Source organism: Papaver somniferum, chromosome 7 (assembly GCF_003573695.1).
Source record: "Papaver somniferum cultivar HN1 chromosome 7, ASM357369v1, whole genome shotgun sequence".
Lineage (NCBI taxonomy): Eukaryota > Viridiplantae > Streptophyta > Magnoliopsida > Ranunculales > Papaveraceae > Papaver > Papaver somniferum.
This window is the reverse complement of record NC_039364.1, coordinates 249,283,299-249,355,387: the sequence shown is the minus strand read 5'-3', so window position 1 is coordinate 249,355,387 and position 72,089 is coordinate 249,283,299. Positions and strand designations below refer to the sequence as shown.

The window sequence follows — 72,089 nt, the reverse complement described above, 5'->3', positions numbered from 1 at the left end:
GACTACTTTTCAGTCTTGCCTATCAGAGAATAAATCTCGAGTAAATCTTAAAGAAGATAGTACTCAATCACGATAGAAAACAGCAAGATCAGAACACGAAACTACAGAGAAATAGTTGGGTATGGCTTCACAGTCCCAATGAAGTCTTTAAGTCATTAACCTACAGGGTTTCGTGAAATACCTAAGGTTAAAGGAGAATCGACTCTAGTCGCAACTAGTATCACACAGGAGGTATGGGGGTTAGGTTTCCCAGTTGCTAGAGTTCTCCTTTATATAGTCTTCAAATCAGGGTTTGCAATCAATGCTACCTTGGTAACAAAGCATTCAATATTCACCGTAAGATGAAAACCTGATTAGATTCAAGCTAATATCTTTCAACTGTTAGATCGAACTTAGCTTGTTATACTCAAATGAAATGTACCATCATTTAGATAAAGGTAACCGTACCTAAACGTGTACACTTAGTTGGTTCAACAATATTTAACCAATGGTTAGCCATATGAGCACTTTCATATTAACCTGATTCATCTTTATCATAACTAGTTCAAATGACTCAAATGAAACTAGTTAGAGAGTTGTTCAATTGTTTATATTCTCATAGAAGTATACAAGACACAATTGAAGCAAAATCGATTTTGATTCACTCGAATCATTTCATGAACATTATAGCCACGATTTTCAAAAGATTGCATTCCTTATTATATAAATATACTAGGTCTCAACCCGTGCCGTAACGGCACGGGCAAGGGATATGTGCTTCAAATGTATCCATCGATTCATACATGTCGTAATTATCTGAGAATAATCGAACCGATCAATGCATGCCTAAATGTTTTGAGGAGTTGGTTAATAAACATGTCATTATCCTCGAATCTTTTAATATTGTGTATGTAAGTCATAGAAACCCTTTGGGACAAACATAGTTAATAGTTAGAGCAAATCCTATGGGCAGTAGTTACTTCTTGCACTACTTCAAAAAAATATCATCAAAGGTCATTCACCAAACTTGTAACAAAACTAAAAACACCTAAAATTACTTTAAAATCAATTAGATTAATCTTGCAAAATCTGTTAGCATTAGAATTTAATTTTTCTCTTTGATATAAATTGTTAGGTTCTCAATTTACATAGATTTGTGTTTATTCATTTTCCTAAAATTTATAATAATATTTAATTCTTGAGCTATTTCTTTTCTAGTCTCTTTACCTATTATCATGAACTATTTCTCAAGCATGCATAATACACGAAGTTGGGGAGAAATGACAAAAACAGAAATCATGACAAAAAAATGGGAATAAAAAGAGATGTGAGAAACTGAATCGATTATAATTAATTCACGCGTAGCCTTGCATAATCCCATGAAGTAGGGGAGAAATAATGACAGAAACAGAAACCATGAAAAAAAAAGGAATAAAGAGAGATATGAGAAACTGAATCTACTACAATTAATTCGCGTGTAGCCTTGTGTTTGGTCAATTTTTTTTATAGGTTCCATTTTCTTCCTGCCCCCTACCCTGCAAATCTTAAAATCACAACATATTTTTTGGAAAAATATGGACTTTAAAAATTGTTTTAATCTAAAAAATAAGAAAAAAAAGTAATTTGAAAACTAAAATCAAACTAAAACAAAACAAAGAAAAAATAACCAAGGGTGACTAAATAATTTACCTATCTTAGGACACCTTTCTCTACTACCACTACTTCTTCCACCGCCACATTATCGTCACCACTCCACCAGTCTCACCAATACCCACCACCATTATCCCTATCGCCGATCCACCACCACCACCCACCATCACAACCACCATTAGTGCTTAATTTACATACCTTAGGACCACTTTTCCCACCCTACTACCATTATTTCTTCCACCACCACATTACCGTCAACACTCCACCAGTCTCACCAATACCCACCACCAATATCCCCACCACTGCTCACCATCACAACCACCACTAATACTTACTGATATGGTTAATATCAAATAAATTTATTATGTATCAACAAAAATATCATTTGATTAATTAAAGAAACATTTATTATTAAATATCAATTGAATATTTATTATTAAATTTTAATTAAACATGATCATTTATAGGGGTAGATTTATGTTCTGCAAGTATAAATTTGATCGTTCTTTATCCAGCCTAACTTGTCTAAACATTGTTTTGTATTCTGGAAATGTAATCAATTTTATTTTAGTACTAAAAACCGTGATTTATTCGGTCGGTTACTATAAATAGCTGGGATCCCATTTGGGTGATCCAGCGGTCATGATCATATTGTCTTATATGATTTAGTATCCTCCTCAAAATATTTGTGTTTTGTCCTTACCAGTTGTACTAAAAACAGCCAACTACATCTATCACAATAAAATGTTGCCCATTTGTATTTATAATGGTTAGTTGAAAAAACCACGATCGTAGATTTATGCCTCCTAGACAAATCTCGGTCGCTCTTTATCTAGCCTAACTTAGCCAAGCTTTGTTTTGTATTCTAAGATTAGTTCATGAACAAATCGATTTTAGAACATAACCTACTTAAGTATGAAAACGGGTACGCATACCTAAATAGCCAGACTGAGTTTGGTTACGCCAGTACGCGAACGGGTACGCATACTTGGTATACTTTCAAACTCAGGTAGATATTCACGGAACATGAAATTCCGCCAGTATGCATAGGGTACGTATACTTGGTTCCCAGACTTCCATAACTAGCCAGTACGCGTACGGGTACGCATACCAAGGTTCACGAATTTTGGACTTTACACAAATATGAATACACACACTATGTTTATATCCAATCATGGTTATGTGTTCTAAACCCTCATTTCAATCATTGAAACATTCTTGGAAGACGACAATAGCTGTCTCACACAAACTAGTAGCTTCAAAGCAATTTTCAAGTGATCAAATGATCAATACGAAACATTCCGAGTCCACATCAAATGACTGTCTCACACAAATCATGTAAGATATTACAAGGTGATTTTCACATGATCATCTTTTGAATTTCGTCAAGAATAAAGGATGAACTTGGTTATAGCGAAATCTTACCTACACACATTTCGAGAAATAGATAAGCGAGATAAACTCGGCTCGAAATGCCAAATGTGTATAATTGAAGTCTATATAGCAATACGACTTTTTGTCTCAAATAGGAGATAGAGTAGATAAACTTTTGAGTGATAGATGAGTTCAAGTCTCCACATACCTTTTGTTGATGAATTTCCACAAGTTTCCTTGAGTAGTTCTTCGTCTTCATTCGACGAACGCCGTGAAGTCTAAAGCTCAACTACACTTTCTATTTTAATATGAGACTTAGCTATAAGTAGACTAGAAATCAAGACTTATAGTTTTGGAAAATAAACTTGACAAACAAGCTTGAGATAGCAACACTTGCGAGTTCGACCGCGCAGTGCTCTAACAATCTCCCCCTTTGTCAATTTTACTGACAAAACTATCAATTCATATGGATTACAAAATAAATAAACTTTGTAGCTTCTCATCCAAATGCTTGATCTCCTTGTTTCTTCAACATTATCGAAATCTTCGTCACTTCCAAGTACTCCATGATTCTAAAGGTGTTCAACTCAGCATTATAATTGTTGAAGATCTGTAGCTATAACAATGAGAAAACAGTAGCTCTCAACCATTGTTATACAATGTCATAGTATTATTGCACAACATCAAAGTTCAATTATATCACAACTTTGACAACAATACTATGGTGATATGTATCACTCTCCTTAGTCAATACTTCATCTCACATGAAAACCACTCCCCCTTACATAACGATCCGTAAACCATTTGTATTTGTAGTGTGAACTACACATTAATTCTCCCCCTTTTTGTCAATATAAATTGGCAAAGGTACGAAAACTAGTGGGATCCTAATGAAATTTCCATAGAGATACTTCATGACCAAAAGAGCACCACATATCAACTTTGTTTAGATGCAATCATATAACCAAAGCTAAATACATTCATCAAGGAGTTTATAAAGATACAAAATAACCCATATAATATTCCAGAGCCGCACTCCCCACAAAGATATGGAAATTAAGCACAAGTTCAAATAGGAACTCTTCCCCGTAAAATATCATTCCTGAAAGAACTACAAGAGCGACCTTACTTTCACAAGAAAAAAAGGATTTCAAAGAATACTTTGATACCGAACAGAATTGTTATCTACGTAGAAACAAATACGAAATTGAAACAACACTACACTGGCGTTCTAAGCCTTGATTGCCCAAAAGATATGAATGATTCCAGGGGCAAAAATCTAGAGAACTAATGAACCAAAACAACACCTATAGACTGCCATAAGTGTTGAAATGTAACAACGTCTAAAGGTTTGGTGAGGATATCAGCCAATTTTTCTTTTGAAGGCACAAATTCCATATTGATGATACCATATTCATAGAGATCTCTAATAAAATGATAGCTTATATCAATGTGCTTAGTTCTTGAGTGCTCAACAGGATTCTCAGTGATGCAAATCGCACTTGAGTTGTCACAAAAGATATTCATTATACCAGAGTCAATTCCATAATCAACAAGCATTTGTTTCATCCATAGAAGTTGAGTACGACACGAACCTACATCAATGTATTCTGCTTCGCATATAGATAGGGATTGTGAGTTTTGTTTCTTGCTACGCCAAGCCACAAGATTTAACCCAAGACAGTAAAATCCCCCCGAAGTACTTTTTTTGTCTTCCACACATCCTGCCCAATTTGCATCTGAATAGGTAGTAAGATCAGTGTTAGTTCAAAAGTATAGGATATACCATACCCGCTAGTATGTTGAATATATCGTATGATCCTCTTTGCAGCTGCAAGATGAGATTCCTTTGGATTAGCCTGAAATCTAGCACGACAACCAACACTGAAAGCAATATCAGGTCTAGTAGCTGTAAGATATAAAAGGATTCCAATGATAGATCGATAAAGTTTTTGATCCACATTTACTGCGTTCTCATCTCGATGTAGTATAGCAGTAGTGGGCATAGGCGTCAGTTTTGGGGTTGACTTATGAAGACCGAACCTTGATACAAGATCCTTGGCATATTTTTCTTGAGATAAGAAAATTGCATCCTTATGTTGTTGAATTTGTAATCCTAAAAAGAACTTTATTCACCAACATTTCTCATTTCAAATTCCTTGCCAGGAGAGACTTGAAAATCTTTTGCAAGTCTCTCAGAAGTTGATCCATAGATGATATCTGAAAAATCGAGGGTACAACAACCTCACCTAATATTTCGATTAGCAATCTGTATGGGCTAGCTCTAATATACTTTTAAGAGAATCAACTAGACAGTCAGACTTAATCTTAATAAAAAGTATATCAAGGAGTTAATATCTCTATCTCTCGATTTGATCTTTACTCAAGCAAATGGAAATCTTTGAGTCTTTATCAAATACTAGAGAGATAAACATGGATGGTACCAAAGACCAATATCCAAGTGTCAATCAATGTAAATCATCAACCAAAGGTTGGATATTCTAATTGATTGATCTTAACGCACAACCTGTGATATTTCAATTATATAACAAAATATAATGCGGAATAGAAATAACACAGACACCAGAAGTTTTGTTAACGAGGAAACCGCAAATGCAGAAAACCCCGGGACCTAGTCCAGATTCAACACCACACCGTATTAAGTCGTTACAGACACTAGCCTACTACAAAGTAACTTCGGTCTGGACTGTAGTTGAACCCTAATCAATCTCACACTGATTCAAGGTACAGTTGCGCTCCTTATGTATCTGATCCCAGCATGATACTACACACTTGATTCCCTTAGCTGATCTCACCCACAACTAAGAGTTGCTACGACCCAAAGTCGAAGACTTCAATAAAAAAATCTGTATCACACAGAAAAGTATACGGTGATAGATAAATCTGTCTCCCACATATAAACCTATGAGTTTTTGTCTGTCTTTTGATAATTCAAGGTGAACAGGAACTAATTGATAACCCGGACTTATATTCCCGAATAACAGCCTAGTATTATCAATCAACTCACAATAATCTAAATCGTATGGTAGTGAAATTAGATATTGTGGAATCACAAACAATGAGACGAAGATATTTTGTGATTTCTTTTTATCTTGCCCTATCGGAGATATAATCTCAAGTCAATTATTCAATTGAACTCGTACGATAGAAAATGGCAAGATCAGATCGCTCAACTACAAGAAAGTAGTTTCGTCTGGCTTCACAATCCCAATGAAGTCTTTCAGTCGTTAACCTACAGGGTCTCGAGAAGAAACCTAAGTTTAAAGGAGAATCGACTCTAGCAAAACCAACTAGTATCACACAGGATGTGTGGGGATTAGTTTTTCCAGTTGCTAGATGTCTCCTTTATATAGTTTTTAAATCAGGATTTGCAATCCAAGTTACCTTGGTAAAAAAACATTCAATATTCACCGTTAGATGAAAAATTTGATTCAACCAAGCTAATATCTTACAACCGTTAGATCAAAACATAGCTTGTCACACACAAATGAAATGTATTCATTTAGGTTTGAGTAACCTTACCTAAACGTGTACACTTATTTGGTTCACAAATAGTTAACCAATGGTTAGCCATATGAGCACTTTCATATTAACCGTATTTTTCTTTCTCATAACTAGTTCAAATGACTCATAAGAACTAGTTGAAGAGTTTTTCAATTGCTTAGGTCTTTATTCATAGACACAATTGAAACAAAATCGGTTTGATTCACTTGAATCAATTCATGAACAATATAGCCACAGTTTGTAAAGATTGCATTCCTTATAATTTATTGTTTTAAGTTTATGAACTACTGATTTGAGAAATAACCAGCTTGGGTACGCGTACGGGTATGCGTACCTTAGCTAACGTATTTGAGTTTACAAACTCGGCAGAAATTTTCGGTTCGAAAACTTCTGTTGGTACGCGTACGGGTATGCGTACCTAAGTGTTGATGGTGGTTTTTAGTGCAGGGTCAAAATTGTAAAACCCTATATTTAATGCGCTGTCATCCTGCAAAGGAACAAAAGCCATCTAAAAGTGATGAGTGCTCAAACCTCTTTACTTATATATGTATTGAGTATTTCGACATATTTATGAAATTTACCAGAATGGTGTATCAATCCCAGATATTCTATAAAATTCAACATATCGCATTATTAACTAATGCATGACTTGCCTTATATTTTTCCATGCTATGTTCCCAGCCGAACTCTCAATACTAACATGACATGACGATCAATGCTCACTCTCAGCAGAGTAACATGAATCTCCCGAAGTGCTAGTATTGGCATCTGCACAAAAATACTCATACATGCTACATCTCTCTGACAAAGAGATCAACACATTCACACACTTTTTAATTAAAGTTAGCGTGATCGAACACATATTTATTCCTTAAAGGAGAATCTAGATTGTTCATATCAGTCTCAAAAAATAATCGCGGCCACACAATTTAGCCGCGCGATTTAACAAGCTTAGACTACTCCTAGTAGAACTAGGCAATCACCGTAGCAACCACCGGCGGGCCCACTAGTCCTCTAGTTGATCGAATCCCATGTTTCTCATTCACAAGCGCTTCAAACGCCGACCCAAACATGGGTGTTTGCGCTGCGTAAAAACAAAGCTCGAACGAGCTAAGACCGTAAAAAACGGTCTCAAAAGCCATCATATCCGTCCAACTTCGCCAGCCTAGTTGGACGGCTTAGATCGCGTTCCAAACGATCAAGGAAGTGCCAATGCGTTCGCCGCCGGCCCAATATTATCCTTTACCAATCGACTTGCTCATAGGAAGTTAATAGAACACCAAATCGTTCGATTGAACTAGGGTGGACGCGGCTGCTTTGAAGCCCTAATTGGCGTTTGCGGAAACACATTACTGCCGCAAATCGATCACAACTGTCCAACTTTTCCAGCCTTGTTGGACGACCGAGATCTTCCCTGGAATGATCAAAGAGGCGCCAACATGTACACTGGCGGCCCAACTCCTCCCTTGCTCGATCGACCTCTCCATGGCAAAACCAGAGCATATCAAATCGTTTTCCCAAAGTAGCTTAAACGCGCTGCTTTGAAAACCCTAAAATTGCGTTTGCAGCAACGCCCTACTGTCGCAAATCAATCGCGACCATCCATCTTCGTCGGCTTAGTTGAGCGGCTTAGATCCAATCTCAGGCGCCTCGAAGATGTCACTGTGATCACCGTTGACCCACCTCTATACATGGCCGACCGACCTGTTCGAACAAAGGCTGGATTTCCCAAAACGCACGCCCAAAGAGGGGTTGGATGTGCAGCTTTAAACCCTGAAAAATAATAATCAGCGGAAACATTCAACTGTCGCAAATCATCTTGTCCGACCAACTTTGCTAGCTTGGTCGGACGGTTTAGATCAAATTCTAGGAGGCCAAGGGGATGACGCCATGATCACCGGTCACCCCTCCTCCACGAGCAGTGATCGACCAAGTGATGGCGTGTCCCTAGAGCCACCAAACGATCACCCAAAAGTGGTCGATCATGCTGCCTCCTTTAAGACGCTTATCCGCGACTTATTTAATCAAGTTCTAAAACAGCGATGCTTCATACACATTAATTTGATCTGCTTAAATGTGATGCTTTACATGCATCGAATACATACATATTTTATGTCGGCCTCATAAACAACTTAGTTGTTTCACCTAATAGCATCATATGCTATTCTCCGCGGAAAGTCCCACGACTTGACCCACTCATTCGAGACATCAAACATGTCACAAATTGGGGGATACTTACTGGGGTATTGGTCTGGCGGTTTACAGCATGCGGCGTGCAACGCGTCCATTACGAGAACGTGTTAGGAAGAACAGACGGTTATCAGTAATGAGAGAAGTGGGAGAACGTGTGATCATTCATCCCTCATAACAGCGGAGACACGATGATCACTACCTTCCGCACAAACCCACTTCTCCACTACTTCACTTCCTCCACTTCCTAAGAGATCAGGGTGCGCTTAATGACTTGTATAAATAGATTTTCAATCTATTTTCGAAAGATAGAACACAAGTGTTATCAACACAAGTAGCCAGAAACCATTTTCTGATACACAAGTCATAAACATCCACACCTTTATAATTCAACACTCTGATCTCAAACACCTTCTCCGCTTCCCTCCCTAAGATTAACCCTTCTCCTTCACCTTGTGACCGAATTGAATCTGGAACGACCATTTCTTGGTTTAGGCCAAAGTCTTACAGATTGATTTCTTGAACCTAAAAGCATTCCCGTGCAGTGCATTTGTTTAGGGTTTGAACTCGTTTCTCATCAACAAACCCCAAATTACCAAAAAACAGCAGAATCAGTTTTTACCCCAAAACACTAAGGTGACTGGTTTACTAGTTTGCAAACTTACAAACTCAACAGAAATTTTCGGTATGAAAACTTCCGCAGGTACGCGTACGGGTACGCGTCTCCTTCACCAATACCGCATGCACACATATGCATGCACTTGGTTTCCGGCACATGGATTTATACACTAATGTGCGAACATACTATATATGCTTATATCCATAGTTGGCAATCCCAACTCTACATTTCAATCATTGAAACATTCTTCTATAATGTTATAACAATCGTTATTCACGACTATCGTCATCAAAGCTATTTTCAAGATTAAAACGTCATCATGACTTTCGTCACGGATAAAGATGAAAATGGTTAAAGCAAAAGCTCACCAACACATAATTCGAGAAAAACATAGGCGAGTAAACTCGGCTCAAAATACCAAATGTGTATGTATGAAAACTATCATACTTATACGAGTATTGTCTCAAGAGTAGGAGATAGAATAGACTTTTGAGTGACATATAAGTTCAAGTTTCCACATACCTTTTTGTCGGATGAAGTTCCACTTATTCCTCGAGTAGTTCTTCGTTTTCGTAAGATGAAGTCTGGAACTCAACTACACTTAACTATCCTAGACCGAGACTTAGTCATAAGTAAACTAGAAATCAAGACATTAGTTTTGATCACTAATACTGACAAACATGCTTGAGATAGCAACACATGCTAGTTCGACCGAGCAGTGCTCTAACAATCTCCCCCTTTGTCAATTTTAGTGACAAAACTATTAATACATATGGATTACAAAATAGATAAAACTTTGTAGCTTCTCGTCCACATGCTTGATCTCCTTGGAGCTTCAACGTTACTCGAAAACTTCATCTTTTCCAAGTACTCCTATGATTCCATAGATGTTTAGTTCAGCATCATAGTTGTTGAAGTTCCATAGCCATAACAATAAGAAAACAAAAGCTCTCGATCATTGTTATACAGTGTCATAGTATTATTACACAGCATCAAAGTTATCATATCACAACTTCGACAACAATACTATGGTGATATGTATCATTCCTCCTTAGTCAATATTTCGCCGCAACACGAAAACCACTCCCCCTTACATAATGATCCGAAAACAATATGTATTTGTAGTGTGAACTACATATTAATTTTCCCACTTTTTGTCAATAAAATTGGCAAAGGTACGAAAACGGGATCCTAATGAAATTTTCATGGAGACACTTCAAGACCAAATAAAAGTACATATCAAATTTGTTTAGATGCAATCATAAAGCCGAAGCTAAATGCATTCATCACGGAGTTTATAAATATACAAGATAACTCCTCAAATATTCCATAGCCGCACCCCCACAAAGATATGGCAATTAAGCGCAATTTCAAAAGAACTCTCCCCCATTTGATGTCATTCCCGAAAGAACAACAAGAGCGACCTTACTTTTACGAGAAAAGAAGGATTTCTTTAGACACCAAAAACCACAAAATGATTTTGTATCCAAAAATCTCAATTAAACTAACCACAAGAGAACCCATGATTAATTTAATCGGAAAACACAACCAAAATAACCACAAACGAAGCTCTGATTAGTCTAGTTGGAAATGATCACACAAGAAGACTTATGGAGACGCACAGTATATGCATAAAATATGGATTAGGGAAGATCAATACTGCGGAATATACAAGGATTCATTCTATTTTCCATCACTATTTGCACAATGACCTCGTAAAACAAAAGATTTTAACCTATCTTCCATCAATAAATGACATAATAGGCTTAACTTTTGTTTGTCAAAAGTTCATCGATCTTGTATCAATACATGCATATCGATATATAAACGAGATAACTTTTGACAATGTATGGGACAACAATAGTTCACGGACGCAAACACACATATCCCATAACACATTGCAATATATAAAACCATAAATATTAATACTGCAAAAATTATCTTCCAAATCAAACTTTAGAGTTTAAACAAATAAATATAAAAATATGAAGATGAAAACGTTGGACATAGCTATGTGTACTCACAATAATGGTTATTCCAAACCCTAGTTATCCTTCTTAAACAAAAACAAGAATAAAATTCTTTTAAGAAGTTTTAGTAGACATATAAATCAGTTTTCTTTGATTATTTCATACCTTTGAAAAGGTCCATCAAATAGGAGTCACTGATATCCTTGATTTTCTTGACCGTAAAGACGCCATGTTCATAGTTAGAACATTAGTTTTTCGGTCAACGATGCGAGCAAGATGCCTGGCTTTGACGCAATCAAGGATGACCTTCTTCTGGTTCCTGATCAAGATGTTTTGATTATCAAGGATTTTTGCTTGTCCATAATTGAGTTGGTTTATCTGCAATTGAAGGTTAGCAAGCTCGTTCTTAGCTTCAGTCTGAACGAAGATTAAATCCTTGACAGATTCTCCTATCCAAGAGTTATACTCTTTTCTTTCAAGCATCTTTTTCAGAATCGGATCTTGATATACTTCTAGGATATAATATTCTTCTCCAACACCATGAAACATTCATCTTGTAATTTATTGTTGCTTACAAAAGCAGCTTCCCCATGGATATGATTAGACGAAGAACAAGATTCCATATTGATGAACATCCATGTAATTAAGTTTTATGCCTTGATTCTGAAAGTTTTGGGCCTCGGTATACGCTTTCATCATATTATTGTTGCTTTTTCGTGAAAGAAGTATTAATGATACAATGTTTCTTTATGAGATAAACTACATTTGAGAGTTGTCCCCAGTTATATTCTCAGGTATTTCATATGAACTTTTAGTGAGTTGGGAACTCTATTTTGTAGATTTTATATAGCATATGGCTTACTATTGTATATCAGTCTATTGATATTTGAATGCACAGTCTGATCATGTCATGTATTGCAGATCCTTCAAGTCATTGAGCGTGTAAGTTTTTCCATTCTATTATTTTATACTTTTAAATATTCATACCACTAATTAAGACTTGAAATATATATAGAAGGATGGAACCACTAATTAGTTTACGCAACAAATGACAAGCAATTTCTTAGAAGTCCGTCATTATCATTTCACGTAGTATCGGATAATGTACAATGTTCTTATTATTTCTAAGGTCTATCACCATTCTAAATTCAAAACTCAAAAGATGAGGGTTTTGATAAAATAATCATGGAAACTTAAGAGGACATACGATTGGTCTTCTTGCACATAACTATATCATTGTGATTATTCTCTTTAGGAAATCAAGAAAGTAAAGTAGCTCCAAGAAACTATATTCAACTTACTTAATAAGGATTTTTTTTTCTTTTTTTTTAAGTTTCAACTTTCAGTAATTATTTCTTTTTCTCCTTTAAGTCTATCTATTTTTTCGAGCATCTTCAAAGACTTAAAATTCTTAAAAATCAAAAAATCAAAAGGAAAATTACTTTTTTCTCATGCCATGTTGTTGTTAGCGACATTCAGTTCCTATTAAGATGGCGTGTCTGGGTGATGGTTCTCTATATATCAATCTTGTACCAGACTTCAACAACTTACTGTCAAACAACTTATTGTAAACAAAAAGCAATATTCATATGAGGGTGAAGATATTGGAAGTACTTTGAATTCTCCGGGCCTTTAAGAATCATAGGATATTATTTTCAATAGGTTACTCCTTAACCTCTAATTCTTACTATTTTATAATCTTAAACTTGCAAAAGAATCAAATTATTTCTTTTAATTTTACTCAATCCAATATCCAAAGCTCTTTTTACAGTAGCAAGTACCGGGTAGAGTAGAGATACTATCTCGTAAAGATCTTATCTCCAAGATATGGTTAAGTTTCTATACCGGCTCACCTGCCTGGGCAACCTGTCGGAGATAGTAGTAAATCCTTGGCACCTTTCGTGCTGCTGGTGGAACAGGGGGTGGTCACACCATTTTAGTAGGGTTTACGTATTCGCGACCGTTAAAATAGCATACCCACTTTATCCCTGCCCAGGACATGCAGGGTTATAGGGAAGAGTCCTCCCTTTCACGATCCTGCTTCCTTGCATATCCACAGGAGAGAGTCCCTCCTTTCACATATGCTAGGATTATTTCACATGTTCACTGTTGTAAGGAACAATAGTCGACAACTTTTCGACAGCTAAGCACATGATACCAAACTATTCTTTCCCTCGGATGACCGAGGAAAAAGCTGAAGAGGTAGTCGGGCTTGTTGTCGCCGCGTGGAACGAGGGCCAACCAACACCAAAGACCAAACATCACTCATACGCCAACATGTATTGTCCCTCAAGGAACGACTGTCCCAGGAAGAACTAGCAACTCATGTCAGTGGTGACAAGAGGAACACGAGCTTCCGGGGCAAGTCCTTCCCAATGGACACGCTGTGCGCGAACATACGAAAATTTATGACCCTTGTTAGAGCATTGTTCGGTTGAACCCACCAAGCCTTGGTATATCATTGCTCGGTTGCCAGTGATATCAGTTGGCCTAGTTTAGACGAAATCATAGACTTCATTATTTATGATAAACATCTATATTTGTGGCCTTAAGGTAGTAATTTGTGTTGAAGTTTTATTGTTCACATAAAGAGCCGAAATCAAGAAATATGATAGTATTTGAAAAATATATGTTTTCAGTTATTTTTTTGTTAGTACACAAGTTTTTCAGATATTACGCTCATGACCAACAAAATTCCCGTAGAATTACGACACTGGGCCTTAATATTTTTGGTTAAGCCTAGTATTTCTACAAAGCAAAAATAAAATAAAAATAATGGGTTTGGATGCAAAATTCTAATGATGGAATTCATGAGTCCGGGGAATTTGGTGGAATTACGAGTCCCTTGGCACGTTTGATTGCACAAATCCCTTGAATTCACGTTTTCTTCGGGATTTATAAATCACCAAATCTCCCATTTTGAATACCACCTCCCCTCCTAAGATTTGTTGGGAAATTTACGAGGGATTTATGGACCCACCTTATTTTAACCTTAAAAGCCATATTTTCTCTAACCAAACAGCCTCCAAATAGTATATGGATTTAAAATAAGGAAAAGCTAAGAATTGTAAGAATTTTCTCTTAGCTACTGCTAATACTCAAAAATCGCTCCTAGGTAAAACAATGTACTGTTGAAGTACTTTCTCTAGGTTCAAAAATCAACATTGTACAAAACGAGCCTAAACCAAGAAATTGACCGTTCACGTTTTGCTTGGGTTACAAAGAGAGAAGATGGGTTGATCTTAGGGGAGGGAAAGCAAAGAAAATTGAAGAAATAAGTGGTGATTGAATTGATGTGTGTGAGGTTATATGATTATGAAAGAAGCAGAGCTTGAGAATGAAAAGATTGTTATGTCTTATGAATAGACAAAGTAGTCTATTTAAAGTCGTAGGGAACACTCACTGTTTCCTCATAAGTAGTGGAAGTTTTGAAGAGATGGGAAGATGAATATAGTGGAGGTAATGGTAAAGTTACGCCCATTATGCTAGGGAAGTTTCCAGAAGCTTGTAAGCCATTACTCCATCACTCCTTTAACCGCTCTTAAATGTTACCACTACTTGTAGCTTCCTTATCATGGGGTGTTGCCACGCCGCACATTGCTGTAAACCACTAGACCAATACCCATAAATAATTCCCCCCATGTAACATGTTTTGAATTCTCATAGGAATTAGTAGAGTTATGGATTGTCTATAGTCTTGTCCAGATCGCCACGATGCACTTGACTGAGTAATAGCCTAAGCTAATCGAAGTGGCCTAGCTTGAAGAGACAACTCAACTCCAAGGTTATGTGTGACTAATAATGAGTTTTCCATAAGATGGCATTGTGAACAACTAACCATAATAATACACGAAGGTGTAGGCACCAAGATAATAACTAGCTAAGTCGTGGCGTGGGGAGCGACCTAGTCGATATCTAACTGAGTCGTGGCGCGGGGCACAACCTAATCGATACCTAGTCGAGTAATGGAACGGGGAACAACCTAATCGATAGCTAGCCGAGTCGGCATGGACATGGGTGCTAGGAGGTTTGGCAATGTTGGTTCGTGGATGTGGCCACGAACTTTGGTGGGACGGATTGTGGCCATGGACACGTCTTGGCCGAGAAACTAGGTGGTCGTGGAAACTGGCATAGTAGGCCAAGAGATAAGGTGGTCGTGGCCACAAACATGGATAGATAGGCTAGGTAGCAAGGGTGGCCAGGGCCAGCTAGGCTAGGTAGCAAGGGTGGCCAGGGCCAGCTAGGCTAGGCTTAGAGCACGGTAGTCGTGGCCATCTAGGATAGGCCAAGAGATAAGGTGGTCGTGTCCAGCTAGGCTAGGCCGGGAGATAAGGAGGCCTTGGCCATGGAAAGGCCAGGCTGGGAGACAAGGAGATCGTGTTCATGGCTAGGCTAGGCCGAGATATAAGGAGGTCATGGTTGAGAGACAAGGTGGCCGTGGATGAGACATGGACAGGCTAAGAGACAAGGTGGTCGTGGCCTGGCTAGCTAGTTGGTTGTCTAGGAAGTTGGTGTATGTGGCCACACATTGGCTATCTAGGAAGTTGGTGGTTGTGGCTAGATTATGAGACACAACCATATAGACTTGGCTATTGAGCACGGCCATGTTAGCCTGTCTTTGGAGCACGACCATGTTGGCGCTGAAACTCTGTAGCATATAGAATATATTCAAGGGATTCGGCCGTGGAAGTTCTGCGACTCGAAGTAATGTTCTAAATTGTATGCTTCTGGTAGTACTTTTATTCAAAAATAACGTAATAGCTTATTCAGAATATTTATAATTTGTACCATCAGTGTAGACTGATCAATGCATGACAATTCATATGACCGTGCATAAAATAATAAGATTTTATCCAACTGAAGCTCTAAAATATTGCATGCATATTGAAGGCCAGTGTGGCCATTAGTTGGATATGCATTCTCAATTCTCTTGCGAAATATGATGTCGAAGTACGAATCTATAATTCTGGTACCGGGTCAGGAATTTACACATATTTATAAATATATATAGAATACTGAGAGTTCAGCTGGGTGAAGTCCTAGTACATATATAATTATAGATATGTTTCTGATGCAGGTTTAGAGGTGATTTTTACCAAAAAAAACCACCATCAACGTTGAGTCCCCTACTTAGCACGGAATAATACTATTTCGTGTTAAGCACCAGACAGTGACAATAACGCTAAAGAATCTTCGCAATTTAAGACCTAGTTGAAGAGCAGTTACTTAACTTTATCTCCTCCAGGAAATGTCCTTGGCGTAGACTTGGGATTTAGGATTATACTCTTTTGTGAGAAGTAATAGACTCCAGTGCTCAGGATTTGATTATATAAAAGCACTAGTGACGTCAGTGGGGCAGCAATGTGATGGACATCCATAGATGAAGCCTGGAGTCATAGCCCGTTGTAGCAAGATTGAAAATAGCGAAAGCTATCATGAGGAGCTGATGAAAGGCTGGAGATTTAGATGAGGCTGCCAGTGGATTCCAATATTTTCTTTTGAGGTAGATTTGGGTATGACAACCCTTGAAGCATAGAAGATCCATCGTCTTTGTTTCATATCAACCACAAACACTAAGTAGTAGTGATAATAACAGCAGCATCAGAAGTTGAGATAACAATAATCACAAAGGTGAATCATTAATAACACAGGGTTGGTGACGTCTTCTGATATTATGATATATTTTAAGAGATGACGTATCACCTTAGATGATGGTCTCTTTGAGTAAGTGAGAACCTGTAGGTGGATGAGTTCTATCTGAAGCCGAGTTTATCAAATCCAGCATGGAAGCCCTTACTTGCACGCCATGCGCTCCAAGATCCTTAGAATCTTGATACGATGTCGGTTTCTGATGTTGGGCCACAAATTTTGAAGCTAAGAGATTAAGCTATCATGTGCAAAAAGAATCACCTGATTCAGAGCTTGTATGATCAGTCAACCATGCATGCACATTAGTCTATAAATTTCAGCATAACAACCATATCTCTCAGTCCATGTATCCGTGACTCCGTTCCTCATTGATTGTTGTCAATTTCAAGGTTTTTGGATTGCGGATGCAATAATAGGGGTCGCAACGATGAGTATGATAGATTATGATGATAGGTGTTGGAACGATGCTGGATTCTTGAGGATGCTAACTCTGCGAATAATATCCCTGCTTCATAGGAAGCTCTAGCGTGACACATCCTTTTCTATGCGGAGAGAGCTAGCGCTCGAGATTTTGAGAAGTGAAAAACTCATAAGAGATGGATACTCGTGATAATCGGGGAAAGGTTGAAGGCTTGATGGAGGTGAAGGCTTCATGGAAGTGAAGAATTCAAGGCTTCATGGATTTTCAAAAGGATGTAACGCTCCGAAATATGTGAGGAAGTTAAGGTTAGGACTTCACAGTAAGCGATCCCTTGGATGACTTCATGTATGGTGACCTCGTGACAAGTTTCATGGATGACCACCTCATAACAAACGGTAAAGTCCTCATAGTTTGGAGATTTCTTATAAATCTTAGAAAACTTCTGACTCAGACATGATGCTAACTTATCATAGACATGTTTCTGGTGAAGACTGTGAACTCTTGACAACAACTTATAAGCCCATATTCCAGATGTTGAGAAAGTAAGCCTGAATTGGAATGGTCAAGGAGGTTGAATGTTCATTGTATGCTGGAGATGTTTGTGGATGCCTCGTTAACTGAGATGAATATCATGACCATGGGTACCGTCTACTAGAGCTTTCTTCAAGAATGAGAGGAACTGATGATGTCTCCTCGAAAATTCTAAATTCACCGTATCTTTAATAGTTGACCGATGGTGTAACACCCCGTGTTTTTAGCATGGCGCATGCTAAAAGATGCGTCATTTTCTTGCGATGAAGCTTCATCCAAAGCTTCTGCTGCATAGTAAGATGTATTTGGCCAAGGGCCATATTTGCTGCCAAGTCAGGCACATCCCGTATGCATATTGGCTAAGGCCAATATGGCAATAGTTGGAAGCTACATTGGCCAAGAGCCAATCTTGCATCAAATGATGCATTAGGTCAGTTGGGTAGATGGCCTTGAAAATGTGCAGCCAACATGGATGGACATCGGGTTGGCAGCGGACAACCAACATGGATGCACCTCGGGCTGGTAACGGACAACCAACATGGCTGGACATCGGGCTGGCAGCTGACAGCCAACATGGACGGGTATATGGCAACGACCATGAATAGTAAAAGTGGGGAGTTGATGAATGATTTTTCCTCCCCTAATCAGAGTTTTAAAACTGTTAAGTTAACATATATAGGGAGGGGTACTTGGTTGAAGGTGCATATACAGACCATGCACAAAGTAAGCTAGCCTTTAGAGATGTACAACCATCATGGCTGGACATTGGAGTGGCCTATGGGACAAAGACGGAAGTACAACCATCACGACCCTTCACGGGACCTGGCTCAGGAAATGTTCATCCGTCATGGCCGGACATTAGAACTGACATGTGAGCCAGAATTGAATATACAACCATCATGGTCGTACATCGCAGTTGGTCAGAATGGTAAGGTGGAGCCATCATGGGGAGTTGATGAATGATTTTTGCTCCCCCAATTTGAGTTCTAAAAAATGTCAAATAACATATATAGGGAGGGGTAATTGGTTGATGGTACATATGCTGACTATGCACTAAGTAAGCTTCATAGCTTATCCAGAAGAGTATAAATGATGCCTAAGGCTCATTTATAGTTGCGTAGCCTCACGAAGAGGGCATTTGATGCTTACACATCCTTATGCCATATTGCGGACCAAACATGCATCACTTGGATACATTTTGACGGAACGGCCAATACGGACTAGACCATTACCTTTATTGCTTGGCCACAGCCTCGCAAACGAGTTGGGTTAAGTTTCTGTCCCTTCGATGATGAACTACGGTCCGTGCTTGATCCCTTTAGAGTAGGGAAGGGTACGTAGGCAGCCGTAATAAGTTGCAGCATTTCCGGTCCAGCACTTTGTCGCTCATATCATCTAATTGTGAGATGATTGCGATATTATGGCCTCTCATATCATTTGGCGCGGTAGCTTGATGCAAGAGATGATTGTGGCCAAACTTGATGAGGCAAGTTGCATTCCATTCACTGGATGCTAATACTTCCTATCAAGATGTTCGACATAGGCTAAAAACCCGAGTGTCGTAATTTAGCTCAAGTGGAGTCCATTTTGATGGGAAACGACCCAAAGATCAAGACATGTATAGATCAAAATGGTCACCAGAATTTAGCCAAATTCCTTCGTTTAGGGCCTCAAAAGGTCGTTTTTGCAGTATTAAGAAAGTTTTTTATTTTCTTAATAAACCCTTTGCGGAACAAGGGTGAGTTGGAACGGTGTGGAAGCTTAAATAGCTGCATCATGCTCCACGAGCATGCTTGCAAGGGAAAATGAACGTGCATTTTCCTAGCTTTAAGTCCCGGATCGTAGCTTCATCACGGCGCATTGGGGAAGTTACGGCCTGCGGGGAACGCGCCAAAGGCGTAATTTTCCGGTCCGTCACAGATGGGGTTGAAAGCAATAGCAACAACAAAAGTGAAGTACCCACTCTAGACGTGATCAGGTAAGAAGGGGAAGCTTACAAGATGTATGGGGGTTCTGATGTAAATTTTTTTGATAATGCTTCGCTTTCTTTTGCATTGACATCGGGGTTCACTGTGTTGGCTCTATATCACGCTCGTTAGGATGGTGTGAACGGACGGTCTTGTTGCTAATCCCGGTGTTGATCAGATCTTCTGGTTGAAGGCGGTGACTGCGTTTAGACTTCTAAAATGAAGGAGCCTTCAGTCCCCAAGTGTAGATTACTTTGATTGTATCACCAAAAATACATGCCTCTGGGATTTGATCTGGAAAGGAAAGTCAGGAAGGTTTAAATCTTCCTTTGTCGTTGTTGTTCTTGTCGCGTTAAAGATGTAACAAGTACTTAAATAGATGTTGAAGCTCCTGTTGGTGTCTGGGATATTGAGCCGCAACTTGGATGCTTTCCGAACTCAGCATTGAGTAAATGAAATCGTAACCTTTCCTGACATACATGAGCTTATTGTATTATTCTTTATGCAATGCTGGGATGCTTGGAACTTCATATTGACGAAGTCTTTTGGATAACAAAGAGGTAGAGGTGAAAGAGTCATGTTGCTAGCGTGGCTCCCCAGGTGTCTTCAAGAAAAATGTTTCAGCAGCGTCTCTAGAGTTATCTCATGAATCTTTGATTATTTTCGGGGATGGAGTTCGGTGAGCAGTCCCCAATCGCACTTCTATTTAGTTACTGAAATTGTGTTCTCTGGGTAGGCTTGGGATCCGTATCGGCCTCGTAAAGTGTTGCAGGCGCCTTCCAGACGGAGTGGTGATAATATCCTTACGATATACCTTTGAAGAGTGGATGACCTTGTCAAAGTTATGGCTTTTTGGTTGACCGTCTCTTTTGAGTTGGAGATTCTTGAAAGTGGAGGGATTTCATTTAGAGCCTCAGTCCCCAAGTGTGGTTTATGTGGTTCCATCTTGTTAGAGCATAGCTCGTTCAACCTCGCATGCGTTGCTATCTCAAGCATGTTTGTCAATGTTAGTGATCAAAACTATAAGTCTTGATTTCTAACCTACATAGCTAAGTCTCGGACTAGGATAGAAAAGTATAGTTGAGCTCAAAGACTTCATGGCGATTCATCATACAACGACGAAGATCTATACAAGGAACCGTGGAACTTCATCAACAAAAAGGTATGTGGAGACTTGAACTTATCTATCACTCAAAAGTCTATCTCGTCTATCTCCTACTTCTTATGAGACAAAAGTCGTATGCTATATAGACTAGATCATACACATTTGACATTTCGAGCTGAGCATTCATTGCTTATCTTTTATCTCGAAATCGTGTGTTGGTAAAGCGTTTCGATTTGATCAAGTTTATCTTCACCTAGTGACGAAAGTCATGAAAAGTTTAAATCACTTTGAGAATTTCTCTGACGTGAATCGGTCTGTGAATAACGGCTACATAGCGTCCTCTGAGAATGTCTCAATGATTGAAATGAGAGTTTAGATTACATAACCATGTATTCCTTGAACCGGAGTTTTCGAACTTTGTTGATCAAGAGAAATCGGGAGGATTGTGGAATTGGCTTGCCAAGTCTGCGAACCCAGTCCGCAGACTCAGTCCGGGAACTGTCGGAAGTTCTCGACCGAGAATTTCTGCTGGATTTTCCAAAACTCGTTTGTGTGCTAAGTCCGCGAACTCAGTCAGCGAACTCAGTCCGCGAACTGACGGAAGTTCTCTTTCCGAGAATTTCTGATGAGTTTGGAAAACTCAACTGATTAACTTAAGTCCGCGAACTTGTTTGTGAACTTAAGAGGTTATGATCTAAAGATGTGCTCTGAACATGAAACATTAAATTACTAAGGAATGCTTTATGAAAACCGTGGCTATAATGTTCATAAGCCGATTCAATCAAATCGAATCATCTTTGTTTCAATTGGGTCTTGTGTAGTTACATAAGATCTCATAGCAATTGAACAACTCTTTAACTAGTTCATTTGAGTCAATTGAACTAGTTATGGTGAAGAAGAACAAGGTTAATATGAAATGCTCATATGGTTAACCTTTTGGGTTACTATGTTGAACCAACATACACGTACACGTTTGGGCATAGTTTTCACGAACCCAGTAAACGTCTACCCAAGTGTGTGTGACAAGCTAAGTTTTCGATCTAACGGTTGAGAAATATTAACTTGAATCTAAATCAGGTTTTCATCTAACGGTGAATAAGGATTGCTTTGTAACTAAGAAAAAACTCTGATTTGAAGGCTATATAAAGGAGACATCTAGCATTGTGCAAAACTAATCCCCACACATCTGTGTGCTACTAGTGCGCCCGGTAGAGTCGATATTCATTAACCTTTGATTTTCTTCTCTAAAATCAGGTTAACGACTTAAAGACTTCATTGGGATTGTGAAGCCAGACCGATACTACTTTATCGTAATTGTGTGATCTGATCTTGCATCTTCTATCGTACGAGTACAATCGATTGACTGACTTGAGATCGTGAGAGTTCTCCGATAGGCAAGATAAAGAAGTCACAAACATCTTCGTCTCACTGTTTGTGATTCCTTGACAATCCGCTTGTGTAGTCAGGAAGGATTATAGAGAGGTGATTGATTAATCTAGGGTGTTCTTCGGGAATATAAGACCGGATTATCAGTTGGTTCATGTTCACCTTGATTTTATATCAAAAGACGGAACAAAACCTAGGGTTTATCTGTGGGAGACATATTTATCCTTTGATATACTTTTTTGTGTGAGACAGATCTGTTTATTATCAAGTCTGTGATTTTGGGTTGCAGCAACTCTTAGTTGTGGGTGAGATCAACTAAGGGAATCAAGTGCGCAGTCTCCTGCTGGGATCAGAGGCGTAGGAGTACAGCTGTACCTTGGATCGGTGAGAGACTGATTGGGGTTCAACTATAGTCCAATCCGAAGTTAGTTTGCAGTAGTCTAGTGTCTGTAGCGGCTTAATACAGTGTGTATTCAATCTGGACTAGGTCCCGGGGTTTTTCTGCATTTGCAGTTTCCTCGTTAACAAAATTTCTAGTGTCTGTGTTATTTCTTTTCCGCATTATATTTTATATAATTGAAATAATACAGGTTGTGCGTTCGTGATCATCAATTGGAAATCCAACCTTTGGTTGTTGATTGATATTGATTGATCCTTGGACATTGGTCTTTGGTACCGTCCAAGTATTCCTTGTATTTGATAAAGACTCGCTATTGTTTTTAGCTTGAGTAAAAATCAAATCAAGAGAGAGATATTAACTCCTTGAGATACTTTTATCTAGATTGAGTCTGACTGTCTAGTTGATTCTCTAGCAAAGTATTTCGGAGTTAGTCCATACAAATTGCTAAGCGAAATATTGGGTGGTGTTGTTAGACCGTCTCCTTTTCAATTGGTATCAGAGCAGGCAAACACGGTAAACATAATAATTTTGTGTTTTTTCGTTCCATATAAATTGCCCTATGGGAAATTTCTTTGGAAAACTTGCTCCTCACATCTGTAACGCACGCCAGAATTCCTTAAAGATTGTTCAAAGATTGTTATGGTTAAAACCTCTGGGTTCTCATGATAATCTTACTTCATCTAAAAGGAGAGATTTAGATGTTAAGAAGCAATCTGAAGGAAAAATAAAAGGAAAGAAAAATTGGGAAAACGTTCAATACACTGAAGGATATGGAGCCTCACTAGATTAACTCTTGATCTCTATGAGGAATACTATCGTGATGGATCAATTGATAAAGATCTGTTTAAAGCGTTCGAAGGCGTTTTTAAAGTCTTAGAAAAACTTAATTCTATTAAGTCTAAGAATCTTTCCGGAAAGGGTGTTGGTTGTGTTAAAACTGTTAATACTGAACAACCCAGATATCGGAAATATCCTTCTTCTAGCCCGAACCAACGAAGGATAGAAAGCTCCAGCTGCCCTGACTATCATCATTATTTTGATTATACTACAAGGACTGTTCAAACCTATCAACCAGATGTGTCGCATGAGAATTCCTCTGTGCATTATGCCGCTTGGTAACAAGACTGGCTTTTCCCAATTTGTACATATCTTGATGTGGGGAAAGAAATGGCTTGAGTTGTGTACAGTTGTGCTGTTGTTTGGTTAACTTTCTATTACCTCTGTTTTCTTCCACTTTTTGTTGGTTGTTTACCACTTATGTGGAAAGGGCTAAGATTTTTCCTTAAGTCTTGTGGATCACGATTCGTGTCCAAACCAAGCCCATGAATGAGGAATATATATATGTTGGTGGTCCGCGAACCTTCTGTTTTCTCATCTTCCGTCCGCGTACGTGAACTAGGGTTTGTGCTTCTCCACCATTAAAACTTCTTTGAAGAAATCAAAAGGAAGGGTGTTTGAGATTCTCTTCAAGTAAGTAATCTCCTTTTGTGTATCTCTTTATGATGATTTCGAGAAGCATGAAAAGGAGTTCTAAAAGCTCAAAATCCTCTCGCTTGAATCCACCTTGTGATCAAAATTCTCTTAGAATTAGGTTTGTGAATGATTCTTGTGCTAGAACTTTTGATAGGATTGCTTCCAAAGGTTTTATTCTAGAAAAGAAATTGGAAACCTTTAGTGGATATGAAGAGGATTTAGCTTGCTTCAAAAAGTTCAATCTTGGGAATATCTTTAATGGCCTCGGTGAAGGTTTTGATTCTCTAACAAGGATTTTCTATGCCAACATTCATGATGTTGATTTTAAGAAGATGGAATTCAAATCCATGATAAATAGAGAAAGGTTTCTTGTTAATAGAGAGTTAATTTCAAGGGTCACCAAAATAACGTTGGGCAACGTGCGGTTACCTAGACCAAGTGATGAACGTCCTTCATATGATGATATCTCTATTGGACTTTGTGGAAAGAAGGTTGTTTGGAGTCAAGGAAAGTTTCCTACTAATGATCTTAGTATTGCTTTAATGACATTTGGAAAACTCGGTATCTCTAACCTTTGTCCCTCCACAATTGAGAATTCTTGGTGGAGTTATGAGTTTGAGGAATTGGTCTTCTTCCTTGCATCCGACAATACAGATCTTGATATTTGTGGCTTTATCATCTTTCAAATGATGACGATGACTTCTCAGATCAAGATGTTAGGCTATCCTTGTTTGATTAGCCAAATTTTCCGTGATCGTGGACTTGATTTTATTGGAAATTCTCTTGGGGTTCCCAAACTTGTTCGTCCATGTACTTTTCGGCGTATAAGGGAAAATGTTCGCAAGCGACAAAGAGGTACTTCTCTTGATGTTGAAGACCCTACCACCTTGAGGCTTATTCAAAAAGTTTACAAGGGTGTGTGCAAGGTAAATGCAAGAGTAAAGTGCTTAAAAGATCAAGTGTCGTTAATTGGAACCAAGTGTCCCGAGCTCAAGGAAGAGTTGGATTCAATTCAAGCTACTTGGAAATTGTCCGATGATGAAGGTGATGAGTAATGCATCTTCTTATTTGCCTAGTATGTCTTCTTTTTGGATTAGTTGGAAGAATAACTAGTACTTTGAATATCGATGATTGTGACTACACATAGCTATTTTTGTTTTCATCTTCTTATATTATTTTTTAGGTTTATTGGTATTAAATTCTAAAAATATTTGGAGGATTATGTTTATTGCAGTATTTTAATGGTTTGTGATATTGCAATATTTTTATGTGATATGTATTGTTTACGTCCGTGAACTTGAAGGTCCCAGATTGCAGTCAAAAGTAAAGTCGTTCATGAATCGGTATTCGTATTGATGAAAGGACGAATGGACTTTTGACATTTATAAAATTTATGCCTATGCAGTCATGTATTTGATGGAAAATAGGATAAAATCTTTTGTTCCACAAGGATAAAGTCTATTATGTCGTTATGATGGAAAATAGAATAGATCCTTGTATGATATCCACGATATTGATCTTCATTGATCCATTTTATTATGTTTTACCGTGAAGGCTCCATTGTGTGTCTTATATTGAGCACCTTACAACTAAGTCGATTTACCTTGGCTTTGTTGTTCCATAAGATGCTATATGTCGAGCATTAGGAACTAAATTAATCAACTAGTTTGGTTATTTAGGTAGTACTCCATAAGTCTTCTTTCTTATGTTGAGTACATGTACGGTTAAGGTTGTCATATTCTATGATGAACTTAGTCAGGGTTCCATAAGTTCTCTTATGTTGAGCCCAAAATAATTAAATTGATTACTTCGGTGATTAGTTTGGTTGTTTGTATTCCAATTAGATTAATTATAGGTTCTCTTGTAATTAATCTAGTTGATTTTTCATATATTCCACAAGTTCTTGTGTTGAGTATATGAAAGGCTACCTATCATGTTCTTTGGTTAATGTAGTCATATATTCCGTAAGGTTTTTCTTATGTTGATTATTTGAACGGTTAAGTTAGTCATCTCCGTGTGATTGACTTAGTCGTAGCTCCGTGAGTTTACTTATGTTGAGCACTTTCAATTAAATTGATCACTTTTGTGGTTTGATTTAGTAGCGTACTCCAATTGAATTAATCATGGGTTTACTTGTGGTTAATTTGGTTGAGCTTTGGATATAGAAAATCATTCCTATGGTTTTTGGTATCCAATAAAAAATCCTGCTTTTCTTTCGAAATTAAGGTCGCTCTTGTTGTTCTCTCGGGAATGACATCAAATGGGGGAGAGTTCTTTTGAACTTGTGCTTAATGGTAATATCTTGCAGGGAGTGCGGCTGTGGAATTTTATAGGGTTATCTTGTATCTTAAAACTCCTTGATGAATGTTGTTAGCTTCGGCTATTAGATTGCATCTAAATTAAGTTGGTATGTATTTTTCTTTTGTTCATGAAATGTGTCTTGTGGAAATTTCATTATGATCCCATTCTTATACCTTTGCCAATTTTATTGAAAAAAAGGGGGAGAAATATTGTAGTTCACACTACAAATACATATGGTTTTCAGATCATTGTGTAAGGGGGAGTGGTTTCCATGATCGAGATGGAGTATTGACTAAGGGGGGGTGATACATATCACCGTAGTATTATTGTTAAAGTCGTGATACAATTGGACTTTGATGTTATATAATAATACTATGACACTGTATAATAATGATCGTGAATCTCGATTTATCTCATTGTTATAGCTACGGATCTTCAACAACGATGGTGCTAAACTTACAACCTTTGGGATCATTGGAGTACTTGGAAGGACGAAGATTTCAAGGAACGTTGAAGATTAGACTATGGAATAGGAGCCACTAAAGTTTATCTTTTTTTGTATTCCATATGTATTAATAGTTTTGTCACTAAAATTGACAAAGGGGAGATTGTTAGAGCATAGCTCGGTCAACCTCGCATGCGTTGCTATTTCAAGCATGTTTGTCAATGTTAGTGATCAAAACTATAAGTCTTGATTTCTAGCCTACATAGCTAAGTCTCAGACTAGGATAGAAAAGTGTAGTTGAACTCAAGGACTTCATGGCGATTCATCATACAATGACGAAGATCTATACAATGAACCGTGGAACTTCATCAAAAAAAAGGTATGTGGAGACTTGAACTTATTTATCACTAAAAAGTCTATCTCTTCTATCTCCTACTTCTTATGAGACAAAAGTCGTATGCTATATAGACTAGATCATACACATTTGACATTTCGAGCTGTGCATTCATTCCTTATCTTTTATCCGAAATCCTGTGTTGGTAAAACGTTTCGCTTTGATCAAGTTTATCTTCACCTAGTGACGAAAGTGATGAAAAATTTCAATCACTTTGAGAATTGCTCTGACGTGAATCGGTCTGTGAATAACGACTACATAGCGTCCTCTGAGAATGTCTCAATGATTGAAATGAGAGTTTAGATTACATATCTTGTATTCCTTGAACCGAAGTTTTTGAACTTTGTTGATCAAGAGAAATCGGGAAGATTGTGGAATTGGCTTGCCAAGTCCGCGAACCCAGTCCGCAGACTCAGTCCGCGAACTGTCGGAAGTTCTCGGCCGAGAATTTCTGCTGGATTTTTCAAAACTCGTTTGTGCGCTAAGTCCGCGAACCCAGTCCGCGAACTGGCGGAAGTTCTCTTTCCGAGAATTTCTGCTGAGTTTGGAAAACTCAACCGATTAACTTAAGTCCGCGAACTTGTTTGTGAACTTAAGAGGTTATGATCTAAAGATGTGCTCTGAACATGAAATATTAAATTACTAAGGAATACTTTATGCAAACCGTGGCTATAATGTTCATGAGCCGATTCAATCGAATTGAATCATCTTTGTTTCAATTGTGTCTTGTGTAGTTACATAAGATCTCATAGAAGTTGAACAACTCTTTAACTAGTTCATTTGAGTCAATTGAACTAGTTATGGTGAAGAAGAACAAGGTTAATATGAAATTCTCATATGGTTAACCTTTTGGGTTACTATGTTGAACCAACATACACGTACACGTTTGGGCATGGTTTTCACGAACCCAGTAAATGTCTACCCAAGTGTGTGTGACAAGCTAAGTTTCGATCTAACGGTTGAGAAATATTAGCTTGAATCTAAATCAGGTTTTCATCTAACGGTGAATAAGGATTGCTTTGTAACTAAGGCAAAACCCTGATTTGAAGGATATATAAAGGAGACAGCTAGCATTGTGCAAAACTAATCCCCACACGTCTGTGTGCTACTAGTGCGCCCGTTAGAGTCGATCTCCATTAACCTTTGATTTTCTTCTCTAAAATCAGGTTAACGACTTAAAGACTTCATTGGGATTGTGAAGCCAGACCGATACTACTTTATCGTAATTGTGTGATCTGATCTTGCATCTTCTATCGTACGAGTACAATCGATTGACTGACTTGATATCGTGAGAGTTCTCCGATAGGCAAGATAAAGAAGTCACAAATATCTTCGTCTCACTGTTTGTGATTCCTCGACAATCCGCTTGTGTAGTCAGGAAGGATTGTAGAGAGGTGATTGATTAATCCAGGTTGTTCTCCGGAAATATAAGACCGGATTATCAATTGTTTCATGTTCACCTTGATTTTATATCAAAATACGGAACAAAACCTAGGATTTATCTGTGGGAGACAGATTTATCCTTTGTATACTTTTTTGTGTGAGACAGATCTGTTTATTATCAAGTCTGTGATTTTGGGTTGCAGCAACTGTTGGTTGTGGGTGAGATCAGCTAAGGGAATCAAGTGCGCAATATCCTGCTGGGATCAGTATCGTAGGAGTACAAATGTACCTTGGATCGGTGGGAGACTTATTGGGGTTCAACTATAGTCCAGTCCGAAGTTAGTTTGCAGTAGTCTAGTGTCTGTAGCGGCTTAATACAGTGTGTATTCAATCTGGACTAGGTCCCGGGGTTTTTCTGCATTAGCGGTTTCCTCGTTAACAAAATTTCTGGTGTCTGTGTTATTTCTTTTCCGCATTATATTTTATATAATTGAAATAATACAGGTTGTGCGTTCGTGATCATCAATTGGAAATCCAATCTTTGGTTGTTGATTGATATTGATTTATACTTGGACATTGGTCTTTGGTACGGTCCAAGTATTCCTTGTATTTGATAAAGACTCGCTATTGTTTTTAGCTTGAGTAAAAAAATCAAATCAAGAGAGAGATATTAACTCCTTGAGATACTTTTATCTAGATTGAGTCTGACTGTCTAGTTGATTCTCTAGCAAAGTATTTCGGAGTTAGTCCATACAGATTGCTAAGCGAAATATTGGATGGTGTTGATATACCCCCGCTTTTTCACATCTTGTATGACCGGTGAACGTTGAGCATGATAAAGATATCACCATATTGCATCCGTACTTCCGGTGACTCTATTACTTCTTCCATGGAAAGTAAAATACGGAAAAGTACGGATTACCTTTGAATGTAGTGGTTGTTTCCATGGTGAAGATATGGATGGTATCAACAAACGAGTATCAACGGTTGTTGGCAGCAGCTGTGATCAGAAGAGACTTGGCATGAAGGAGAAGCGGTGGCTACGGACACGGGACTTGGCAAGATAGAAGTGTCTACGGGTACGAACCTTGGATGAGCATAACTGGTGATGGTAGCCACGACCACGAACATTGATGAGCTTTAATCGGACGTTATGGACCAAAGGAAAGGTTTCTTCTTTTCATATAACTCACATACGTGAGTTTATTCTTTATTCTCCTTCTTTTCTATCTTTTTTAGGTGAAGTAGCTTTTACATGATTCCTTGCGTGCGAAAGCTCTCATATTGTTGCTTTCCTGATCGTGAGCGCGACTTTGGTGTACTGACTTGATGAAAATTTCAGATTTGTGTCTTCTTGCCAAAACGGCCGCAAAATCTTCATTCGATGTCGGAATGAGGTGGTTGACCTCACATTCTTTAGATAAAAGGAAGAACTAACTTCTGAAAAAATAATTTCTTGATTTGTAGTCCGTTTGGTGGGTAAAAAGGACCTGACACTGAGAATTCAAAACTTTCCAGGAAGAATTCTGTAGGTTTTCAGCTGTCACGTAGTCGAGAGTTTCAGCTGCCATATAACTTATTCATAGGATTAATGTGACATTTTAGTATGTTGTAGCATACTTTCATACGAATCGTTTGATATATAGCCCATCCACATATTCTTCACCAATTAGCGTCAGTTTCAGTTCTTCCAGAGGGGAGTGTAAAAACGTTTCTGACGGAGTTTTTGCAAAACGACCCGTAACCTTTCTAGACTACATTCCATGTCCTAAAACACTTTTTAATGAATGTTTAGGTTTCTAATGGACATGTTTTATGAATTCTATGGTTTGTACTTGAATCTCCATGCTTGAACCATTTATTGCTAATTATGAGGGTTTTATGAGTTTTCAGCTGGGGTACGACGCAAATATAAAAAACTTGAGAAGGGATCCTTAGAGATTACCATGGGTAATATTGATGATCACTTGTCTCTCCTTGTGAGTTATCTCTTGATGTATTAACACCATCAGTAGACTTGGATGCATTCCTGGATGGCTCATTCTGGAATTGGCGTTGTTATGGTAATATCTGCTTCATGAGTGCCTTCAGATATGCGAGGTTCTCCTTCTTGGTGGTAGTCGTGCCTGCTTGTGTTTTAGTGAGAGCTTATTTTCTTTTCATTATATCTGAGAACTTGGTGGTACTTGGCCATCCATGGCGTTTCCGTCGACACAGATTGAAAAAGAAGTATTGGTGTTTCCAGTGGCGGTGTTTTAAGGAATGGTTTCAGGCAAACCACTACTAATGTTACCAAAATTGAGATTGGTTGCTGGATCTGAACTGATATTAATGACTGAACTAAATCTAAGATCCACCCAATTTTCAGACGGCTGAAGAATTGATTTGTGGCCGAGAGGTTGATCTCCGGCTGTGGTCGCCAATTGTTAATCAAAACAATGTACTGTTGAAGTACTTTCTTTAGGTTCGGAAATCAAAATCATACAAAACGAGCCTAAACCAAGAAATTGGTTGTTTACGTTTTTTTTTTCCGGTTACAAAGAGAGAAGATGGGTTGATCTTAGGGGAGGGAAAGCAAAGAAAGTTGAGGAAATCAGTGGTGATTGAATTGTTGTGTGTGAGGCTGTATAACTATGAAAGAAGCAGAGATTGAGAATGATAAGCTTGTCCAGTCTTCTGAATAGACAAAGTAGTCTATTTATACTCATAGGGAACACTCACTATTTCCTCATAAATAGTGGAAGTTGCGAAGAGATGGGAAGATGGAGATAGTGAAGGTAATGGTAAAGTTGCGCCCATTATGTTAGGAAGTTTCCATAAGCCTGTAAGCCGCTACTCCATCACTCCTTTAACCGCTCTTAACTGTTACCACTACTTGTAGCTTGTTTACCATGGGGTGTTGCCACGCCACACGTTGTTGTAAACCACTAGACCAATACCCATAAATAGTTCCCCCAAGTAACATGTTTTTATTTCTCGTAGGAATTAGTAGAGTTAAGGATTCTCTCTAGTCTTGTCAAGATTGCCACGATACACTTGACAGAGAAATAGCCTAAGCTAGTCGAAATGACATATCTTAAAGAGACAACTCAGCTCCAACGTTATGTGTGACTAATAATGAGTTTGCCATAAGATGGAATTGTGAACATCTAACCATAATAATACACGAAGGTGCAGACACCAAGCTGATATCTAGCTAAGTCGTGGCGTGGGGCGCGACCTAGTCGATAGCTAACCGAGTTGTGGCGCGAGGCATAACCTAATCGATAGCTAGTCGAGTCATGGCACGGGGCATTACCTAATCGATAGCTAGCCGAGTCGGCATGGACATGGGTGCTAGGAGGTTTGGCAATGTTGGTTCGTGGATGTGGCCACGAACTTTGGTGGGACTGTTCGTGGCCATGGACACGGTTTGGTCGAGAAACTAGGTGGTCCTGGCCACGGGCATAACAGGATAAGAGATAAGGTGGTCGTGGCCACGAACATGGATAGATAGGCTAGGTAGCAAGGCGGGCGGGGCCAGCTAGGCTAGGCTTAGAGCAAGGTAGCCGTGGCCAGCTAGGCTAGGACAAGAGATAAGATGGTAGTGGCCAGCTAGACCAGGACGAGAGATAAGAAGGCCGTGGCCATGGCTAGGCCAGGACGTGAGACAAGGAGGCCGTGGCCATGGATAGGGCAGGTTGAGAGACAAAGAGGACGTGGCTGAGATATGGCCAGGCTAAGAGACAAGGTATTCATGGCCTGGTTAGCTAGTTTTCTGGCTAGGAAGTTTGTGGCTGTGGCTAGATTATGAGACACAATCATATTGGCTTGGCTATTGAGCACGACCAGGTTAGCCTGGCTATGGAGCACGACCATGTTAGCGCTGACACTCTGTAGCATACAAAACATATTCGAGGAATTCAACGGTAGAAGTTCTGCGACTCGAAGTATGCTTCTGGTAGTACTTTTGTTCAAAATTAGCATAGTAGCTTATTCTTATTTATAATTTGCACCATTAGTGTAGACTGATCAATGCATGACAACTCATATGGTTGTGCAAAATCTTGCAGGCATACTGAAGGCTAGTGTGACCATTAGCTGGATACATATTCTCAATTCTCTTGCGGAATATGATGTAGAAGTACGAATCTATAATTCTGATATCGAGTCAGTAATTTACACATGTTTATAAACATATATAGAATACTGAGAGTTCAGCTGGGTGAAGCCCTAGTAGTATATATATACTTATAGATATGTCTCTGATGCAGGTTTGGAGACGACTTTTTTCAAAAAAAACACCATCAACAACTACCAAACACATAAAGAATTTACATGATTTCCGGTATTTATAATCCCATAGAATTATATATCCCTCAGAAATACGATTTTACCAACCAAACACACCAGAAGGCTATTTAAATAATCTTAAAGCACACACGAACCTTCAACGAGTGACTCTTCATAAGAGCAAGTCTCATCCTATTGCAAGCGTGGAAAAACCATGGAATGTCAAGTCTAGTGGCTTCCCAATTGGTGTTTTCCATGAAAAATCCAAGCAGTGTTCCATGGTTTCGTGTAATGGTCCGTGGAATCCATGGTAGTGCTAATCAGATTAGCCTAAAATGCTATTCAGAATAGCGCACTAGAAGACGAAAAGCGCTAATCAGAATAGCGCTCAACGCTAATCAAAATAACACAAAGCGCTATTTAGAATAGCGTTTTTTTTATCCGTAGATTTAAAACGAGCCATTGGAAATCTAGTGGCTGAGAAAAAAACGTTAATCTGAATAGCGTTTTGTGCTATTGTGAATAGCGTTTTTGTTGTTCTACCACTATACTTGCGTTTCCATCCACAATTCCAAATGCTGAGATGGCATGGAAGATGAAACTCTTCCACAATAAGACTTACTCTAACCGGTCCTATTCTTATTGAGAGAATCAACCCGAAGAAATCAAAATCATTTATTTACACGTCGGCCATCGCCCTGTTTGATTTCGAGAGAGAGAGAGAGAGAGAGAGAGAATGGCAAGTTCTAGATCAGTTGAGGAATCGGTTGCAGCTTTAGGTATCGATCAATCCTATTCAGTGACTCGAATTTTAATGGCGGTGAACGAGTCATCCATCAAAGGATATCCACATCCATCGATAAGTAGTAGAGGAGCATTTGAGTGGACTCTCGAAAAGATCGTTCGTAATGATGTTACTGGTTTCAAGTTTATGTTTCTGCATGTTCAGGTTACTGATGAAGATGGTTAGTTTTCTCTGCATTCTTGCCCTAGTTCTTGATATATATATTTTTGATTTCTTAATCGGTTAGAAAGTTTTATCAGTATCCTATGGTTTTTGTGAAATTGATGTAGGTGTAGTTATGACCTGAACGATTTGGTGTTGTATCCCTCTTATTTTAGATTGAGTTGATTGCTTTTGAATCAATTTGATAATGGACAAATAATCTGGGTTTTAGCTGTTAAAAAAGTTTAATTTTGCCAAAATAGTAGTAAGGCAATGTGTAGCTAGGGTTCTTGTTTCAATTATATCCTTTTGCTTCTGTTACCAACTAATGTAGGAATGTGTAAGCTGTTTATCCACTAGATCAGCGTTTGTGACAATTTCACTTGATTGATCCATAGTAAAGTACTTCGTGCAAATGGTGTGTAGGAATTGGTTTGTTATTAAATTTGTATTTTCATCTGAATATAACATCAATTGGAGAAGGGTTTATTTTTATTTTCCTGGTGAAAAGAATAAATACAAGTTTAAAACTGTTGCGTTTCTTGTATGTTGCAATGCTCTTTCTTCCTAATTGAGTTAACAGGGCGAGCCACAATTCGTTTTAGGTATCTTTAGTTTTTTTATTGTAGTAATTTGTCATTTCTTTTGCAAGTTTGTATTCTCTGTTTACAGCTAGCTCTCTTCTTGTTTTTCACTGATCCCTATGCATGAAAAGTCCTGTTCGGGTGCATTGTCATTGTTACTCATTTTTGTTCCAGAAATTTGGAGATAACCAATTTTCTGTATACGACTACCAACACTATTTCTCTTGTTGATTATACCTGGTAATATGGAGGAAAACGTCTAATAATCCTTTTGCATCGTACTTTTGCTAGGGTTCGATGATATGGACAGCATTTTTGCATCTCCTGCAGACTTTCGAGCCATGAAGAATAGGGACAGGAAAAGAGGGCTTCATTTGCTGGAACACTTTGTAGAAAGATGTCATCAGTTTGGGGTATAATCTCCTTCTTTTCACCTCTCTCATCACCACACACACAATACATTCAAACATGTACTTTATTCTTTTACGGTGTAAGATGAAATTTGATTGCTCGGTTGTATGGTTTGCAAATGGCTACCGTCTTTATTATTATGGGATGTTTCTAGATTTCCTGTGAAGCATGGATCAAGAGTGGTGATTTGCCATGAGGTTAGGAGAGTTCGACCAGATCTGCTGGTCGTGGGGTGTCGTGGTCTTGGTCCTTTCCAGAGGTAATGAAATTTGATGTTGACATTAGTATCCATCTGTATTCATGTTGACATGTACGTTATCCTATGCCTCTGAGTTATACATAGCAATAGTGCATGCTCTCCTTTCCAGTTTGTTATTTGTGATACATGCTTAGTAGTAGTTCATCTTTTTAGTTTCATTCTTGGTTGACTTGCATGTGTGAAAAATCTAAACAAAATTGCTAAGACTTCGAGTCGGCAGTTTTGAGATCATCTTTCTCACTTCAACCACTCATTCATTTCCTAGTATTTTAATACTAGTGGATAACCCGTGCCATAATGGCACAATATTGTTATAAAAAATTCTAATTTCTAGGCAGCAGTATTTTTGTGGTGGCAGTGGTGCTGGTGGCGCTATATGCTCACCTTCCCTTCGTAACAGCATCAAAGTGTATCATACCATCGGAAGAAAAGGGAATATGGATAGGGTGTAGTTATGCACTTATGCTAGGATCAGTTTTGCCCCATGTGTAGAGAGAGACCAAATGGAAGCCCATAACTCTATTCTATTTACTTCCCGTCCACAGACATGGTAATTATTTTTACCTTCTGCTTTGCTTACTCCGCCCAAACCCTAAAAGTGTTATCATCCCAGCCAAACAGTCATTTCTTTCTCTTCTTCCTCACTCATTAGCAACTCTGCTCGAGCACCACCTTACACCATACTGCCTTTGCGATTTTGCTTGACACCCTCCAAACCTTGCCCCAATGTAATGCTTCATTTAATTTACCCGTCTACTTCCCCTCTCTATAACTCCCTTTTTCTCTTCCAGGACCTCCACCACCACCATATAATAATTTATGTATTTAATATGCTAATTGGTGTCGAATTGTCGATCAAAAACTAATTTGTGTAATCAGTTTTCTTCATATCATAGTTTGATTAGCTAATTTAGACTTAAATTTGTCTGTGATGTAGATCATGTAATAGTTTTATTTGATTTTTGTTAAAAAGAACTGGTTTTTGGTTTGTTCAGATAGATGATTCTTCAGAGAGGTAATCTAGAAAAACAGTCGCAAGATGGGAATCAATTGGATTTTTTAGATTTGAATTTCATGAGAAGTTGGCCAAGATTGAAGAGAATTTCAATGATAAAGAGAAGGAGGGTGGTGGTGAATTTAGATGAGAAGTTGTCGAAGGTTGAAGGAGATGGAGGAGGGTGGTGGTGGTGATTCTCCTTCAATCTTCGCTGGTTCTGTTGAAATTGAATTTCAGTGAAAACAAATTGAAAACACGGAGTATTTGCCTCTGGTTTAGTGTTAAATTTACGGAAGTTTTAGTGAGGAAATGAAACACGGAAGGGCAACTTAGTCCTTTCATCCTTGAACGCAAATTTTGACGGACACCAAACAACACCACTGTCGCTTATATTATAGATGTTTCCTTGTCTGTATGTATATGTATCATTTCAGTGAAATGCACCTTGGAATATTATGTTATCTTGGAGATTAAATTTGTTCGAGATATTCATTTTTGTTCCTGGACGGTTATTATTTGGACATTTCCAGGACACTTACATGTGGATTTGTTTCATAACAGGGTGTTCGTTGGAACAGTGAGCGAATTCTGTCAGAAACATGCAGAGTGCCCCATTGTCACTATCAAGCGCAACGAAGAGGATATGCCACAAGATCCTGTTGATGACTAAATGTTTCCAGATTGCTGTTAAAGCATTTTAAGAGAGAAAAGTACATATAACTAAGAGATGAAACAAATGGAAAGTAAACAGAATGCTTTTCATAGAAAAGCCACAGCGACAACTATTCTATGATATATGAAGTGTAAGAAAAGCTATCTGTTCTTCAGAATGCACTTGCCTTTGATTGTTCGGCAAATATTTTTTCTCTTTTAGTTTTACCATATTCTGCAAATTTTGGCGATCTGGTTTCTCTATATCCAGCTGGTTTCTCTTTTTGCATCTTTGGCTTGAAGCCAAACTCGATATCACCTTCTTCGTCGTCATGGAGGTTGGGTTCCATCATTGAATGTTTGAGCTGATGATGAGAGTCTTTGTTTTGTTGGTGTTTGGGATGATGATGAGAGTCTTTGTTTTGTTTATGCTTGAGATGATGGTGAGAGTCTTTATTTTGTTGATGTTTTGAATGGGAGAATCGACGAGCACAGATCTGACCAACGATGCAAGCTATTGCTGATAAGACTACTACAACAGCCAAGACTGCAAAGACTGGTCCGAAAGAGCCCCTAGAATGGTGGGAAGCAGGCTGTGCTGTGGCGGTGTTAGGGTAGATGATAGGAGGGAAAGAAGACATGGTTTGGTTGGTATTCTCCTCTGTTGCAACAGAAGTGGTGGAGATATTCTTGGATATCTATCAGGTTGATTAATGTTGTGCTTTGAGTGTGTCCCAAGGCAAGTATCAGAGGTTAAACCTTGAGGGAATTAAAAGGAGAAATGTACAAAAAAAAATTAAGTATAGGGAGGAATGATCTGATGATGGGTTGGTTTCAATTTAAGGGTTTTCAAATTCAAAAGTGAAGGTGATTTCTTCTACTTTAATAAAGACAGACAGAGATTAGAGATGGTCTGTATTCTGATGCTTTATTATTGAGCTTGATTGCTTTAAAGTGAAAGTTTTTTGGGAGACTGAACTCATAGTAGTACATTATATGTTGGGAGGATAGAGGAGATGCCTTTCGCATTATTGTGGACAAAGGTTTACTTGTCTACATATCTTATTCAACATTACCAGCTCTATGTGCTTTATCTCTCGCGAAAGTTAGGTTTTCCATCATCCTGGCCCTAGCATTTAATTTTCCTGCCTCTCTTTTATTACGTGGTAATTGAATACATGTCCTTACTTTTGATGGGTTTTACAAATATTCTTATCACATGATAAATATATCCCTCTTCTTGTACAAGCCCATCAGGGGCCTAATAACAAATTAGGGACTTCCAAATATACTCCCAGTATATATTTGGATATCAAAAATCAAATTTTAATTAAACAACAAATGAAAACTGAAAGAGAGAGATCCAGCTGCAAACTCATATCGTGAAGAAAAAATTGGAACTTTTTTGGTTCAATCTACGATTTCCCGATCTTGAAATTCTTCTTTTCCTTCGTCTTCTTCTTTCCCGATCTTGAAATTCTTCTTCTCCTCCGTCTTCTTTTTCATCTGTGCAGGATTAATAAACTAATCAACAGAATCGGAGATTTAAGCTCCATTTAACTGAAATTATTTTTAATCAACAGAAACCATTACATCTGTTTTTCCGAAACAAATTAATGTTATGTTTATTTGAAGATTCATAAAGTGTTTTTTGATGATTGCATGTTCGTTTCATAGATTTTATGTTCAATTTTTGTTTTCAGTGTTTTGTTTTTTGTTGTTGTTGTAGAGATCGTGATTTATGTGGGAAGATTGATTTCGTGATTATTCCGTTAGATTTGATTGGTTGTTGATATAGTTTGATCTCGAGATCCTTATTCATCTCTTAAACAGGTACGTTTTAATTTTTTGATTTGTTATTTATATTTTTTTTTCTTATATCTGCACATCAACTGTGGTTTTGTGTTTATGCTGAAATGTTGAAGAATCATGTTTGTGATGAAATTTAGACGCTGCTGAATATGTTTTTGATGAAATGTAGATAATATTTTGGATCAACCTTGATTGTTGATACAAAAACTAGGATGATATTTAGTTTATTTGTGTCAACTGTTGTTGTTGATCTAAATTTCTGAACACAAAATGTTTTTATTTTGTGTTTTTATTTCTTTGATAAATTCCAGGTAATCATTATGCATTCATTTTGTTGATAACGTAGCTTTTATTTTAGGTTTCTCACATACATTGAATTTAACTTTCACGAGGAGACGTATCCCCTGAGTGAGGTGCGACGTAATACTATATGTAGCTTAGGGTAGTTTAGACTGCTTTCTTTTTGGTTTGCATTGAAATTCATGCTTAACTACCTCTTATTGGATCAACTGTGATTGTTGACTCAAAAAACTATGATTGCTTACACATATTTATTGGATCAACTATGATTGTTTACACATATTTATTGGATCAACTGTGATTGTTGATCCAAATTTCTGAACACCACTATATGTTATGGTTGTTGCAGGCCAAAGATGGTTGTTGCAGAGTTCAAATTTTGCAATCAGACCGTCTCATATCCTGTTTCAGGATCAGCTACTGTCAAGGAGATGATAAGTGTGGTGAAACAAAAGTGTCCTTATGTTCCTGAAGACCTCATACTTTTTGGTTACACTGTAGATGGGATTTCAAATGTCATCAATTACGATTTGGATTTGAGGTTTTTCTTTCACTAATGCAGCTCACAAGGGATTGACTTGTTGAAGTTTGAAATCCAGTTAAGGACTTGTATTGATTCTATTTCTTCATCATCTTCTTTTGCTCCTGCTTCTTCGTGATCATCAAGTTATATTTCAAGCGATGAGGTAGTTGTTGTGGAAGATGTCACTGATGATGCGTGTTTGATCAAAAAGGTCATGAAGAAGTCTGATGCTTGGGTCAACATCTTAACTGGAGTAGGGCAGTTGTTTGAAGGTGGTAAAAGTTAAGGACTCTGTTACAAAGTATGAAATATGTAGTGGTCGCAAATACAAATTAGTTAAGAGTGACCTTGAACGATACACTGTGGAGTGCAAGTTCAAAGAGAAGGAAAATTGTCGCTGGAGGTTTCACGCCTCTCTCCTCGCCAACTCAAATGGTGTATTTCAATGTAAGAAATATATTGCAGAGCATTCATGTAGTTTAGCTTGTTCAGATCCATCAAAAGTTAGGATGAGAAAATCGTTTATGAAGAATATATTGTTAGATGATTTGCTTCTTGATTGACCGTCTCTCTTGTGTTAAAGAAGTCCTTGACTGACGGCAAAGGAATTTCATGTTGAGCCTCAGTCCCCAAGTGTGGTTTACGTGATTCTATCCTGTGCGGTCGATGGGTTTACCATGATGAGGATATCACCCTCTTGCTGATGACTTTGTACAAAACAGGTTGGCTGGAGCTTGGATGGCTGCGATCACGATCCTTGACAAGGACGAGTGATGACTACAGGCACAAATCTTGGTAGTTACGAGTGGTGGCTACGTCCATGGATCTTGAAAGGAAGGAGCGGCAGCTACGAGCACGAACCTTGGTCGACCACGACCATGAATATTGACGGGCTTTAATAAATCACGCATGCGAGTTTATTCTCCCTTCTTTAATTTCTTGGTGAAGCAGCTCTTCCATGATTTCCTGTGTGCGGAAACTCTCCTATTGTTGTTTGCATAAATGCTCCATCATGATATGTACGGTTTCGTGGACGGAGTCCCCAGGAACTATGAAACTCCTGACGGGGAGAGGGTCTCTGCGAACTCCCTCAGTGCCTAATTGAAATTCTCCTGCATCTGTGGTAACGACAATATTTGGGGTTTTCCATTTGTTCCTGAGTTGGTGGCCTGGTAGGAGGTAGTTTGATGGCATCATCTTGAATCCATACTTCTAGGAGTTCAATCACTTCGGTCGGGAACAGGAAGTTTGGAGCAGCATCTCCAGTTTCTTGTTGTTGTGCAGAAATCTTTAGCCGCGGCCTTTCGGGATGAGACCGTCTGATGCGCTGGTGCTGCACGTTTGAGTTGTTGTTCTGCAACTGGAGCTTTCCTCTCTCACCATGCTTTCAGAGGGTTGAGTGTTGTATTGTTTGTTGATGAGACGTCTTTTTCCTCGAATCTCACGTGTATCTTCATTCCTGGCGGGTCTGATTCCTTCCATCAAGGTTGGTGCTGTTGTAGCCAACCGCTTAACAGCTTCATGAAGTTCAAAGAACGTCTGGAAGCGCAGGTTCTCCAGCAAAGCGCGATGACAGGTTCCATGATATTAATGCACAACTCTAATAATTTATGTTCATTCACATTTGAATCATAGTGTTTGAATCCAATTGGCTATGCATTTTGGTGTGAAAAAGCGGGGGTATAACAACACCACCCAATATTTCGCTTAGCAATCTGTATGGACTAACTCCGAAATACTTTGCTAGAGAATCAACTAGACAGTCAGACTCAATCTAGATAAAAGTATCTCAAGGAGTTAATATCTCTCTCTTGATTTGATTTTTACTCAAGCTAAAAACAATAGCGAGTCTTTATCAAATATAAGGAATACTTGGACGGTACCAAAGACCAATGTCCAAGGATCAATCAATATCAATCAACAACCAAAGGTTGGATTTCCAATTGATGATCACGAACACACAACCTGTATTATTTCGATTATATAAAATATAATACGGAAAAGAAATAACACAGACACCAGAAATTTTGTTAACGAGGAAACCGCAAATGCAGAAAAACCCCGGGACCTAGTCCAGATTGAATACACACTGTATTAAGCCTCTACAGACACTAGCCTACTGCAAACTAACTTCGGACTGGAGTATAGTTGAACCTCAATCAGTCTCCCACCGATCCAAGGTACAGTTGTACTCCTACGCCTCTGATCCCAGTAGGATACTGCGCACTTGATTCTCTTAGCTGATCTCACCCACAACCAAGAGTTGCTGTAACCCAAAATCACAGACTTGATACTGCGCACTTGATTCTCTTAGCTGATCTCACGCAGAAAAGTCTATAAAAGGATAAATATGTCTCCCACAGGTAAACCCTAGGTTTTTTTCCGTCTTAAGATATAAAATCAAGGTGAACATGAACCAATTGATAATCCGGTCTTATATTCCCGAAGAACATCCTAGATTAATCAATCACCTCTCTACAATCCTTCCTGACTACACAAGCGGATTGTCGAGGAATCACAAACAGTGAGACGAAGATGTTTGTGACTTCTTTATCTTGCCTATCGGAGAACTCTCCGGATCTCAAGCCAATCAATCGATTGTACTCGTACGATAGAAGATGCAAGATCATATCACACAATTACGATAAAGTAGTATCGGTCTGGCTTCACAATCCCAATGAAGTCTTTAAGTCATTAACCTGATTTTAGAGAAGAAAATCAAAGGTTAATGGAGATCGACTCTAGCGGGTGCACTAGTAGCACACAGACGTGTGGGGATTAGTTTTCCATAATGCTATATGTCTCCTTCATATAGCCTTCAAATAAGATATTTTCCTTAGTTACAAAGCAATCCTTATTCACCGTTAGATGAAAACCTGATTTAGATTCAAGCTAATATTTCTCAACCGTTAGATCGAAAACTTAGCTTGTCACATACACTTGGGTAGACGTTTACTGGGTTCGTGAAAACCATGCCCAAACGTGTATGTGTATGTTGGTTCAACATAGTAACCCAAAAGGTTAACCATATGAGTATTTCATAATTAACCTTGTTCTTCTTCACCATAATCAGTTCAATTAACTCAAATTTCTCCCCCTTTTTGTCAATAAAAATTGGCAAAGGTACAAGAATGGGATCATAATGAAATTTCCACAAGAGACATTTCATGACCAAAATAAAAATACATACCAACTTAATTTAGATGCAATCTAATAGCCGAAGCTAACAGCATTCATCAAGGAGTTTTAAGATACAAGATAACCCCTATAAAATTCCACAGCCGCACTCCTCGCAAGATATTACCATTAAGCACAAGTTCAAAAGAACTCTCCCCCATTTGATGTCATTCCCGAGAGAACAATGAGAGCGACCTTAATTTCGAAAGAAAAGAAGGATTTTTTTATTGGACACCAAAAACCATAGGAATGATTTTCTACATCCAAAGCTCAACCAAATTAACCACAAGTAAACCCATGATTAATTCAATTAGAATACGCAACTAAATCAAACCACAAAAGTGATCAATTTAATTGAAAGTGCTCAACATAAGTAAACTCACGGAGCTACGACTAAGTCAATCATATGGAAATGACTAACTTAACCGTTCAAATACTCAACATAAGGAAAACCTTACAGAATATATGACTACATTAACCAAAGAACATGATAGTGTAGCCTTTCATATACTCAACACAAGAACTTATGGAATATATGAAAACTCAACTAGATTAATTATAAGAGAACCTATAATTAATCTAATTGGAATACAAACAACCAAACTAATCACCGAAGTAATCAATTTAATTATTTTGGGCTCAACATAAGAGAACTTATGGAACCCTGACTAAGTTCATTATAGAATATGACAACCTTAACCGTACATGTACTCAACATAAGAAAGAAGACTTATGGAGTACTAACTAAATAACCAAACTAGTTGATTAATTTAGTTCTTAATGCTCGACATATAGCATCTTATGGAACAACCAACAAAGCCAAGGTAAATCGACTTAGTTGCAAGGTGCTCAACATAAGACACACAATGGAGCCTTCACGGTAAAACATAATAAAATGGATCAATAAAGATCAATACCGTGGATAACATACAAGGATCTATTCTATTTGGGATAATTAGACTTTAGTACCCAGGTTTTGTCCAATACTAGGCTTTGGTCTAACATTTGTCCAACGTTAGGGATTGGTACATGGACTGGACGTTGACTCCAGTTGACCAGTTAAGTCATGACATTTATGAATTTTCTGTTAGTTATTACATAATTACTAAAATTTTTTTTTGTAACAATGTCTAACTGTGTCCTCAAACCATCAAACACGTGGACGATCCGAATTAAATATTTACACATCTAAGAGATATGCGGATAAGATTTCAGTATTTGTTTTATTTACTTATCTCTTGCACGACCAGAAAACCGTTTGCATCTCCTTCTTCTTCTTAGAATCCACACACAGAAACCCCAAGTCTCAATGCCATCTTCATTTCTTTTTTTCTTTCTTATCTGTGATTGAAGACTCGAGATTTCATATTGATACTAATATTCTACCCTAAAGTTTTCAGATTGAAATTAAGTTTCAGAATTAATTCTCTATGATTAATCACATATGGGAATTCATTTTCTTCGATTTGTTTCTCTAAACCCTAAGTCAGAAACACCATCTCATTATCAGTTCTTCAGATTCATCATCTTCAAAATCCTAACTTCTGAAACTCTCAGATTCTCTCAAATTAATCTGCAATTTTTTCTCTCAATTCTTAATTAACCCTTATATTGACGAACCCATATCAATTTCAACCACCATGTTCAGCTGAATCCAGAACCCATCTCAAATCGAACCCTAATTTCTCTCAATTTCGCTAATTTCTCTTCTTTGATCTCAGAGAAGCAATATTCTACTCTCATTCAACGGTGTTAAGTAATTCTTTTTATTTTCATTGTTTTTATAATTATGGAACAGAAGTCAAGATTTAACCAGTCCACTCCAGTCAACGTCCAGTCCAAGTACCAAGCCCTAACGTTGGACAAATGTTAGACCAAAGCCTAGTGTTGGGCAAAACCTGAGTAACAAAGTCCAATTATCCCATTCTATTTTTCATCATAACGACATAATAGACTTTATCCTTGTTGAACAAAAGATCTTATCCTATTTTCCATCAAATACATGACTGCATAGGCATAACTTTTGTATATGTCAAAAGTCCATTCGTCATTTCATCAATACGAATACCGATTCATGAATGACTTTACTTTTGACTGCAATATGGGACCTTCAAGTTCACGGACGTAAACAATACACATCCCATAAACAATTGCAATATCACAAAATCATAAAGATAAATATTGCAATAACAATCTTTTCCCTTAGAAGGTAGAATCAGTCTTTTTCGCACGAGTTTATACCAAGAGTGGTTACCAAAAGCGTATAAAAAGATTTTTGTGATTCACCAACATCACTCTTGTAACATCCACAAAATAGCTTAAAATAGGATTTCTCAAAGAATCCCAGTGCCCAAGTCCAAGAGAATAGAACAAGTGCAACGAAACGGAGCAAACACTAAAAAAACAAGAGACAGGACAAAGACCAATATTAACTCATCCAAATTCAACAATTCTCATCTCCATTTTTAAGGGAATTCAATAAGGAAGATAATTCAAAAAGAATGAGGTAAATCCGAGTTCGAACGAAGAAGTTATGGCCAAAACAAGTTTACCGAATATCGATGTCAAGTATGCATACAGGTTTGCGAACTTAAACCCCTGTATTTTGATTTTAAATACTGTTATGCATACTTGGTATGTGTACCATGTAGTCCAAACATCCCGAACTATTATTTTTAAACCTAAACATTTAAGAACCTTAAACACAGATCAAGTTAGGTAGAAATGAACGATAAGCAAGATTATTATAAGTATTCTAAGCAAATAAAAGTACAAATCTTTCTCAAGTTTATAGACATACCTTTTTAGATGAATCCAATCAAATTCTACCGCCTTACCGAACATAATCTGTGTGCCCCAATTCTTGTGCTTCCCTCACCGTATACAAAGCAGGGCATTCCTTGGAGAGGATGCACTTCCAACACAATCAAGTTGCGTTGGGGTGAACAAAGTCTTGCTCACCACAAATGACCTTTGGATTATCATGAAAGAGATCACTTTTAGAACCTTTCACATCCAATTCCATTTTCCCAAAAAAATTGTTAAGTTCCAACATCATGGATACTGCCTTTTCCATAGTCATGGAGTTTTCTGGAAGATCATTCCTTTTCACACTCAAAACATCATTGTCTTTCTTCGGTATCCACTTCTGAGTGCATTTAGGAACATGCAGAACCTTCTTCCGATCACTCTCTTTTAGAATTATTGGAAGAGAATTGGATTGATTATTCTTTTGCAAGTTAGTATTTCTCCAATTGGGAGCATCAGATCTTGTCTTCGTCTTTACGAAGTTATCCTTTTGATAAACATTACGATTATGAAAAGGATTCGTACGGCGTTTATAGGAAAATATAGGTCTATCATAGCACTAATTACTTTGCCTAAAGGTTGGATAATTACAACCTGTAAAGTTAAGAGGATCAGTCTTAACGTATGATCTTGGTTTCACAACTTATTGTGATGCTCAAACAAGAACATCATGAAGTTTCTCATTCCTTATACGGAAACGACATCTCCTTTCCAGGTGACCTTTATTTCCGCAATAGTGGCAAACATAAGGAATGTTCTTACCTCGATCCGTGTGTGCTAACTTTGGAGGTTGATAAACTTTTTTCTTTTGAACCTTAACTGTCGGAGAAGGTATTTCACTTTTGCCATCAGTGGAAACCTTTTGTTGAGAAGAATCACTAGCCTTGACAAATTTTACCTCTTTGCTAGTACTTGGAGCATATATTCCCTTATAGCCCAATCCTCGTGTATCACGAAGATTTTTACTTGCTCCTAGCATAGTGGTTAATTTGCTTGAACTAGTATTGAACTTTTTCAAGTCATCTTCCAACATCTTGATTTTATCAAGAGCAGCAGCTAAATCAGCCTCAAGGCGTTTTTCTCGAGTGAGATAAGCGCTTTCTCTGTCGTCAAAACTTGTTTGCTGGGAGTCAAACCTTGCTTCAGATTATGCAAGTTTCTCTTCCAACAAAAAGTACTTTTAATAAAGATTATCACATTCAAGTGACTTCATACGTAGGTTTTCCTCATAATTCTTGAGGATCGATTCGGTAGAACGATTCGAAAAATAAACATCTGCGTAACATCTTCTCAATTTCTTGTTTTCTCGACAGAGAGGAGTTAGAAGAGGTGTGACATGAGAAGTTGTAATCTTCTTCATATTCCACGAATCCAAAAACATAACATACTCTGAGACTTCCTCATCAACATCTCTATCAATATCTGAATCACCTTCATCAGAAAGTTCATCCAACTGTTCTTCTAGGAGAGTTTCCCAATCAACAGTTTTTACATCAAGAGAATGTTTGGATATCGACTTAGATGTGTCAGTTCTCTCAGGTGAATCCAAGCTTTTAGAATCATCTGGTAATTTTTGAACTGGTACGTTATTAGAGATAGACTCGTCCATAATCAGATCGCTACAAACACAGACTTATAAGGTCTCTAACGTGTTTGCCTGCTCTGATACCAATTGAAAAAGCGGGGGGTCTAACAAAACCACCCAATATTTCGCTTAGCAATCTGTATGGACTAACTCCGAAATACTTTGCTAGAGAATCAACTAGACAGTCAGACTCAATCTAGATAAAAGTATCTCAAGGAGTTAATATCTCTCTCTTGATTTGATTTTTACTCAAGCTAAAAACAATAGCGAGTCTTTATCAAATACAAGTAATACTTGGACGATACCAAAGACCAATGTCCAAGGATCAATCAATATCAATCAACAACCAAAGGTTGGATTTCCAATTGATGATCACGAACGCACAACCTGTATTATTTCAATTATATAAAATATAATGCGGAAAAGAAATAATACAAACACCAGAAATTTTGTTAACGAGGAAACCGCAAATGCAGAAAAACCCCAGGACCTAGTCCAGATTGAATACACACTGTATTAAGTCGCTACAGACCCTAGCCTACTACAAACTAACTTCGGACTGGACTATAGTTGAACCTCAATCAGTCTCCCACCGATCCAAGGTACAATTGTACTCTTACGCCTCTGATCCCAGCAGGATACTGCACACTTGATTCCCTTAGCTGATCTCACCCACAACCAAGAGTTGTTGTAACCCAAAATCACACACTTGATAATAAACAGATCTGTCTCACACAGAAAAGTCTATAAAAGGATAAATCTGTCTCCTACAGATAAACCCTAGGTTTTGTTCCGTCTCAAGATATAAAATCAAGGTGAACAGGAACCAATTGATAATCCGGTCTATATTCCTGAAAAACATCCTAGATTAATCAATCACCTCTCTACAATCCTTCCTGACTACACAAGCGGATTATCGAGGAATCACAAACAGTGAGACGAAGATGTTTGTGACTTCTTTATCTTGCCTATCGGAGAACTCTCACGATCTCAAGCCAATCAATCGATTGTACTCGTACGATAGAAGATGCAAGATCAGATCATATAACTACGATAAAGTAGTATCGGTCTGGCTTCACAATCCCAATGAAGTCTTTAAGTTGTTAGCCTGATTTTAGAGAAGAAAATCAAAGGTTAATGGAGATCGACTCTAGCGGGCGCACTAGTAGCACACAGACGTGTGGGGATTAGTTTTGCACAATGCTATATGTCTCCTTTATATAGCCTTCAAAACAGGGTTTTGCCTTAGTTACAAAGCAATCCTTATGCACCGTTAGATGAAAACCTGATTTAGATTCAAGCTAATATTTCTCAACTGTTATATCGAAAACTTAGCTTGTCACACACACTTGGAAAGACGTTTACTGGGTTCGTGAATACCATGCCCAAACATGTACGTGTATGTTGGTTCAACATAGTAACCCAAAAGGTTAACCATATGAGCATTTCATATTAACCTTGTTCTTCTTCACCATAACTAGTTCAATTGACTCAAATGAACTAGTTAAAGAGTTGTTCCATTGCTATGAAGTCTTATGCAACTACACAAGACACAATTGAAACAAAGATGATTCGATTCGATTAAATCGGCTCATGAACATTATAGCCACGGTTTGCATAAAGCATTCCTTAGTAATTCAATGTTTCATGTTCAGAGCACATCTTTAGATCATAACCTCTTAAGTTCACAAACAAGTTCGCGGACTTAAGTTAATCGGTTGAGTTTTCCAAACTCAGCAGAAATTCTAGGAAAGAGAATTTCCGCCAGTTCGCGGATTGAGTTCGCGAACTTAGCACACAAACGAGTTTCGGAAAATCCCAGCAGAAATTCTCGGTCGAGAACTTCCAACAGTTCGCGTACTTGGAAATCCAATTCCACAATCCTCCCGATTTCTCTTGATCAACAAAGTTTGAAAAATTCGGTTCAAGGAATACATGGTTATGTAATCTAAACTCTCATTTCAATCATTGAGACATTCTCAGAGGACGCTATGTAGCCCTTATTCACAGACCAATTCACGCCAGAGCAATTCTCAAAGTGATTGAAACTTTTCATGACTTTCGTAATTAAGTGAAGATAAACTTGATCTAAGCGAAACGCTTTACCAACACACGATTTCGAGATAAAAGATAAGCAATGAATGCTCAGCTCGAAATGTCAAATGTGTATGATCTAGTCTATATAGCATACGACTTTTGTCTCATAAGAAGTAGGAGATAGAAGAGATAGACTTTTGAGTGATAGATAAGTTCAAGTCTCTACATACCTTTTTGTTGATGAAGTTCCACGGTTCCTTGTATAGATATCCGTCATTGTATGATGAATCGCCATGAAGTCCTTGAGCTCAACTACACTATCCTATTCCGAGACTTAGCTATGCAGGCTAGAAATCAAGACTTATAGTTCTGATCACTAACATTGACAAACATGCTTGAGATAGCAACGCATGCGAGGTTGACCGAGCTATGCTCTAACGTGGTGTAATGTTGTTGTACTAGGTGTAAGCTCTCCCGGTAAGTGACTTTGAGAACTCTTTCAGGCGGAGGACATGGTTGTATTCGTACTCTTCTAATGACTCCAGAAAACGAGAGATGTGTTCACGAGCATTATCAGTTCCGTCATAAAGGGAAAATTGAGGACATGAGTATCTTCTCGTAAGAGGAACTCTTTGCACATCAGGAGGATACGGAGATTGATGCTGGTGCACGTCCACCGGGGTTTCCTTGCTTCTATTTTAGAAGCTTAAATCCGTTGGACGGCTGATTCCTTTCTCTTGAGCGCTCAGGAGCAACACAAACTTTCTCATATATGAATGCACGCCATGTTGAAGTGCTTGCGCCAAAAGTGTTTAAAGTACTCCTTATTAGCTCCACGGGATGACGCGGCTCTTGTGGTAGTCATTCGGTTAGCGTCTTGAGGAAAGTGAGTACCTCTTTCTGAGTTGTGGCCATGTCTGTCTGAGCCTTAGCGGGAACTTCTTGTCTTTCCATCAAATTGAAAATGGTAATAGGGGGTTGGCCTCCTCTGGGTCCTCCAGTCTCTCGTCCTGATAGGGGAGTGGCAGTAGCTCTAGTAACAACCGGGGGCGTTACGCTCGAAGAAACATTGGGAGTGGCGGCAGCGACTCTGGCTCTGGTGATTGGAGGTGTCACGCCTAAGGGAATGTTTCCTGTGCCGTTGGTGTTGGCGGTTGAGGATGTAGTGCCATGAGATGTGTTGATCGTGCTGATAGGCGGTACAGTGGTGTCACCGGCAGGAATATTGACACCAGGAGTGTTTTCAGTGCCAGTAACATCGGGATTTATCGCTGATCCAAACCTAAGATCCACCATCTTAAATTTGAGAAAAAATTGGAATGAAATTTGAAGATTGATCTTGTAACCGAGAGATTAATCTTCCACTGTATTCGCCAATTGTTTGAGGGCAAAAACTGATTCTACTGTTTTTGGTAAATTTGGTTGTGTTGATGAGAAAAGAATTCAAACCCTAAACAAATGTACTGCACATGAGTACTTTTGAGTTCGAGAGATCAATCTGTAGGACTCTGGCCTAAACCAAGAAATGGCCGTTCCAGATTCAATTCGGTCACAAGGAGAAGGAGAATGGTTGATCTTAGGGAGGGAAGCGAAGAAGGTGTTTGAGATCAAAATTATGAAAGTGCGGCTGTTTATGACTTGTGTATCAGAAAATGGTTTCTGGCTACTTGTGTTGATAACACTTGTGTCCTGTTGAAATAGGTTGAAATCCTATTTATACAAGTCATTGAGCGCACGCCCTGATCTCGTAGGAAGTGGAGGTGATTAAGCAGTGGAGAAGTGGGGTTGTGTAAAGAGTGGTGATCACCATGTTTCCATCATGAGGGAGAACTGATCACACTTTCACCCACTACTCACATTATTGTTAACCTTCCGTCTTTCCTGAAACTTTCTCGTAATGGACGCGTTGCACACCGCACGCTGTACACCGCCAGACCAATACCCCAGTGAGTATCCACCAGTTTGTGACATGTTTGATGTCTCGAGTAAATGGGTCAAGTCGTGGGACTTGCAACATGTAGCGCTTTAGGTTAAATAAGTAAGTTATTTGTGAAGCCGATATTCATGAAATATCGTATGTATTCGATGCACGTAAAGCATCGCTTTTAAACAAGTAACTCCAAATAATCGATGTGCATGGAGCATCGTTGTTTTAGAGATCGATCGAATCAGTCACGAATTGAGCGTCTCAAAAGGAGCACGACCGCCCTTTTTCAGGGAGTTGGTGGGTGCTACACACACATCCCAATAAGTGGACGATCAATTCCTATAAGAGAGTGGCGACTGGTAGCCATTCTAAAATCCTAACGGTCGATCCAAGTTAGATATGGACCGCTTAAATCGGCTAGCCAAGTTGAGTGGCTTAGGGGATTTGCGGCAGTTAATGACTGTTGTTGAATTACATGCAAGCAGCACAACTAGTTACCTTTGGGTGATCGTTTGGGATCCCTATGATCTAGTTGTTGCTTGGCCGATTGTCCCTCATGAAAGAAGAGTGTATGGTGATCACACCGACATCTTGTTGGACACCTGAAATTAAATCTAGGCCGGTCAACTCGTCTGGCGAGTTTTGACGGCGAAGATGATTTGCGGCAGTTGCACACTGCCGTTGATTTAATTTTAGGGTTTAGGGGTCGCGCGGCCAACCCTTTTTTGGCTAGTCGAATCAAAGCACCGGGGGATGATTCGAACAGGACGATTGGCCATGTGCAAAGACGAGCCGTTGGTGAATATGCTAACATCTCCTGGGCCATCTAAAATTAGATCCAAACCACTTGATTCAGCCGGCGAATATGGATGGTCGTGATCGATTTGCGGTAGTAACATACTTCCGCAAACACCAGTTAGGGTTTCAAAGCAGCGCGTTCACCCTACTTTTGGTGAGCGATTCTATACGCTCTTGGATTTCCATGAGCAAGTCTATCGGCCAAGGGTGGAGCTTGGTCGACGGTGAACGCGATGACACCTCATTGGCCATCTGAAACTGGATCTAGGTCGTCCGACCATGCTGGCGAAGATGGACGGACACGATCAACTTGCGGCAGTTGTATGATGTCGCAACCCATACTAGGGTTTTGGAATAGCGCGTTCGCTCTAGTTTGGGCAAACGTTTTAACACTCCCGGGACTTGCCGTGGGAAGGTCGATCGACTAAGGGAGAAATTAATCCGCCAGTGAACACGCCAATACTTCGTTGATCGTTCGAGATGCGATCTACGCCGTCCAACTAGGCTGGCTAAGTTGGACGGATGTGATGAGTTTTTAGACCGTTTTTTCTGGTCTTAGTTCGTTTGAGTATGTTTTTCCAACAACGCGATCACCGACATTAGGGTCAATCGTTCGAAGCGCTGTGGATGTTCTAGATGGGATTCGCTCGGTCGGGATGCTAGTGGGCCCTCCCGTGGTCATTGTGATGATCGCCTAATTCTGTCAGGAGTAGGCTAGGGTTGTTGAATTGCGTGGCCAAATTTTGTGGTCGTGATCGTTTCTTAAGACTGATATTAATAGTCTAGATTTTCCCTAAGGAATTTAAGCGTGTTCGATCGAGCTAACTTAAAAGTGCGTCGATACAAAATTCTCTTTGTCAGAGAGTGATGCAGCATGTGTGAGTACTTCCACGCAGATCTCAATATTGACACTTCGGGAGATTCATGCTACTCTGCTAAGAGTGAACATTTAATCGTCATGTCATGTCAATATTGAGAGTTCAAATACTAGGCAAGTCATGCATTAGTGAATAATGCTGATGGAAGATGAAATTCACAGATTATTTTGGGATTGCTATTGCATGCACCTCTCTGAGTAAATTTCATATATACATATATATTGAATTTCTCAATACATATGTGAGTGAAGAGGATTAAGAACTCATTGCTTTTAAATGGCTTCTGTTCCTTTGCAGGATGACAGCGCATTAAATACATGGTTTACGATTTTAGCCCTTGAACTAAAAACCACCATCAACAATATGACAAGCTAAGTTTTGATCTAACGGTTGAAAGATATTAGCCTAGAGAAATAAGGTTTTTCATCTAACGATGAATATTGAATTCTTTGCTACCAAGGTAAAAACTATATAAAGGAGACTTCTAGAAATTGGAAAAACTAAACCCCACACCTCCTATGTGATACTAGTTAGTTTGCTAGAGTCGATTGTCCTTTAACCTTAGGTTTCTTCCCGAGACCCTGTAGGTTAACGACTGAAAGACTTCATTGGGATTGTGAAGCCAGACGAAACTACTTCTCTTGTAGTTGAGCGATCTGATCTTGCCATTTTCTATCGTACGAGTTCAATTGAATAATTGACTTGAGATTATATCTCCGATAGGGCAAGATAAAAATAAATCACAAACATCTTCGTCTCATCGTTTGTGATTCCGCAACATCTTGTTTCGCTACCATACGATTAAGATTGTTGTTAGCTGATTGATAATACTAGGATATTCTTCGGGAATATAAGTCCGGATTATCAATTAGTTCCTTTTCATCTTGATTTATCAAAAGACAGAACAAAAACTCTTAGGTCTATCTGTGGGAGACAGATTTACCTATCATAGGCTTTTCTGTGTGATACAGATTTGTTTATTAAAGTCTTCGACTTTGGTTCGTAGCAACTCTTGGTTGTGGGTGAGATCAGCTAAGGGAATCAAGTGCGTAGTATCCTCCTGGGATCAAAGACGTAAAGAGCGCAACTGTACCTTGAATCAGTGTGATATTGATTAGGGTTTAACTACAGTCCAGAGCGAAGTTAGTTTGTAGTAGGCTAGTTTCTGTAGAGGCTTAATACATTGTGGTGTTCAATCTGGACTAGGTCCCAGGGTTTTTATGCATTTGCGGTTTCCTCTTTAACAAAATTTTTGGTGTTTGTGTTGTTTCTATTCCGCATTATATTTCGTTATATAATTGAAATATCACAGGTTGTGCGTTAGAATCAATCAATTAGAATATCCAACCTTTGGTTGTTGATTTAAATTGATTGACACTTGGATATTGGTCTTTGGTGCCATCCAAGTTATTATCCTTGTATTTGATAAATACTCGCAAATTTCTATTTGCTTGAGTAAAGATCAAATCAAGTGAGAGAGATATTAACTCCTCAATATAATTTTCTCTAGATTGAGTATGACTGTCTAGTTGATTCTCTAGAAAGTATATTGGAGTTAGTCCATACAGATTGCTAATGGAAATATTTGGTGTGGTTGTTATACCCCCGCCTTTTCAGAAATATCTAGTGTAATCACATAATATGCTACCTCATGTTCGAAATAGCTAGTGTAATTACATAATATGCTACCTCAAACTCTAGTTATCCTCCTTAAGCAAATAAAATAAATCCTTACAAGGAGTTACCTAGTAACCAAAAGAAGAGAAATACTAATGCTAAAGGAAACATCTAATTAGACATTATTGGAAACGTCGTTGGTTTTGAGGCCTTTGAGTTTGTTTCTAATTGCATCCATGAACTCTGCAAGGAATATCTCTTCATTGAGAAGATCATTGAAATGTGATTTCATGTGAGTTTATGTTAAAAAGAGCGTGAAAGACAACATCCTGGTAGAGAGCATGTCGAATAGTAAGACCAACTACTAAGCTGCAGACTAGTATCTGACCGTCATAGAATAGCATCCTGGCCAGGTAGCTTCGGAAATAAGACCCGGCTGTCTATGCTATAGCGGTAAATCCCACACCACTTGCAGATAAGGTAAGAAACTCAAAGAACTCACTATCTCAGCGGAAATAAGAGAAATAAAAGATAAGAAAAAAATTATGAATAAACGAGTTCAAAAATAGAGCTCGAGAAAAAAATAAAAATGAGTTGCAAAGAAGAAAAAACTGGCAAATCTTAAGCTAACTAAGCCATAAAAAAATAATAAAAATGAGCTGCAAGACATCCAGAGATGACAAAGTTAGTTAAAAGCCACCTGATCGAGAATCAAAATGATCTGCAAAGATGACAAAGCTAATTGAGCTACTGAAAAATTAAACGGTCGAACAACCTCAAAATCTAGACAAATTCTAGCAAACCTCATAATCCGGTTTTTACTACTCCCGAAGAGCAATCTAGATTATTATTATTCACCTCACAAGTAAAACCTACTCCAATTTCAACAAAGAATTGTTATAGAGGAATATACCTGCAGAATCACAAAGTCTGAGACAAAGAGACTTATGCGATTTCTATCTATCTTGCCTGATCAGAGTGAGACTCAAAAATCAGTAGCAATATCAAGATACACGAACTATCAAGATAAAGTTAGTTGGACCTGGATTCACGAATCCCTAAGTGAAATCTTTTTAGTCATTGGTGGTGCAAAAATTAATCAGCCCAACAATCTTCGAGATGTGTGTAAGATGATCCATTCGCCGCCGTTGATTAAAATCTCCAAAGAATTGTTGATGAATAGTGGTGGGGGTACCTGCAAAGACACTCCGATGCTAAAATCAACAAGAGTTCTAAGCAAGCAAGTTGTGGAGAGAAGGAATAGAAATTGTTTACCTTCTGAGTTGGATTTTAGCATCTATTTATAGGAATAAAACCCTAATTTGGTTCCATAATAACCCTAAATTTGCACTTATCCTTTAATATTTGTATCTATCCATGAAAATCCATGTTTATCTTGAAAGATCTTTGTATATCTTGATAAGATTTGAATATATCTTGGTAGATCATATTTTTTCCCCAAGATTTGTGTACATCTCCACAACATTTATATTTATCTCGAAAGATCCATATTTATCTCTTCAAGATTTGATAACTATCTTGGAAGATCCTTGTCTATCTTCAAAGATTTTTGTCTATCTCAAAATGTCTTCCACAATAAATCATTTAGGCTTCTATAACAATCTAGACTGGGCTTCTATATTAATCCATGTGGGTTTCCTAAATAAATCCATGGGTTGGTTTCCTCAATAAACCTCAAGACTTCCTCAATAAGTCTGGTCTGGGCTTCCTTAATAAGCCCTGTGGGTTTCCTCAATAAACCCACGGGATCGTTTCCTCAATAAACCCATTGGTTGGTTTCCTTAATAAACCTCCATACTTCCTCAATAAGTCCGGTCTGGGCTTCCTCAATAAGCCATGTGGGTTTCCTCAATAAACCCAGGGGTTGGTTTCCTCAATAAGTCCGGTATGGGCTTCCTCAATAAGCCCCGTGGGTTTCCTCAATAAACCTTCGGACTTCGTCAATAAGTCCAGTCTGGGCTTCCTTAATAAACCGACGAGTTGACGCTATTAAATAGCTTGCGCGACACGTACGTACACTATTTGGATAGGGTACAAACATCGCCGCCTCTTAATTCTCAACTTGTTGAAGGGTTAAGAAGATTAAGGCTAAATGCGACGGCGGCATCGTAGATAGTGGTCTTTTGATTCGGGGTCAAAATTGTAAAACCCTACGGTTAATGCGCTTTCATCCCGCAAAGGAACAAAAGACATTTGAAGATGATGAGTGTTCATTTACTTATAAATGTATTGAGTAATTCAACATATTTACGAAATTTATCAGAATTGGTGCATCAATCCTAGATATTCTATAAAATTCAACCTATTGCATTAGTTATTAATGCATTGATCTGCCTGGTATCTTCCTATGCTATGTTCTCAGCCGAACCCTCATTATTGACATGACATGACGATAAAGTGTTTACTCTCAGCAGAGTAGCATGAATCTCCCGAAGTGCCAGTATTGAGATTTGCATGAAAATACCCCACGGGCTACATCACTCTCTGAAAAAGAGAATCTCATATCAACTCGCTTTTAAGTCATCTCAATCGCGCTTGAATTCCTTAAAATAAAATCTAGACTGATTATATCAGTCTTAGAAACAATCTTGGCCTCAAAACTTGGCCGCATAATTCAACAAACCTAGACCACTCTTAGCAGAACTAGGTGATTACTGCATTGACCGACCGTGGGCCCACCAACGTCCCGGCCCGCCAGACTTTGCTTCAATGCGTCCTAGTGTTGCCGAACGCTAACCCTAAACAGGGTGATCGCGTTATTGAAAGAAGCTCGAATGAGCTAAACTGTCTAAAACAGTCTCAAAAAATGTCGCGACCGTCCAACTTTTCTAGTCTAATTGGACGACTTAGATTTTCCCACGAACAGTTAAGGAAGCGCAAGCATGATCATCAACGGGCCCACTAGTACCCTAGTCGATCGACTTGCATGCGGCAAACCTATAGAGTGCTCAATCGCTTACCCAAACATGGGCGTTCATGTTGTGTAAGATAACTCGAACAAATTGAGACCGGCAAAAACAGCCTCAAAAACGCATTACGTCTGTCCAACTTCGCCGGCCTAGTTGGACGTCTTAGATCGCATTTCGATCAAGAGATGCCGATGTATTCACCATCGTCCCAAGCTCTCCCTTGGTCGATCGACCTGTCCCCAACGGGACCAAAGCACATTAAAACGTCGACCCCAGGAAGGGTGATCACGCAGCCTTTAAAACCCTAAATTGAATAAGCGGCGTTGTACAACTGTCGCTAATCGATCATATCCGTCCAACTTTGCCATCCTAGTTTGGTCGGCTTAGATTGTATTTCAAACGATCCGGGAGATTCCAACGCATCTATCGTCGAACCAACCCCACATGTGGCCGAACGACTTGCTCATAGCACGGCCAAAGCGCACAAATCGCCGGCCCAAAGTAGCGTAAGCACGCTGTTTTCAAAAACCTAAAATTACTTTGCGGCAACACATTACTGTTGCAAATCGATCTCGACCACTCATCTTCGCCAGCTGATTTGAGTGGCTTAGATTTAATCTCGAGCGGCCCCGGAGATGTCATCGTGATCACTGCGGGCCCACCTTTACATGTGATTGACCGGCCTACGCAAACTAGGGCTCAATGCCTCGAAACGCGCGCCCAAAGAGGGGTGGGCCACACGGATCCCTAAACCCTAAAGTTGCGTCAACGGCAGTATGAAACTGCCGCAAACGATCACGACCATCCAACTTCGCCATCCTAGTTGGATGGTATAGATCTATATTTAGAAAACAAGCAAAGCAACATTGTGAAGACCGGCCATCCTTCTTCCACACGAGGCGATCATCCAAGTAATGGCGGGCCCCTAGAGCCACCAAACGATCGCCCAAATGAGGTTGATCATGCTTCCACTTTTAAGACGCTCATTCACGACTTATTCAATCAAGCTCAAAAACAATGATGCTTCATACAAATCGATTAATTTGAGCTTCTTTACATGCGTAAAATACAAACATATTTTATTTTGTCCTCACAAACAACTTAGTTGTTTCACCTAATAACACCATGCTATTCTCCGCGGCGGGTCCCACGACTTGACCCACTTATTCGAGACATCAAACATGTCACAAACTGGGGGATGCTTACTGAGGAATTGGTCTGGCGGTTTACAACATGCACCGTGCAACGCGCTCATTACGAGAACGTGTTAGGAAAAGACGGATGGTTAACAATGATGGAGTAGTGGGTGAAGGTGTGATCACGCAATGTTCACCACCTCTTACAAAACTCCATTACTCCACCACTTAACTTTCTCCACTTCTTACGAGATCAGGGTTGCACTCAAATGACTTGTATAAATAGGTTTTCAACCTATTGAAACAGAACACAAGTAGCCAGAAACCATTTTCTGATACACAAGTCATTCCAATTCCACAATCCTCCCGATTTCTCTTGATCAACAAAGTTTGAAAAATTCGGTTCAAGGAATACATGGTTATGTAATCTAAACTCTCATTTCAATCATTGAGACATTCTCAGAGGACGCTATGTAGCCGTTATTCACAGACCAATTCACGTCAGAGAAATTCTCAAAGTGATTGAAACTTTTCATGACTTTCGTCATTAGGTGAAGATAAACTTGATCTAAGCGAAACGCTTTACCAACACACGATTTCGAGATAAAAGATAAGCAATGAATGCTCAGCTCGAAATGTCAAATGTGTATGATCTAGTCTATATAGCATACGACTTTTGTCTCATAAGAAGTAGGAGATAGAAGAGATAGACTTTTGAGTGATAGATAAGTTCAAGTCTCTACATACCTTTTTGTTGATGAAGTTCCACGGTTCCTTGTATAGATATCCGTCGTTGTATGATGAATCGCCATGAAGTCCTGAGCTCAACTACACTATCCTAGTCCGAGACTTAGCTATGCAGGCTAGAAATCAAGACTTATAGTTCTGATCACTAACATTGACAAACATACTTGAGATAGCAACGCATGCGAGGTTGACCGAGCTATGCTCTAACGTGGTGTAATGTTGTTGTACTAGGTGTAAGCTCTCCCGGTAAGTGACTTTGAGAACTCTTTCAGGCGGAGGACATGATTGTATTCGTACTCTTCTAATGACTCCAGAAAACGAGAGATGTGTTCACGAGCATTATCAGTTCCGTCATAAAGGGAAAATTGAGGACATGAGTATCTTCTCGGAAGAGGAACTCTTTGCACATCAGGAGGATACGGAGATTGATGCTGGTGCACGTCCACCGGGGTTTCCTTGCTTCTATTTTAGAAGCTTAAATCCGTTGGACGGCTGATTCCTTTCTCTTGAGCGCTCAGGAGCAACACAAACTTCCTCATATATGAATGCACGCCATGTTGAAGTGCTTGCGCCAAAAGTGTTTAAAGTACTCTTATTGGCTCCACGGGATGACGCGGCTCTTGTGGTAGTCATTCGGTTAGCGTCTTGAGGAAAGTGAGTACCTCTTTCTGAGTTGTGTCCATGTCTGTCTGAGCCTTAGCGGGAACTTCTTGTCTTTCCATAAAATCGAAAATGGTAATAGGGGGTTGGCCTCCTCTGGCTCCTCCAGTCTCTCGTCCTGATAGGGGAGTGGCAGTAGCTCTAGTAACAACCGGGGGCGTTACGCTCGAAGAAACATTGGGAGTGGCGGCAGCGACTCTGGCTCTGGTGATTGGAGGTGTCACGCCTAAGGGAATGTTTCCTGTGCCGTTGGTGTTGGCGGTTGAGGATGTAGTGCCATGAGATGCGTTGATCGTGCTGATAGGCGGTACAGTGGTGTCACCGGCAGGAATGTTGACACCAGGAGTGTTGTCAGCGCCAGTAACATCGGGATTTATCGCTGATCCAAACCTAAGATCCACCATCTTAAATTTGAGAAAACATTGGAATGAAATTTGAAAATTGATCTTCTAACCGAGAGATTAATCTCCCACTATGGTCGCCAATTGTTTGAGGGCAAAAACTGATTCTGCTATTTTTGGTAAATTTGGTTGTGTTGATGAGAAAAGAATTCAAACCCTAAACAAATGTACTGCACATGAGTACTTTTGAGTTCGAGAGATCAATCTGTAGGACTCTGGCCTAAACCAAGAAATGGCCGTTCCAGATTCAATTCGGTCACAAGGAGAAGGAGAATGGTTGATCTTAGGGAGGGAAGCGAAGAAGGTGTTTGAGATCAAAATTATGAAAGTGCGGCTGTTTATGACTTGTGTATCAGAAAATGGTTTCTGGCTACTTGTGTTGATAACACTTGTGTCCTGTTGAAATAGGTTGAAATCCTATTTATACAAGTCATTGAGCGCACGCCCTGATCTCGTAGGAAGTGGAGGTGATTAAGCAGTGGAGAAGTGGGGTTGTGTAAAGAGTGGTGATCACCATGTTTCCATTATGAGGGAGAACTGATCACACTTTCACCTACTACTCACATTATTGTTAAATATCCGTCTTTCCTGACACTTTCTCGTAATGGACGCGTTGCACGCCGCACGCTGTAAACCGCCAGACCAATACCCCAGTGAGTATCCACCAGTTTGTGACATGTTTGATGTCTCGAGTAAATGGGTCAAGTCGTGGGACTTGCCGCTGAAGCAACATGTATCGCTTTAGGTTAAATAAGTAAGTTATTTGTGAATCCGATATTCATGAAATATCGTATGTATTCGATGCACGTAAAGCATCGCTTTTAAACAAGTAACTCCAAATAATCGATGTGCATGGAGCATCGTTGTTTTAGATCTCGATCGAATCAGTCACGGATTGAGCGTCTCAAAAGGAGCACGACCGCACTTTTTCAAGGAGTTGGTAGGTGCTACACACACATCCCACGAAGTGGCCGATCAATTCCTATAAGAGAGTGGCGACTGGTATCCATTCTAAAATCCTAACGGTCGATCCAAGTTAGATCTGGACCGCTTAAATCGGCTAGCCAAGTTGAGTGGCTTAGGGGATTTGCGGCAGTTAATGACTGTTATTGAATTACATGCAAGCAACACAACTAGTTACCTTTGGGTGATCGTTTGGGATCCCTATGAGCTAGTTGTTGCCTGGCCGATTGTCCCTCATGAAAGAAGAGTGGATGGTGATCACAACGACATCTTGTTGGACACCTGGAATTAAATCTAGGCCGGTCAACTTGTCTGGCGAGTTTTGAAGGCGGAGATGATTTGCGGCAGTTGCACACTTCCGTTGATTTAATTTTAGGGTTTAGGGGTCGCGCGGCCAACCCTGTTTTGGCTAGTCGAATCAAAGCACCGGGGGATGATTCGAACAGGCCGATTGGCCATGTGCAAAGACGAGCCGTTGGTGAATATGCTAACATCTCCTGGGCCATCTAAAATTAGATCCAATCCACTTGATTCAGCCGGCGAATATGGATGGTCGTGATCGATTTGCGGCAGTAACATACTTCCGCAAACACCAGTTAGGGTTTCAAAGCAGCGCGTTCACCCTACTTTTGGTGAGCGATTCTATACGCTCTTGGATTTCCATGAGCAAGTCTATCGGCCAAGGGTGGAGCTTGGTCGACGGTGAACGCGATGACACCTCATTGTCCATCTGAAACTGGATCTAGGTCTTCCGACCATGCTGGCGAAGATGGACGGACACGATCAACTTGCGGCAGTTGTATGATGTCGCAACCCATACTAGGGTTTTGGAGTAGCGCGTTCGCTCTAGTTTGGGCAAACGTTTTAACACTCCCGATACTTGCCGTGGGCAGGTCGATCGACTAAGGGAGAAATTAATCCGCCAGTGAACACGCCAATACTTCGTTGATCGTTCGAGATGCGATCTACGCCATCCAACTAGGCTGGCTAAGTTGGACGGATGTGATGGGTTTTTAGACCGTTTTTTCTGGTCTTAGTTCGTTTGAGTATGTTTTTCCAACAACGCGATCACCGACATTAGGGTCAATCGTTCGAAGCGTGAGATGTTCTAGATGGGATTCGCTCGGTCGGGATGCTAGTGGGCCCTCCCGTGGTCATTGTGATGATCGCCTAATTCTATCAGGAGTAGGCTAGGGTTGTTGAATTGCGTGGCCAAATTTTGTGGTCGTGATCGTTTCTTAAGACTGATATTAATAGTCTAGATTTTCCCTAAGGAATTTAAGCGTGTTCGATCGAGCTAACTTAAAAGTATGTCGATACAAAGTTCTCTTTGTCAGAGAGTGATGCAGCCTGTGTGAGTACTTCCACGCAGATCTCAATATTGACACTTCGGGAGATTCATGCTACTCTGCTAAGAGTGAACATTTAATCGTCATATCATGTCAATATTGAGAGTTCAAATACTAGGCAAGTCATGCATTAGTGAATAATGCTGATGGAAGATGAAATTCACAAAATATTTTGGGATTGCTATTGCATGCACCACTCTGAGTAAATTTCATATATACATAGATATTGAATTGCTCAATACATATGTGAGTGAAGAGGATTAAGAACTCATTGCTTTTAAATGGCTTCTGTTCCTTTGCAGGATGACAACGCATTAAATACAGGGTTTACGATTTTAGCCCTTGAACTAAAAACCACCATCAACAATATGACAAGATAAGTTTTGATCTAACGGTTGAAAGATATTAGCCTAGAGAAATAAGGTTTTTCATCTAACGATGAATATTGAATTCTTTGCTACCAAGGTAAAAACTATATAAAGGAGACTTCTAGCAATTGGAAAAACTAAACCCCACACCTCCTATGTGATACTAGTTAGTTTGCTAGAGTCGATTGTCCTTTAACCTTAGGTTTCTTCCCGAGACCCTGTAGGTTAACGACTGAAAGACTTCATTGGGATTGTGAAGCCAGACGAAACTACTTCTCTTGTAGTTGAGCGATCTGATCTTGCCATTTTCTATCGTACGAGTTCAATTGAATAATTGACTTGAGATTATATCTCCGATAGGGCAAGATAAAAAGAAATCACAAACATCTTCGTCTCATCGTTTGTGATTCCGCAACATCTTGTTTCGCTACCATACGATTAATATTTTTGTGAGGTGATTGATAATACTAGGATATTCTTCGGGAATATAAGTCCGGATTATCAATTAGTTCATGTTCATATTTATTTATCAAAAGACAGAACAAAAACTCTTAGGTCTATCTGTGGGAGACAGATTTACCTATCATAGGCTTTTCTGTGTGATACAGATTTGTTTATTAAAGTCTTCGACTTTGGGTCGTAACAACTCTTGGTTGTGGGTGAGATCATCTAAGGGAATCAAGTGCGTAGTATCCTCCTGGGATCAAAGACGTAAAGAGCGCAACTGTACCTTGAATCAGTGTGATATTGATTAGGGTTCAACTACAGTCCAGAGCGAAGTTAGTTTGTAGTAGGCTAGTGTCTGTAGCGGCTTAATACATTGTGGTGTTCAATCTGGACTAGGTCCCAGGGTTTTTATGCATTTGCGGTTTCCTCGTTAACAAAATTTTTGGTGTTTGTGTTATTTCTATTCCGCATTATATTTCGTTATATAATTGAAATATCACAGGTTGTGCGTTAGAATCAATCAATTAGAATATCCAACCTTTGGTTGTTGATTTAAATTGATTGACACTTGGATATTGGTCTTTGGTGCCATCCAAGTTATTATCCTTGTATTTGATAAATACTCGCAAATTTTTATTTGCTTGAGTAAAGATCAAATCAAGTGAGAGAGATATTAACTCCTCAATATACTTTTCTCTAGATTGAGTATGACTGTCTAGTTGATTCTCTAGAAAGTATATTGGAGTTAGTCCATACAGATTGCTAATGGAAATATTGGGTGTGGTTGTTATACCCCCGCCTTTTCAGAAATATCTAGTGTAATCACATAATATGCTACCTCATGTTCGAAATAGCTAGTGTAATTACATAATATGCTACCTCAAACTCTAGTTATCCTCCTTAAGAAAATAAAATAAATCCTTACAAGGAGTTACCTAGTAACCAAAAGAAGAGAAATACTAATGCTAAAGGAAACATCTAATTAGATATTATTGGAAACGTCGTTGGTTTTGAGGCCTTTGAGTTTGTTTCTAATTGCATCCATGAACTCTGCAAGGAATATCTCTTCATTGAGAAGATCATTGAAATGTGATTTCATGTGAGTTTATGTTAAAAAGAGCGTGAAAGACAACATCCTGGTAGAGAGCATGTCGAATAGTAAGACCAACTACTAAGCTGCAGACTAGTATCTGACGTCATAGAATAGCATCCTGGCCAGGTAGCTTCGGAAATAAGACCCGGCTGTCTCTGCTATAGCGGTAAATCCCACACCACTAGCAGATAAGGTAAGAAACTCAAAGAACTCACTATCTAAGCGGAAATAAGAGAAATACAAGATAAGAAAAAAATTATGAATAAACGAGTTCAAAAATAGAGCTCGAGAAAAAAATAAAAATGAGTTGCAAAGAAGAAAAAACTGGCAAATCTTAAGCTAACTAAGCCATAAAAAAATAATAAAAATGAGCTGCAAGACATCCAGAGATGACAAAGCTAGTTAAAAGCCACCTGATCGAGAATCAAAATGATCTGCAAAGATGGCAAAGCTAATTGAGCTACTGAAAAATTAAACGGTCGAACAACCTCAAAATCTAGACAAAGTCTAGCAAACCTCATAATCCGGTTTTTACTACTCCCGAAGAGCAACCTAGATTATTGTTATTCACCTCACAAGTAAAACCTACTCCATGCGATTTCTATCTATCTTGCCTGATCAGAGTGAGACTCAAAAATCAGTAGCAATATCAAAATACACGAACTATCAAGATAAAGATAGTTGGACCTGGATTCACGAATCCCTAAGTGAAATCTTTTTAGTTATTGGTGGTGCAAAAATTGATCAGCCCAACAATCTTCGAGATGTGTGTAAGATGATCCATTCGCCGCCGTTGATTAAAATCTCCAAAGAATTGTTGAAAAGTGGTGGGGGTACCTGCAAAGACACTCCGATGCTAAAATCAACAAGAGTTCTAAGCAAGCAAGTTGTGGAGAGAAGGAATAGAAATTGTGTACCTTCTGAGTTGGATTTTAGCATCTATTTATAGGAATAAAACCCTAATTTGGTTCCATAATAACCCTAGATTTGTACTTATCCTTTAATATTTGTATCTATCCATGAAAATCCATGTTTATCTTGAAATATATTTGTATATATTGATAAGATTTGGATATATCTTGGTAGATCATATTTTTTCCCCAAGATTTGTGTACATCCCCACAATATTTATATTTATTTCGAAAGATCCATATTTATCTCTTCCAGATTTGATAACTATCTTGGAAGATCCTTGTCTATCTTCAAAGATTTTTTTCTATCTCAAAATGTCTTCCGCAATAAATCATTTAGGCTTCTATAACAATCTAGACTGGGCTTCTATATTAAGCCATGTGGGTTTCCTCAATAAATCCATGGGTTGGTTTCCTCAATAAACCTCAAGACTTCCTCAATAAGTCTGGTCTGGGCTTCCTTGATAAGCCCCGTGGGTTTCCTCAATAAACCCACGGGTTGGTTTCCTCAATAAACCCATGGGTTGGTTTCCTTAATAAACTTCCAGACTTCCTCAATAAGTCCGGTCTGGGATTCCTCACTAAGCCATGTGGGTTTCCTCAATAAACCCAGGAGTTGGTTTCTTCAATAAGTCCGGTTTGGGCTTCCTCAATAAGCCCTGTGGGCTTCCTCAATAAACCTCCGGACTTCGTCAATAAGTCCAGTCTGGGCTTCCTTAATAAACCGACGAGTTGACGCTATTAAATAACTTGCGCGACACGCACGTACACTATTTGGATAGGGTACAAACATCGCCCCCTCTTAATTCTCAACTTGTTGAAGGGTTAAGAAGATTAAGGCTACATGCGACGGCGGCATCGTAGATGGTGGTCTTTTGATTCGGGGTCAAAATTGTAAAACCCTACGGTTAATGCGCTTTCATCTCGCAAAGGAACAAAAGACATTTGAAGATGATGAGTGTTCATTTACTTATATATGTATTGAGTAATTCAACATATTTACGAAATTTATCAGAATTGGTGCATCAATCCTAGATATTCTATAAAATTCAACCTATTGCATTAGTTATTAATGCATTGATCTGCCTAGTGTCTTCCTATGCTATGTTCTCAGCCGAACCCTCATTATTGACATGACATGACGATGAAGTGTTTACTCTCAGCAGAGTAGCATGAATCTCCCGAAGTGACAGTATTGAGATTTGCATGAAAATACCTCACGGGCTACATCACTCTCTGAAAAAGAGAATCTCATATCAACTCGCTTTTAAGTCATCTCAATCGCGCTTGAATTCCTTAAGATAAAATCTAGGCTGATTATATCAGTCTCAGAAACAATCGTGGCCTCAAAACTTGGCCGCATAATTCAACAAACCTAGACCACTCTTAGCAGAACTAGGTGATTACTGCATTGACCGACCGTGGGCCCACCAACGTCCCGGCCCGCCAGACTTTGCTTCAATGTGTCCTAGTGTTTCCGAACGCTAACCCTAAACAGGGTGATCGCGTTATTGAAAGAAGCTCGAATGAGCTAAACTGTCTAAAAGAGTCTCAAAAAATGTCGCGACCGTCCAACTTTGCCAGTCTAATTGGAAGACTTAGATTTTCCCACGAACAGTTAAGGAAGCGCAAGCATGATCATCAACGGGACCACTAGTACCCTAGTCGATCGAATTGCATGCGGCAAACCTATAGAGTGCTCAATCGCTTACCCAAACATGGGCGTTCATGTTGTGTAAGATAACTCGAACGAATTGAGGCCGACAAAAACAACCTCAAAAACGCATTACGTCCGTCCAACTTCGCCGGCCTAGTTGGACGTCTTAGATCGCATTTCGATCAAGAGATGCCGATGTATTCACCATCGGCCCAAGCTCTCCCTTGGTCGATCGACCTGTCCCCAACGGGACCAAAGCACATTAAAACGCCGACCCCAGGAAGGGTGATCACGCAGCCTTTAAAACCCTAAATTGAATAAGCGGCGTTGTACAACTGTCGCTAATCGATCGTATCCGTCCAACTTTGCCAGCCTAGTTGGTCGGCTTAGATTGTATTTCAAACGATCCGGGAGATTCCAACGCATCTATCGTCGAACCAACCCCACATGTGGCCGAACGACTTGCTCATAGCACGGCCAAAGCGCACAAATCGCCGGCCCAAAGTAGCGTAAGCACGCTGTTTTCAAAAACCTAAAATTACTTTGCGGCAACACATTACTGTTGCAAATCGATCTCGACCACTCATCTTCGCCAGCTGATTTGAGTGGCTTAGATTTAATCTCGAGCGGCCCCGGAGATGTCATCGTGATCACTGCGGGCCCACCTTTACATGTGATTGACCGGCCTACGCAAACTAGGGCTCAATGGCTCGAAACGCGCGCCCAAAGAGGGGTGGGACACATGGATCCCTAAACCCTAAAGTTGCGTCAACGGCAATATGAAACTGCCGCAAACGATCACGACCATCCAACTTCGCCAGCCTAGTTGGATGGTATAGATCTATTTTTAGAAAACAAGCAAAGCAACATTGTGAAGACCGGCCATCCTTCTTCCACACGAGGCGATCAGCCAAGTAATGGCGGGCCCCTAGAGCCACCAAACGATCGCCCAAATGAGGTTGATCATGCTTCCACTTTTAAGACGCTCATTCACGACTTATTCAATCAAGCTCAAAAACAATGATGCTTCATACAAATCGATTAATTTGAGCTGCTTTACATGCGTCGAATACATACATATTTTATTTTGTCCTCACAAACAACTTAGTTGTTTCACCTAATAACACCATGCTATTCTCCGCGGCGGGTCCCACGACTTGACCCACTTATTCGAGACATCAAACATGTCACAAACTGGGGGATGCTTACTGAGGAATTGGTCTGGCGGTTTACAGCGTGCACCGTGCAACGCGCTCATTACGAGAACGTGTTAGGAAAAGACGGATGGTTAACAATGATGGAGTAGTGGGTGAAGGTGTGATCACGCAATGTTCACCACCTCTTACAAAACTCCATTACTCCACCACTTAACTTTCTCTACTTCTTACGAGATCAGGGTTGCACTCAAATGACTTGTATAAATAGGTTTTCAACCTATTGAAACAGAACACAAGTAGCCATTTTCTAATACACAAGTCATACACAACCACACCTTCATTCAACACTCTGATCTCAAACACCTTCTTCGCTTCCCTCCCTAAGATCAACCCTTCTCCTTCACCTTGTGACCGAATTGAATATGGAATGACCATTTCTTGGTTTAGGCCAGAGTCTTACAGATTGCTTTCTCGAACCTAAAAGCATTCCCGTGTAGTGTATTTGTTTAGGGTTTAGATTTGTTTCTCATTCAACACACCCCAAATTACCAAAAATAACAGAATCAATTTTTACCCAAAAAAAACTGGCGACCACAGTGGGAGGTTAATCTCTCGGTTGCAAGTTCAATTTTCATTTTACTACAATTCTCTCAAATTCAGAATGGTTTGTCTTAGGATCAATTCAACTTCAAACTCCGAGCGGGACCCTTCAAATGGCGATGTTCATCCTTCCAATGATGATCGCACAACCAATGGAGAAATTCCGACCCTAATAGAATTGGCTCGAGTACAAGAAATACACACGAGGAACATGGACGTGATGAAACAGACGATAGAGAACATATTCGACTTCCTCATCAAGCTCACATCGGATTTAAGCGGCTTCCCCGCTCTGGAGATTCTAACGATGAGGACTAACTCTTCAACCGATGACCATCCTCATATCAATAGCTTAACCACCAATCAACGGTCAGTGAACCATGAGGTGGATTCTCTAGTAGAAAGCTTGTGCGAGCTTTTACACCTCTCAATGGACCAACGAGTGGAAACGTTTGCTGCAATCAATCTGATAGCTCTAGACGCACGTTTGGCCCCTTCACGCAATCAAGCCTTGGAAACATCAGAGGTGTCCATAAACAATCTCGCATTTACCGAAGACGACATGATGTCAGAGGAAGGTCACAACAGAGCCCTGCATGTTACTGCACTCATCAAAGGTTCAGAATTCAAAAGAGCTCTTATAGACACCAGAGCATCCTCGAATGTCATTACTCTTAAAACTCTCAGGACGACCAGGGTTTGGCCGGACAAAGTCACACAGTAGCCTACCACGATGACGAACTTCGAAGGAAACCAAACCAATACATACGGGTATGTTAATCTGAATATATCAGTAGGACCTATCCAGTCGAAAGTAAAATTCGAAGTGATAGAGAAAGAACCAGACTACCATATGATACTGGGAAGACCATGGCTTCACGATAATAAGATCGTCCCCTCGACCTATCATCAATGCCTGAAAAGCCATGCTAAATGAAGAAGTTGTTCGCATACCTGCGTCATTGTCTCCTTATGCACCAATCTGTGGTGTGGAGTTGTTCGAACCAAAGGAGAATTCACAAGGATCATCGAACAAGGTTCACTACACTCCACTCCCCACGTGGACGTCGATCGAGGATGAAGACCGACTCGCATCACTGAATAGGGAGGCCAAGTTTTGCGGCACGCCTCCGCTAACAAGACACGCTACCTCTTCTTCATCAAACAAAGACTCAACTCACCTCCATACTAAGAGGGAGTGGACCTTTATGGCAAGCCTGGACCAGCAAGGTAAAACCGTATATCGTCGCCGCTGTTAGCAATTAGCAGCGAAGGATATCACCCAGTCTCTCCGCCAAATAGAATGCAATCACAACAAAAAGCTTCAAGAAGAAGTACCGGATGCCCCGCGACAGCTGCAGGACGACACCGACTCCACAGCCGATGAACTCGAAGCATCAATATCGGAGATGAAGAATCTCCACGACCTATCTCCATCAGTTCGACTTTACGTGAGGATGAACGCGCAAAGATTGTAAACCTTCTCAAAGAATATCAAGACATATTTGCATGGACGTATGAGTAAATGCCCGCTTGGATGAAAAACTGGTCTCCCATCATCTACATATAAATTCTGGATCTAAACCGATCAAACAATCTCCAAGGCAATTCAGACACGACGTGGAAGAGCAGATCAAAACTGAGATTCAGAAGCTGTTGAGTGCTGGATTCATCAATCCCATTCACCATCCTACCTGGTTAGCCAACGTAGTTCCTGTAAAGAAGAAAAGCGGCCAAATTAGATGGTGTGTTGATAGGTGTTGTAAAACACCTAATTTTATATTTAATATTTATGCTTTCTTTGCTAATATCATTGGAATTGTATCTCTTATGTGTGCTTTTGAGTTTATTAGGTACTCTGGAGTCAAATGGAGTCAAATGGAGTAAAAGATAAAGAAATATGCACAAAATGTGGCAAGTGCTATTGGGAGTGCAGTCGAAGATAAAAGGCAACCAGCTGAAGCTCAAAGAAAAATGTTAAGGCTATCTCTGTGATGGTCTGTATCAATCAGCTGGGTGCTTATAGCAATTCCAGTTCTTACCTAGCCCTAAAATCAAGAGGAATGTCGTCTGTTTTTATTATTGTTCCCATCTGAGATTCAGAGCGAGAGAGAAAAGGCTGCGGCTCTTCATGGAGAATTTGAGTGATGAACTACTGAGTTCAGATTCTCATGAAGTTGAGAAGGGAAGAGGTTGTTACTTCATTTCCTGATGCTGTGTTGATCGGAAGTCAGATTAATCTGAGCTAAAGAGGATTTGTTGCTGTTTCGGATTAAATCCAGATGAAGAAATAAGGATTTGGTGAAGATTGATGAAATACAAGCAATTGATGGTGGAATAGAGTTGGGTATTGGTCGAATCTGCATTTGACTCTAGTTGGAGATGTGCCATGGATGTTACAAGGGTTTGAGGTGATGAACTGAGCTGCAGCTTAGGGTTTTAAATCGGTTTTGAGAAATTGAGATGAACTAGAAGATGTTTCTGGTGGTGCTGTTTCGATTGTGGTTCATGGAGATTGAAGAGCAGCTGCCACGACGATTGAATCATGGAAGATAAGAAGAAGATGAATCTGATATTTGAAGGTCAGGTGGGTGTTGCTCAGAATAGATTCAACAGCTGTAGATGGTGAAATTGGTGAAAATTCAGTTTAGGGTTTAGGTTGATTTTCTATTTGGTTGTGTTGATGAGATTGAGGCTGAAATCGTAGCTAAGATGAACAGCTAGGAGTTGGTGATGAATCTGAGCTCTAAGGAGGAACTGAAGATGTTGGTGGTTGCAGCTGTTGCAGGCAAGGGTTAGTTGTGCCATGGAATTGTGGTGACTGAGCTAATGGGTCTGTGGAATTGGTGGTGGTCTTGATGAAATTGCAAACTGGTTGTGCTGTTGTTGCCATGGGACTGAAATGGGTTTGTATGGATGCAGTTACAGATGTGTGTGTTGGTTTGCTGAGATTCAAGAGAAGAAATTAGAAGTTGAAATGAGTTTTTGGTCATGAATTGGAGAATGGGTGAAGCTCTGTTGGTGATACAAACTGAAGGAATCGTATATGAATGCTTTGCAGGGGAGTTTGTGTATCTGTTGAGTTTGGTGGTGCTGTTCCAATAGGATTGTTGGTCTCTGTAACAGAGCCAAATTGCATTACAGCTGAACTGGAGCCAAGTGGTTGTGTATGTATGGAATTACAGGGATAAATGAGCTGGAGTCTTAAGCTTGAGATGATTGACAATGAATGATTGCAACCGCTAAATGGGTTTGCAAGACAGGAAATGGAAGCTGGGTTCATTTGTTGCTGCCAGAGACAAGATGGTGATGCTCAGATTACATGA

At 39.2% G+C, this 72,089-nt stretch overlaps 1 long non-coding RNA gene and 1 pseudogene across 1 annotated transcript; both read left to right on the top strand.

Moving 5' to 3' along the window:
* The first annotated feature begins 33,667 nt into the window (after nucleotides 1-33,667).
* On the top strand, nucleotides 33,668-37,058 carry LOC113300101 (annotated as a pseudogene).
* A 1,173-nt stretch (nucleotides 37,059-38,231) lies between these two features.
* Nucleotides 38,232-41,107, top strand: LOC113293618. Its single transcript, XR_003332402.1, has 3 exons — nucleotides 38,232-38,715; nucleotides 39,344-39,964; nucleotides 40,240-41,107. It is a non-coding gene; the product is annotated as an uncharacterized LOC113293618 (long non-coding RNA).
* The last annotated feature ends 30,982 nt before the right edge of the window (nucleotides 41,108-72,089 follow it).